Source organism: Anolis sagrei, chromosome 2 (genome assembly GCF_037176765.1).
Source record: "Anolis sagrei isolate rAnoSag1 chromosome 2, rAnoSag1.mat, whole genome shotgun sequence".
NCBI classification, from domain to species: Eukaryota; Metazoa; Chordata; class Lepidosauria; order Squamata; family Dactyloidae; genus Anolis; species Anolis sagrei.
Window position 1 is genome coordinate 294,677,949 of NC_090022.1, and position 72,089 is coordinate 294,750,037.

Genomic DNA, 72,089 nt, shown 5'->3' on the forward strand with positions numbered 1-72,089 from the left:
CCTATGGAACGTTGGCAAGTTTGGTGAAGCACATTGAGTCCTGTGCAAAGTAACTCCTCTGAATTCCAGCTTCAGAGCTCGCTAGCAGAAAGAATTTCACCACCATCTGTATTTTGAGATCCTCTAGGATTAAGGCAATACAAGTATCATATTGCAATAATGGTATAGTGCAATTCAGAAAAGACAATTTCATTCCTTAAATGCCATTCACAATTGGAAATAGAAATAATATTTGAAAACACAGATAAAATGTCCTAGTCATCCGCAAACCAGATCAACAATTGGGTCACACCGTCTACAGAAAACCCACACACAGAGATAGATATCTACATAAAAACTCCAACCATCACCCAAGTCAAAAAAAGAAGCCCGATTAAAGCCTTGGCAGACCGTGCAAAAAGAATCTGCGAACCCCACCTCCTCCAAGATGAACTGAACCACCTCAACTGGGCTCTCCAGGCCAATGGAGACTCCACCTCAGACATCAGAAGAGCTGCAAGACCAAGAACAAGCCACGAGAGTAAAGATGAAGATCCACCCAGAGGAAAAGTGTTCCTGCCATACATCAAGGGAACCACTGACCGCATAGGGAAGCTGATGAGGAAACACAGCATACAAACAATCTACAAACCCACCAAGAAAATCCAACAAATGCTACGTTCAGCAAAGGACAAGAGGGATCCTCTCACCTCTGCAGGAGTCTACCGTATACCATGCAGCTGTGGACAAGTCTACATAGGGACCACCAAATGCAGCGCCCAAACACGAATCAAGGAACATGAAAGGCACTGCAGACTACTTCAACCAGAGAAGTCAGCCATAGCAGAGCACCTGATGAACCAGCCTGGACACAGCATATTATTTGAGAACACAGAAATGCTGGACCACTCTCACAACCACCATGTCAGACTACACAGAAAAGCCATTGAAATCCACAAGCATGTGGGCAATTTCAACAGAAAGGAAGAGACCATGAAAATGAACAAAATCTGGCTACCAGTATTAAAAAAAACTCTAAAATTACAACAGCAAAACAACAGAGAGGAAACAACCAGGCACATATTAACACCTCCCAGCAAGAGATTTTCCCAGGCTCAGGCAGGCCTTCAAATGCTAATGAGGGTGATCAGTTGAAACATTCACACCCAGCTGAAGCAGGGAAGAGCTCCTTGCCCCACCCCAGCCATTCCACAGATATATAAACCCATTGTCCTAATTCCAACAGACCTCACTACCTCTGAGGATGCTTGCCATAGATGCAGGCGAAACGTCAGGAGATATGCCTCTGGAACATGGCTCTATAGCCCGAAAAAACCCACAAGAACCTAGTGATTCCAGCCATGAAAGCCTTTGACAATACACAGATAAAATGGTCAAGAAAAGTGATTCTTGATTGTAAGGAAACCTTTATGAGGAGAATCCTGGACAACATCTTTGTAATTTGGGACTCATTCCTTGAAGACAATGCACTTTTTGGTGTGCTGAAGAATAACAGTCTTTCTGGGGGACTGTGTTGGTAAAGGACCATTTCTCATTCCTGTAGTATCGGTTCCTGACTGTTACATTCTGATTTGATGGGAAAGGCATGAGAATGATGCTTCTAAGTATGAGTAACCTGTCATTGTAAAACCACATCTTATACCAAGGAAGGGCAATGATTTCCTGTGATACACCTACTCTCTATCTCACTTGTCCTCTAAATATAGGTGGCAATTAAGGTCAGGGAATTCCACAGTTTACTCGTGTGCTGGAGGAAAATTCTGAGAATGCCTTGGACCACAAGGTGGTCAAATCAGTCCATACTCCAGGAAATAAAGCCCAACTGCTCACCGGAGGGAAGGATAATAGAGGTAAAGATGAAGTACTTTGGCCACATCATGAGAAGACAGGCAAGCTTGAAGAAGACAATGATGCTGGGGAAAATGGAAGGAAAAAGGAAGAGGGGCCAACCAAGGGCAAGATGGATGGGTGGTATCCTTGAAGTGACTGGCTTGACTTTGAAGGAGCTGGGAGTGGTGATGGCCAACAAGGAGCTCTGGTGTGGGCTGGTCCATGAGGCCATGAAGAGTCGGAAGTGACTGAACAAATAAACAAATAAAAAACTCAAAAATTACAACAGCAAAACAACAGAGAGTAAACAATCAGGCACATCAAATCACTCTCCCCCAGGCACTTCCAAGCCATTAAATGCTAATCAAGGTTGTCAGTTGAAACATTCACACCTAGCTGCAGCAGACAAAAGTCCTTTGTCCCACCCTCGTCATTCCACAGATATATAAACCCATTTTCCTACTTCCAACAGACCTCACTACCTCTGAGGATGCTTGCCATAGATGCAGGCGAAACGTCAGGAGAAAATGCCTCTAGAATATGGCCATATAGCCCGGAAAAACCTACAACAACCCAACAACAAAATGATTTATAGGCTTTCAGTTGAAGTATGGCACGTGTCTATCTAATTCTAGAAGTTTGAACCCCATAGACCTTTTAGTTTCTTTTGACTTTTTGGTGATTTTGTAATTGTACTGACATGTAGGAAAGCGGGCTAGTCACATATCCAGTGGCTGCCAAGTTTTTTTTTCATGAAGAACTTTCACAGCACCATTGTCAGAAATAAGTCATGGGTAAGGGAAGCACCTTTTCTGATGCAAAGCCCCTGTAAAAAGCAGATGTCAAAGGAGGGGAAAATTGATTGAGCAGACTCAGGGGGTGTTGGAAGGCCAACTGCTCAACCATTCCTCATGGCACTCTACTTCTAACCCACCAATGTCAGTGTGCAACAGGGAACATGTCCTGGAAACAGGGAGTGAAGAGTGAGTTTGGCATGGATTGGCTGGGCAGCCGACACTTTCCAATATTCTCCAAGCATGCAGCAACTGGATCCATTTGGACTTCACTTGCCCCTTGATGCCTGCTTTCTACAGGGTCTTTGTTCAAGTCAAGTTAGAGAACCCCGATTCCTTTTCCCACATTTATTTCGTTATTTATTTCGAGTGCTTATACCCCGCCCTTCTCAACCCCCAAGGGGGGACTCAGGGCGGCTTACAAAAGGCACGTCTTGGTGCCTACACAAATACAATAACATATAAAAACCAGCAATTAAATGGTCAACAATTAAAACACTTAAAAACAACAATATATCACACAATCAATAGCCAATCTCAGACACAGCATTCACCAACTCAGAGTTCATATTTCGTTCCATCTTGTCCAACTCCTGTCCATCATCACAGTCGCTTATTCATCTGCCAGAGTGCCCAAACGCCTGGTCCCACATCCACATCTTTAATTTCTTTCTGAATGAAAGGAGAGATGTTGCTAATCCGGGGAGAGAATTCCATTTCCTTTCTCCCATCAAATTTCGGACAGCAGCGGAGCAAAAATTCCTTTAGAAAAGCTCTGCAGGTGCTGGATGGTTATCTAGCTCCCTTTACTCAAAGATGGAAGCGGTGGAAGTAGAAAATGTTTTGGGTTTTGGAGTCTTTTAAATTTTGAATTTCTGGGAAAGAGAGACCCAGACTATACTAAAGGGAGGAAATAAATCTGATATGCAAATTAAGAATTTTCTCACATTTCTTCTTTATCTTCTGGATACTGTGTGTTAAAGTCTTTTCCAAAGTCACAGCAATTTAACAAATTAATTACTTTCTGAAACAAATCCTGAATGTATTTTTTTGGAGGCAGGGAAATGGTACTGTATTGTATTCTGCCAAGTATAGCTATGCACACTTCTTCATCCCATACAGACTGGACTTATTACTCTGCATTCTTTTGTCTTTTTTTTCTTTTTTTCCCCTTATCTCCTTACTGTCCTCTCTGTGTCTGTTACGTCCCCTTCACTGAGCCACATAAAGCACCTATGGTATTTTGTGCACTCAACCTTCAGGCAATCTGCTAGCACTCAAGTGTTCATTGATTGGAAAATGATGCAACAGTTGGCTAGTTGGAGACATTAGGCTATGCAATAAACTGCAAGCTCTGCTGTCTTTTCATCCCTGGTTCCACAACACAAACATTGCTTCTTATATCTAAATGTTTAAGAAGAGACCTTTGCAATGGACCTAATGCAGTGCTAGATATAAAGAAAGAAAGAAAAATAAGAATAACACTTCCATTCAAGATCAGGAGACTGGGCTAAATGTTGTACCAAGATGACAGTTACAATATTGAGTGTAGAGCAAAAGTGGTGTAGCAGTCTGGTTGTTGGACCTGATGACTAGGGTTTGAATCATAGGAGAGGCAGAATAAGAACAACAACAACAATGTACAGAAATTGACACTTTTGGAGTTCTCTTTCTCAAGTCACATTCTTTCCACCTCAGAGGAATGAAGACTAACCTCCTCTGGATAACCTTTGCCAAGGAAGCCCCACAATCCCAAAAGTCAGAGTTGGCTTGAAGGCACATAATAGCAACAAGACAACGTATGTGGCTACAAGTGGTCAAATATGTATTATAGAATATTCTAGAAGCCAGATTATCTTTAGCTATTGAATGAGGAAGTGGAGGTTATTTCTTTCTATCAACAAGAATGAGAAGGCTTAGTATACCTCCTAATCACACCTAACCAATCCAAGAGCGGTAGCCAATGTGGAATGCAATGTTTGGTTAACGGTTGTAGAACTGGATACCATCATGCACAGCTATGCATTCACATCTGGTTGCATGTTAAATTGTGTAATGTCACACTTTACTAACTAGGCAGTGTTGCACAAGTAATAAATATTGTTGTAAACCACGTTGAGTCGCCTGTTAGGCTGAGAAACTGCGGTATACAAGTAAATAAATAAATAAATAAATAAATAAATTCCATGAGCATAAAGTTATACCTCATCTCCTCTTATTGTGAGACTTCGGGAAGGAAAACTGCTACTCACACTAATCATAGAATCATAGAATCATAGAATCAAAGAGTTGGAAGAGACCTCATGGGCCATCCAGTCCAACCCCATTCTGCCAAGAAGCAGGAATATTGCATTCAAATCAGCCCTGACAGATGGCCATCCGGCCTCTGTTTAAAAGCTTCCAAAGAAGGAGCCTCCACCACACTCCGGGGCAGAGAGTTCCACTGCTGAACGGCTCTCACAGTCAGGAAGTTCTTCCTCATGTTCAGATGGAATCTCCTCTCTTGTAGTTTGAAGCCATTGTTCCGCGTCCTAGTCTCCAGGGAAGCAGAAAACAAGCTTGCTCCCTCCTCCCTGTGGCTTCCTCTCACATATTTATACATGGCTATCATATCTCCTCTCAGCCTTCTCTTCTTCAGGCTAAACATGCCCAGCTCCTTAAGCCGCTCCTCATAGGGCTTGTTCTCCAGACCCTTGATCATTTTAGTCGCTCTCCTCTGGACAAATTCCAGCTTGTCAATATCTCTCTTGAATTGTGGTGCCCAGAATTGGACACAATATTCCAGGTGTGGTCTAACCAAAGCAGAATAGAGGGGTAGCATTACTTCCCTAGATCTAGACACTAGGCTCCTATTGATGCAGGCCAAAATCCCATTGGTGTTTTTTGCCGCCACATCACTAAGTGCAACAGTTACTTTTAATGTGTTAAATCCAAGTTCTGATATAGACCACCTATGAGAAAGAACACACAGAAAGAAGCAACAGGCAGAAAAAGACAAATTTGTGCTGGACGAGGGGACAAAGACAAATACAACTTTCCCCTGATGGTCAATAATATACTGGAACCTTCGAAGCTGACACAGAGAAACAATGTCTTCAGCCACTGCTCCGACCTCACAAAGAGATTGGTTCCTTATTGTATATAATTGTATGGTGACTGGGTGCCTATGACACAGTGATGTAGTTCATGCATCAATCTCTTGCAAAGGAAAAATACCAGAGAAGATGAAAAATTATTAGAAATTAAGAGACAACTTGGCTTTTCAGCTAATGGCCTCATTTTTTTAATTCACAAAGAGCCTCTCTTAAACCGTTCATCGTCTTCTATGCCAATGCTCCCTTCTTGTGATTTATATCCGCCTCCCTCCTCTTTGTTTAATGGGTTCAGAATAGAATCAATGGCCTGGAAGAGCATGCTAGGGTAATGTCTCTCACAAGAGGTGAGAACCATTTTGACGAAGCAACTTCTTTTGCTTTGATTCCCATGAAAGACCAAGGCAAGACTCTTCAGAAGCCTGATCGGACCAAAAGACACAAGGAATTGTCAGGGATGCAAAAATGACCACACTGATGAGACTGGAAGAATTTGGCATTCAAGATGCTCATATAGTGTGGTATTGGTGAATCTGTGGATTGACGTCATCTGTGCCTTCTCAACATGATTAGCTTGACCCACACTTGCAAGAATAATGCACAGATTTTGATGGAACTATCCACTGGATTTCATGCAGCTTTTGGCAAATTGAAAGGCTTAAAATAGGTTTCATTCACAGAAAATATGTTTAGAACTGTGCATTTTTAAAAGTGTGTGTGTGTGTTTGAATTGCTGATCCCTGAAGAACTTTTCCAATCTGAATTTTGAAGGAAATGTACCTGATTCATACCTCTTATATGAGTAAGCAGATTGTATTTCTTTGGAATGTACATCTGAATGAGTTTTAAAAGGTGGTCTAAGGGTCGCCTACCTATTCTTATTCCTCCACCTCTTGCTCTACTCCTTCTCCTCCTTCCTTTTCCTCCTCCTCCTCTTTCCCCCTGCTTCTGTCACCATCTCTGTCTTCCAAGATGAACCGTGGTGCGAGTATTGCTCTATCTAATAAAAATGGAGCTGTAATTACCTTTGAAACAACAATCATGATGCCGTGCTTTCCTTTTGGTGGACTTATGCAAGGGAGAAATGTTAAAGGTGTTGTGATATCCCTTCTCTCCCACCCTCTCTTTTTTGCCTTTTGTGTACAAAATGTTATTTTAAATAGAAATTCTTAAAACACTCTTGCAAGTGTTTTAAAAATCTGCAAATGTTTTTGATGAGAACATCCATACATTATTGGGGAAAGAGGATGGGAAGAGTGCAAATTAGACTGATCTGCCCACCCAACCATTAATTTAAGCATGCATTTGCGATGTAGGTTTAGAATAGGGGTTCTTAACATGTGGGCCATGGACTACCAGTGGGCCGCAAGGTTGAAAACTGACCCGTGAGCCTCCTTCCTCTTTATATTATTTCATTTATTTTATTTCCGCTCCTTTCAAGCCGCCTATCACTTTTTCCCTGACACTGACCATGGCAAATGTTCTGTATCTGAAAATAGAGCTTATGTGGTCTTTGTAGCAAATTTAGCATAGTCAAAGCAATGGTATTCCATGTAGTAACCTACGGATGTGAGAGCTGGACCTTAGGGAAGGCTGAGCGAAGGAAGATCGATGCTTTTGAACTGTGGTGCTGGAGGAAAGTTCTGAGAGTGCCTTGGACTGCGAGAAGATCCAACCAGTCCATCCTCCAGGAAATAAAGCCCGACTGCTCATTGGAGGGAAGGATACTAGAGACAAAGTTGAAGTACTTTGGCCACATCATGAGGAGACAGCAAAGCCTAGAGAAGACAATTATGCTGGGGAAAGTGGGAGGTAAAAGGAAGAGGGGCCGACCAAGGGCAAGATGGATGGATGGCATCCTTGAAGTGACTGGACTGACCTTGAAGGAGCTGGGGGTGGTGACGGCCGACAGGGAGCTCTGGCGTGGGCTGCTCCATGAGGTCACAAAGAGTCGGAGATGACTGAACAAATGAACAACAAACAATTTTCTGAATCAGCGCCACAAACCAAATCCAAAATTGACCAAAAATTGATCCATAACCCTTTTGATACTAATGTTAAAGTGTTGTCCCTGGTCAAAGTGGTCCCTGTTCAAAAAGAGGTTGGGAATCATTGGTTTAGAACAATGTAGACAAGTTTAAGTGTAGGTTTAAATCTAAAGTGTTTACCCGTTTTAAGCAATTCACAGATAAATGTGGAAATGGGGCAGAATGGACTTGCATATATTAATACATGCAAACATGATGAGTGGAAATCCATTCCACTTTGTCCCATCTCTTGAGTTGTAGCTTTTTTCCATACGGAGAGATTGAACAGACAAAAAGAAGTTTATTTAGAATGTGTGTTTTTAATAGCAAGTACAAAGAACCACAAAAAGATAGCAAGTCAATAAAATACTTTAAGTGCAGAATGTGCTTTATGGACTTCTCAGAAGTGGCTTCTTTTGGCCAGCACTGGCAACCCACAGGACTGTGTATCACAACATGTTTCAGTCTGTGAAGCTGAAATGTCATAAAGATTGCTGGAATTTGGCATGGATGCAGGCTCTTGTTGAAGATTTCTTGAAATAAGTTAAACTATGGTCAACTTGTCAATCCCTACATTTTTCAGTTTATGTGCTGAATAATCTGGAATGTATGCCAATGGAATTTTGGATATAGCCTATAATTATAGCTTTTGATTATTTTGTTTATTCATTTCCTGGACTTAGATCACTAGAAAATAATCTTTTGGTTGGCCTGAATGGTCATTGTGGCCTCTCCCAACTCTGTGATGCTGTGTCCTAATTTATTGGGTGGTATCTACATATTTTTATTTTATTTTGACAATTTCTCCTCCTATAGATTGAACATCCCTTATCTAGAATTCCAAAATTTGAAGGATTCCAAAATCCTACCCATGGGTGGCTGAGATAGGAATACCTTTGGGTTGTTGTAGATTTTTTTGGGCTATAGACCATGGCCATATAGCCCGAAAAAACCTACAACAATCCAGTGATTCCGGCCATGAAAGTCTTCGACAATACAAGGAACACCTTTGTTTTTTGATGATTCAATGTACACATTTTTTTTCATGCATAAAGCTATTTGAAATATTGTATAAAATAATCTCCAGGCCGTGTATATAAAGTAAATATGAAACATAAGTGAATTCATGCTTAGACTTGAGCTCCATCTCCAAAATATTAATTATGTACATATAGGCAAATACAAGTTTTCCAAAATGTTAAAAAAAAATCCAAAATGCAAAACACTTCTGATCCCAACTATTTTGGAAATAGTATACTCAACCTTCTGTCCTTCTTGATCTTCTCCAGGGGACAGTAGAACCGCCAAAGAAGACGTTGACATATGTGAGAGCGATTCTTTTACCCTTTTCATTGATGGTTTGTTTCATTGGCAAAGGGATACTGGCTGCTAGGCCTGGGTAACAACGGAAAAATTTGTTTCTAAAATCGATTTGTATTTGGGTTTTTTTTTGTTTTGATATTTAAAATAATTACAAAATTTTCCTTTTAAAAAGTTCGATATTTACGAAATTTCGTAAATGGTAAAAAATTAGCGAATCGATTTCCGAAACAATAACAAATTGATTTGTTAATGGCGGACGCGACCGCGAAATACACTAAAAAACCTCCAAAACCTTCTGAAGCTTCCCTCTCCCTCTGTTGTTGACTGTTGGTGTGATATTATAATTTTTTTTCACTAATTAAACCATAAAACTGGCCCAGACATGCGGAAATAATAACGAAACGACCTCAAACCAATAACGAAACAAATACAATATCGAAATACGAAGCATTTACAAAACGTTTTTGAAAATTCGTTTTTTTAAATAATTGCTCCAGAATGGTTCGTTATCGTTTTGTAATTGAAAAAAATAACGAATTATTAACGAATTACGAATTAACGAAACGAAACTGCCCAGCCCTACTGGCTGCCCATGGTCCTTTCACCTTTATGTATGATCTTCTCAGTGGACAGCATTGGTTTGCCACAGAAATCTCCTTGTGCATTAATAATGCATCCCATTTCTTGAAAAAAGATTGGAAGGTAGCCAACCTGATTCATAAAGAAAGGAAAGGAAAGAGTCATTAGCTCCCTGTCCACCTTCAAACTTTTTCTGTTCTGATTGTTCCCTGTAAAGCAGTGGGAATCTCAATGCTTGTAAACCACAGGTACTTAGAGAAGACTGAGAGCCCAGCTGTGGATGAGTTCATTAAAATATCCTGATCTAAACAGAGTTTCCTGGAGTTTAAATGCATGTTCCATCAGAACCCAAGATGCCATGCTCAAGTGTGAATAAGTGTTCCCCCCCACCTCCTCCTCTGTTATAATGAGGAAATCTGTGCAAAGTAGACATCCGTAAATAGGTGAGCAATTCAAAGAGGCTAATGGACAATTAGTTGGCTTTGTTCTATGAGGTGTTTAACTGCCTGATGAATGGAGGTGGAAATAAGCCACAACTAACCCCCCACCCACCCACCCACCCACCCAAATGATCGCTTTAATTACTGCTGGGGGAGAAATGTGATATTTTCACAATTATGTGCAGTAATCCATATGCACAATTCTGAGATTTTTTTAAAAAAAAATATAATATGACTGCATGCAAATAAAAATAAAACTTTCTGCCATTTTTAATTTTGGAGATTAAACTAAAAGCTGGATGATCTTCCACTTTTAACATCATGCTGAAATATACAGTAAATGTATGTGACAAAACTCACTTTCTCAATTTTTCAGCTGCACTGTTGCTTCTCAAAGAAGAGCTGGAGAAGGGAACACAAAGAAGCACCCAACTATATGGACAGAACTGGGTAACAAAAACAGAATTCAGATGGGAGACTCTTTTCTGCCTCCTTCCCACTACTGCTACAAGGAACAGTGATATCCATATAATATACCTTATGTTGTTGTTGTGCTGTCAAGGCATTTCCAAGTTATGGGAATCCTGGGGTGAACGTATCACATGGCTTTCTAGGGTGAAGAGTGTGTCACTTACGCAATGGATTTCAATGGCTGAGCAGGTAAACAAATCCTAGTCTCCAACACTCAAATCACTACAAAGTCAGCATGGCTTGAGAACAGAAATATGACTCTGGAGACCATGGAAGCCCACCAACTGACAAGTTACACTTTCCAAACTACAGAGGATGGTGATGACAAACCCTCTTCGAACAAACTTTGCCAAGAAATCCCACTATAGAATTGTCTTATGGTCACCATAAGTTCTTGTGTGTCCTCAAATAATTTCAACTTATTATTATCTTATGGTGACCATAAGACAATTTTATAATGGGGTTTTCTTGGCAAAGTTTGTTCAAAGGGGATTTGCCATCTTATATTGTATGAGACAGAGTTGGTGGAAAAGGATTGGAAGTGCTCCTTGGACTTATTGCTGCTATCCCTTTTAACCCCATTCTAATTTCTCCTCCTTCCTTAAATTATTAAATTTTCCCTCTTTTGTTATCAACATGAAGTGTGGTTGACATCAAGGAATAGCATACCCTCAAATATTTCACTGATGAAAACTAGGACAAATGGAATCTAGATGACAAAAATTATTAATGATGGAAAATACACAAGATAGGTGTCGTGAACCAGAAGCCTTAACAGAGCCAAACACAAGTAAAAGATGCAAGCAAAGTTTATTAGCAAACAAAAATAGCGTAGAAACACTTGAATTCAGTGAGTCTAGCAATAAAACAAAGTCTGTAGCAACTGCTAGGCAAAAAACACAACTTGGCGAATAACCCGGATTATACAGAGATATAATCCGGTATAACAAAAACCTGCTTGAAAATAACAGAGTTCACGAAGCACAACAACACAAGGTGGGAGCAAGCAAAAACGAAGTCAGGAAACAGTCCAGGGTCAAAACACGTCCAAAAGTTGTAATAGCAGTCCAAAACTCAATGTAGTCATCAAGAAGCAATCCGAAGTCAGCAGGGCTAGAAGTCAGAACTTACGGGATACCAAGCAGTTGAAACACGGAAGCACAGCAATCTGCAGTCCCAGGACCCAAAGCGACAGTAAAGGCAGCAACAAAGTCCCAAGCCCAATACAACTCTTTGCCTACTGCAAAGTCCCAATACTTTGATACCATACTTTTATCCTATACTTCCTCATCAGAGGTGGAGGTGGACTCCACCCTGTCATCATCGCTCTCAGGTGCTTTTGCTTCCACAGCTGCTCGCCACCACGCGTCCCTCCAGCTCTTCCAGCGTCTATCAAGACTTAGATCACCCCATGTATTTCCAGGTTGCCAGTCTCCCGAAAACCTCTCAAACTCCTCACTTGAGGTGGGTTGAGTACATATGTCCCTGATCTCTTGTACACGGGTCCAATCTAGTCCATCCTCCTCCTCGTCATCACTCTCAGTCCCATCACTCCCCGTGAACCCCATGAAGTCTTCTTCCTCAGTTGGAGTATTAATTATTTCACGGATCCGCTTCCTTTCCCAATCTTCATCTGACTCTTGCTCCCGAGTAACCCGCTTCAAACCTCTACCTTCCTCTCCCTCCTCCTCCATTTCAGAATCTGTAAACCCTTCAAATGACTCAATATCTGTAGGTGTCATGAATATTTCCCTAATTTGCTTCCTTTGTTGCTCTTGATCCAACACCTGAGCAGCTCTCTTTGTCCTTCTACTACTCGTAGCTTGCTCAGCACACTCTACTACAACAATAGGAGAGGTTAAAGCAATTTGCTTTTACCTGAGCCTGCTGGGAAAGTTAAACCTTTCCATCTTTCCTTCTCCCTTGTGTTGGTTACATTAAGTGCAAACTACTTGTATGCTTTGAACTCATTTTGCATCAACTGCAGTAAGCTAAGGGCAAAAGGAGGATGGAGGAGGAGGAGAGAAACTGGGGCCTTTTGAAAGCAGTGGAAAAAATGAGATGACAGAGATGACATTTGGTTACTATCTGTGCCAAATTGGGGCAGTTGGTAGAAAAGCAATATTATGCCTTTACTGAGTACTCTGTCTGCTGGTTGGCAAATTCTTCCTTCCTTTGCTATCTCCCCAGTAGCCAAAAAGTAGTTCATTGGAAGATCAACAGAAACTTTTGCAGCGATACTTATTCCCTCCTGACAGGCCTGATACGATAAGTATATCAAGATTTAGTGTCCCTTTATTAGTTTTCCTTTTTTTCAGTACAAGGGAACCCTCCGGCTGCCAAATGTGACTCATTACCTCATTTTTCATGATATAATCTGTGCAAAACGGGTGACTACCTGGATGTTTTCCTGGACACGAGGTGTTTTAACGAAGTCGAGCAAAATTGCCATTATTGCATCATTGACTGATTATCGTCCTGATTAATGTCCCTTCTTTATTTTCTTTCCCTCTACTGATATAGGGCATATGTCTCTGAGTAATTATACCCAACTCTGACTTCTGAATTGTGCCCTTGATGCACAAGTGTGTTTGACATTGTAATTCTGGGCTGTAGGATCCCTTTCCCCCCTTCGCAACCAAATAAATTAACATTCACTTAATCGCTAAAGTGGAGGAGGGTGCAAGAGAAACCTTAATATATTTTCACTTCCAATTGGTCTCTGAAACCCTAAAGTTTGAAACTTCAGATTGGGAACTCTAACCCTTTATATAATAATAATAATAATAATAATAATAATAATAATAATAATGCCATCTTGCTTTTATCTCTTTGATTGAGATACAAAGCCCCCAACTCTCCCAATTGGCAAGGATAACAGTTCTAGGGTCTTCCAGACAGGACCTTTATTGCGGTATCTACTGCAGTAAAGGAGGGGTTATCCAGACAATGTTCTGGACAGTCCAGAATTAATTCGCTACAAACCAGGAAAACCCTGGTTTGTAGCGAATTAATTAGATAGTGGGTTTATTCCATGCATTCTTGGCATGGGATAAACCCACTATTTCCAGTTCTGGACTGCAAAATACTGCATTCCAGACAGTATTCCCACAGTTTACAGGGCTCAATAAGCCTGGTATACTGTGGGAATACCCACCCCCTTACCCCAAGTCCCCAGACTCCTTAGAAAAAACTTACTTGGCCTCAATTACAAGCCTTGATCGGCTCTCCCTGCGCATAGAAATGATGCTACCCCTCTATTCTGCCTTGGTTAGACCACACTTGGAATATTGTGTCCAATTCTGGGCACCACAATTCAAGAGAGATGTTGACAAGAGGGAGTGTGTCCAGAGGAGGGCGACTAAAATGATCAAGGGTCTGGAGAACAAGCCCTATGAGGAGCGGCTTAAGGAGCTGTGCATGCTTAGCCTAAAGAAGAGAAGGCTGAGAGGAGACATGATAGCCATGTATAAATATGTGAGAGGAAGCCACAGGGAGGAGGGAGCAAGCTTGTTTTCTGCTTTCCTGGAGACTAGGACGCGGAAAAATGGCTTCAAACTACAAGAGAGGAGATTCCATCTGAACATGAGGAAGAACTTCCTGACTGTGAGAGCTGTTCAGCAGTGGAACTCTCTGCCCTGGTGTGTGGTGGAGGCTCCTTCTTTGGAAGCTTTTAAACAGAGGCTGGATGGCCCTCTGGCAGGGGTGATTTGAATGCAATATTCCTGCTTCTTGGCAGAATGGGGTTGGACTGGATGGCCCATGAGGTCTCTTCCAACTCTTTGATTCTATGATTCTTTCTAGTAATTTTTGTTGCCTTCCTGAATCTACACCCTTCTTGACGTATGGCTATCATATTTGGGTACACTATAACATACTCTAGAGTATGGTGGGTAGAGTATCTGTCTCCCACCAGGGAGTCATGGGTTGGACTACAAGACCCATTATTCAAAGGCTGAGGGCTAACTGTACAGTTATACATATAGATAAAAAGGAAGAAAGGATCCTGTCTTTAAAAAATGATAACGTCTTATATAAGGATGAATGGGTTGTTTTAATTTCTTTTTAAAACATAAAGGTAAAAATGCTGGATGTCAAAATGACGTCTGCCTTAAATAAATATATAAAAGAAATTGAGACCAGAAACACTTTGGGTAAACTTTACATTTTTCTCACATCCCATCTCTGCGAACACACAAGCCTGTTTACCATCCTTTGCTGCTATATATTTTGAAATGATTACCTTGCTCCAAGTCATTTGTATCATAATGCTCTCCATAGGTGCCCATAAAATGGAAAATGTAAGCTTCTTTTATTGGTGCCACTACATCTTAATTGAAAATATTAAAGGCGATTGCTTCCCTACTGGGTCCCCTCCCTTACGCACTCTGTTTAATGGGCTAATCATCAGCTTTCTTGCTTTCTTTTTTTCTTTTTCTTTCCTTTTTTTCCTTCCCTCCTTCCCCCCTCCTTTTTGTGGTGGTGGGGTAATAGAATAATCACAAAAGAAAATATGAACCTCATTTAAATTCAAACCAGATTTGAGGATCTTTAAGCGATTATCCCAGAGTAGCAGAAGGTTCATGAGGCAATGAACAGCTGCTGTGTGCATGGCCACTGGCCTTCATCTTTATGAGCTTGGAAGACATTTATTTCCAAGAGACATACTTCTCTTAGGGTTAGAATATATTTTCTCTCCATTATGCTGCCTTTCCCCTCCTGTAAAATCAGAAATTTATCAGCAACTGCTGTTGTCCTTCCTCCCTGCCTTCTCCTGCGGCTTTCGTAGACTCATGGAGTTGGAAGAGACCCTAAGGGCCACCCAGTCTTATCCCATGTTTCCATGCAGGAATAAACTATCGAAGCTCTCCTAAAAAAGGTTTAAAATATATTTTCTCTCCATTATTTAAAACAACTACCGTCCGGTCAGCCTCACGTCGATACCGGGCAAGATTCTGGAAAAGATTGTTAAGGAAGCGGTCTGCAAACACTTAGAAACAAATGCAGTCATCGCTAATAGTCAACATGGATTTATCAAAAACAAGTCATGCCAGACTAATCTGATCTCTTTCTTCGATAGAGCTACAAGCTGGGTAGATGCGGGGAATGCCGTGGATGTAGCGTACCTGGATTTCAGTAAGGCCTTCGACAAGGTCCCCCATGACCTTCTGGCAAGGAAACTAGTCCAATGTGGGCTAGGCAAAACTACGGTGAGGTGGATCTGTAATTGGTTAAGTGGACGAACACAGAGAGTGCTCACTAATGCTTCCTCTTCATCTTGGAAAGAAGTGACGAGGGGAGTGCCGCAGGGTTCCGTCCTGGGCCCGGTCCTGTTCAACATCTTTATTAATGACTTAGATGAAGGGCTAGAAGGCATGATCATCAAGTTTGCAGATGACACCAAATTGGGAGGGATAGCCAATAGTCCAGAGGACAGGAGCAGAATTCAAAACGATCTTGACAGATTAGAGAGATGAAGGGCCAAAACTAACAAAATGAAGTTCAACAGTGACAAATGCAAGATACTCCACTTTGGCAGAAAAAATGAAATGCAAAGATACAGAATGGGGGACGCCTGGCTCGAGAGCAGTACGTGTGAAAAAGATCTTGGAGTCCTCGTGGACAACAAGTTAAACATGAGCCAACAATGTGATGTGGCAGCAAAAAAAGCCAATGGGATTTTGGCCTGCATCAATAGGAGCATAGTGTCTAGATCTAAGGAAGTAATGCTACCCCTCTATTCTGCTTTGGTTAGACCACATCTGGAATACTGTGTCCAATTCTGGGCACCACAATTCAAGAGAGATATTGACAAGCTGGAATGTGTCCAGAGGAGGGCGACTAAAATGATCAAGGGTCTGGAGAACAAGCCCTATGAGGAGCGGCTTAGGGAACTGGGCATGTTTAGCCTGAAGAAGAGAAGGCTGAGAGGAGATATGATAGCCATGTATAAATATGTGAGAGGAAACCACAGGGAGGAGGGAGCAAGCTTGTTTTCTGCTTCCTTGGAGACTAGGACGCGGAACAATGGCTTCAAACTACAAGAGAGGAGATTCCATCTGAACATTAGGAAGAACTTCCTGACTGTGAGAGCCGTTCAGCAGTGGAACTCTCTGCCCCGGAGTGTGGTGGAGGCTCCTTCTTTGGAAGCTTTTAAGCAGAGGCTGGATGGCCATTTGTCAGGGGTGATTTGAATGCAATATTCCTGCTTCTTGGCAGGGGGTTGGACTGGATGGCCCATGAGGTCTCTTCCAACTCTTTGATTCTATGATTCTAAGATTCTATAAAAACCTCCAGAGAAGGGGTCTCTTCCAGATTCTGAGGGAGCTTATTCTCCTGTCAAACAAGTCTTACCATCAGGGCGTTCTTCCTAAATTTAAGGGGTATTTCTTTTCCTGTAGTTTGAATCCATGGCTCATTTGTGTCCTAGTCTCTGGAGCAGTAAAAACAAACATGCCCCCTCTATGATATATTTAATTGCAACCCAATCTCCTGCCCTCAAGACAGTATGAGATGAAAACTGGCTGCATTAGGGCCAGGTAGGAATTTGTCACCCCCTCTGTACTGATTTTTCACCTACCCCATATGGTTGCTGAGGGATTAAAGAGATGCCTGACATAAGTTGTTGTTTACAAATTAGGTTTTAATTGCTGGATAAAGGGGATGGGGTGAATGGTGTCTATGTACACTTTGGCTCCTCCTTTGAGGGTGAACAGTGGGCCTGTGCCATCCGCCCAGACGCTATAAAAAATAAGACTGTGATGTGCTTCTCTCTATATCTGAGTGAACTGCAGTTGTCTATCTTGAAAACTTAAGATACTAAGCAACTGAAACTAGTACTGGTTTAAACATCAAAAGAGAATATTTATTTATACAAAGTCCTTGAAGACTTGGCACAGTTCATACAGTTGCAAACAAACAATCAACAGATGAATCTACAAAAATATTCTTTCTTTCCTATAGTTACAGAGGCAACCCTTTCTCCAGATGGCAGATAAGATTCTGGAATCTTAACACCCTAACCTATAGCTGTTGTGGTTTAGAAAAAAGCAGGCTTTTTCCCTATCTATAACTTAAGGTCAGTCCTGGAGACAAAGTAGTCACGCCTCTCTCTCTATAACTATAACTCAATCTTCTCAACTAAGCTCATTGTCTAAAATATCTCAACACAGCTCAATACACAACATACTATCTATATTAACTCAATATATCTTACTCAGTTTATCTATGCTATCTATAGCTTAATATATCTTACTCAGTTTAGCTTAATACTTATCTATAGAGTAGCTTTTGCAATGGTTTTCCCAGAGCTAACTGCACGTCTGAAATCCTTTCTCAAACTGAAAAGGCAGGCGAGAATCTAAAATGGAGATCTTTCCCTGGGAGAAAAGGCGGTCCCTAAACTCAAAAAGCTGCTCTCTAAGCCAATAGTTGCAAAGAGGCCTGCAGACTCTGATACTATTAACTTTTAGGACTCTTGCAAAGATACAGCATCCCTGGGAAAAATGCAAGGGGAAACAACGTTAAGGTAAGGCAAACCAGTATCCTGGGAGATGGAACAGGCTTCTGAAATGTCCTCTCTAGGATCTTGGACTTGGGGACTGTGGAGGGGAAATATTTTAGGGCAAGCCCCAAGAGATTATTCTCTCTATTGTTCTGAGTCTTTGGAGGGAGTGTCCACGGGATGGCCTTCCAGCAAAAACAGACCAAGGTAAGGAATGAAAATATTTGAATTGTCCTCAGGTCTCATGGCTACTCTAGGATGGTCTGAGAAGGTGGTCACAGATTCAAACCTCCCTTTGACCTAAACCCACAACATATTAATTCTTCCTCATCTTAAGTTTCCTATTGTCAAGGAGCTTCAGCCATTCCTTACAAGAATAGTGGGCAGCAATCCAAGGTGGTCACAGAGACAATACATACACAGAGAAATTCCAAGAGTCCTTTCCGAGGGTCAAAAGCACACAAGATTCACCAACTATGCAATAAGCAAAGTCCAGAGTCATCCACAGAATAGCAGGCACAGTGAGTAATCCAAAAATCCAGTCCAAGGTCAAACACGCAAGAAGCTCACCAATCATCTAATAAATAAAGTCCAATAATCAAGATCACTGACTGGAACATCTCTCACAACTATTGCTTTCAGCAAAGTACTGTTGCAAATGCCCTATTTTTATGTTGCCACTGCAAAATCCTACAACTAGTTATTCTTCTGTTGGGCCAACCTCTTTCACCTGTGTAGTTGAGTCACATCCACTGTGAGTTGTAACTGTGAAAGGAGTTCTTCCCCCGAAGAGCCTTATTCTCACTCACACTCAACTTCTTCTGCAGGGCCCTGCTCTTGCTCAGCAGTAACACTCATGTCAGTCTGTTTCACCACGGGCTCAGCCTCTGCTGCTGGGAGGCAAGCCTCCTCCTCTTCCTCCTCCTCCTCCTCCTCTTGCCCCATAGTCCTGGCACCTATGGATTAAATAAATAATAAAATAGGCCAATAAATGACCTTTAGTTTAGCTAGCCTATTGCCTCTGGTTTATTTATTTTATGATTGGGATTCAACAGGCTCCTGGTAGAATCAGAAGAAGCTGATATCATTATCATGGAACTGGCAGAAGAAGAGCCCCAACCATCTATGGAGTTCTTTCAGTTCATGATGATGATGTAGAGGCATGGTGTTATATGGAACATTGTAGATACAACTGTCTTTCGGGTTGCAAAGGTCGACAACAGCCTACACAATTGGTTGGAAGCCTACTCCAACCAGGGATGGCTTCGAACTCATGACCTTTTGGTCAGAGTGATCTTAATGCAGCTGACACTCAGTATGTTTTATTAAAATATATTCATTCTTTGGATTTTTTAAAAAAAATCTTTTAACTTTACTTTCCAGATAACCTTTGTAGCTATATTTGTTCTAGTTGTTTTTATTGTTAGACAGGTGCCTGTTTTTTTTTCTTTTTTTTTCTGGGGGGGGGGGGGGGGTAGGCAAATGAGGAGCCATGTTTCTACATTTGTTCTCTCACACCCCCCCCCCCCCAAAGTAACCAGTTACAAATTATGAGAAAGTAAGGTTGTTATTTTTTAGTATATTAATGCAACCACATTTTGAATTTACTTTAGGAGAGCATTTGGATCTGTAGCTCTCTTTTTTAAAGGGGAGACAAATAACGTTCCAACCTCTAATTTAGAAATAGCTATCAAAATATAACCCAGATAGATGAATTGATCCCAATGTGATTAAGAACTAAGTACGACCCGTGAACCCTGCTGAATTAAAACACAGCAGGAAGTTGTTGTTTCTTTCTATTCTAAGCTTTAAAATCCTGGTGGAAATTTAATGCATGCTGGGAATGCGGCATGTTTAGCATCTCATTCTGACCTCTGGGTGTCACATTGTCTGATTGGCCACCAGTACACATATTTTGGCATGCTAACCATGCAGACTGTGCGAGCAAAATACAGCAAAATATTAAGTCTTCATAATTCTCATTTTTAATTACAAACATATTACAATTTCAGTGCATCAGAGTCTGGGCTCATTATGGGAATATGGGAATAACAGGAATTATGAACAGGCTAGATTTGTATTACCTACTGACTCATTATAAGTTCTGATACCAACATGAAGCAGAACTGATTTCCCATGATTTCAGTGGGTGCAGAATAAGAATATAGACCCACAAAATAGTTGATATACCTATTAGATGCTTTGTCTCACTCTGATTGGTAGAGAATCCAGTTGAACTTGGGTTCTGATCCAAGGTGATGTTCAGAAGTCAGAAAGTTATATCTCCCATTAGCTATGACTGGAATTACAAAAATGATAATTTTGGTTGAAATTATTTTGGGGGGAATAAGACACACACATTAAAAAGGAGTGTGATACCTGTTGGTTACTTCCAACTTAAATAAACATATTGACTGAATTTTGAAATAGTAACTCAACATATAGGCAAATTCAACTGATTCATTGGGTTAATCCTAGCCAGCACGTCAACGACTTAAATCTAGAAATAGTTTTCGAAAATCTACAGAGACACTCGCTGAAACACCTCAGCAAGCAAGAGTCTAAAAGTGGCAGGCTCAAACCCAGAGCCTCAACCAATGGCTGATACCAAATGAGAGACTCCCTCCTGGGCACACAGAAGACTGGGTGACTTGGAAGGCACTGAACAGACTGCGCTCTGGCACCACGAGATGCAGAGCCAACCTTCAGAAATGGGGCTACAAAGTGGAATCCTCGACATGCGAGTGTGGAGAAGAGCAAGCCACAGACCACCTGCTGCAATGCAACCTGAGCCCTGCCACATGCACAATGGAGGACCTTCTTGCAGCAACACCGGAAGCACTCCAAGTGGCCAGACACTGGTCAAAGGACATTTAATCAACTACCAAACTCACAAGTTTTCTTTTTGTCTGTTTGTTTGCTTTGTTCTGTTAGAAATGTAATATAATGAACTGGTTGCTCTGACACGACAAATAAATCCTAGCTGGGACCAACAATCAGATTCCAAACAAATGTTTTCTTCTTCTAAGGGATTGAAACCTTCCAGATTTTAGTTGAATATTAAGTGTGCGAAACTTGTGCAACATCAAACTTTCCATTTAGAAGTTGCTAAAAATATTTCTCTAGGTTTCTGGCAAAATAGTGTCCTGAAAATGACAAATGGGTAACCCTAAAAGAACCCTGCAAAGTTCCAGAATTGCTTTGTATGAAGATGTCATGTTTCATAAATTATGTCTCCATGCAAAAAAAGGAAATAAAAGAATGTTAGATTCTAAAATAATATAGGGCCTAATACTTCAGAACCAGGGTAAAGCTTTATAAACATTGAAACATAGTGTTGCTGACATCTAATAATTCCCTACTACAAAGTGCATTACAGTAATTACAGTAAGCCAAAAACAATATAATGAATTTCTCAAAATCTTCATTCTCAAGATTCCTTGTTTCTTTTTCTGCTACTCACTATCATCTCCTTATATCTATATCCAAAGGAAGATAGATTCATGAGTCTTAGCAAATCTGGATTTCCACCTTTAAGTAAAACAAATGTAGGGTCACTTCTAAAACATTTCCTAGGATGAGACAGTAGATCTTTCAGTCCCTCAGCTCAATGACTGCACCTATTTACCCCCAATATGTTTTCACAGAAATGAAACCAAAGTTGATGATGTTGCATTATATCTACTTTCCTAAAGATCACATAAAAGCATTGCCCATGGAACTGTTTCTATCCTGCCATCATCGTTTGGAAGTCCTCTTTTCCTTGGGGAACACTTGGACAAACTGTTGCATCACATTGTTGGCTCATGTTCAGCTTGTTGTCCACAAAGACTCCAATATCTTTTTCTCATGTATTGTTGTTGAGACTAGTGTCACCGATTCTGTATCTTTGTATTTCATCTTTTATGCCTATGTGAAGTATCATACACTTCTCCTTGTTGAAATTCATTTTGTTAGTTTTGGCCCAGCTCTCTAATCTGTTAAGGTCATTTTGAATTCTGATCCTGTCCCTCCCAATTTGGTATCATCAAGAAACTTGATAAGCCCACCCTCTAAATCTTCATCCAAGTAATTAATAAAGATGTTGAACAGTTCTGGGCCCAGGACTGAACACTGTTGCACTCTACTAATCACTTCTTTCCATGATGAAGTGGAACCATTGGTGAGCACCCTTTGGGTTCAGTTGCTTAACTAATTACAAATCCACCTAACAGCAGTATTATCTAATCCACACTTTACTAGTTTGGTGGAAAGAGGATCTAGGAGACTTTGTCAAAGGCCTAACTGAAATCAAGATATGCTCCATCCACAGCATTCCCTGTATCTACCAAGCTTGTAACTCTATCGAAAAAAGAGATAAGATTAGTCTGGCATTACTTGTTTTTGAGAAACCCATGCTGATTTTTAGTGATCACAGCATTCCTTTCTAAGTGATTGCAGACTGCCTCCTCCATGATCTGCTCCAGAATCTTTCCTGGTATTGATATCAGGCTGACTGGACATTGGTCATTGTTTTGGTCTTCTTTTTTTTCCACTTATGGAAGACAGGAGGCGGATCCAGACAGGCTTTTATCCCAGGAGAATCTGCATTATAAAAATGTGGATTTTCCTGGGAGGCTGTCCACACCCACTCCAGAAAGTGTGCACTTTCTGGGGTGGATGTCCAGATGCTCTTGCAGGACTGGCTTATCATTTCTATGTGCCGGGAGAGCTGCTCTGAGAGTCTACTGGAGATTGTGTACGTTTATTTTACTTTTCAAAAGGATTTGGGAGTTTTGGCGGAGGGAGTGGGTTTCCCCCCAGTTTTCTGGACTAATTTAGTCCAGAAAACTGTGGGAATGGTGTCTGGACAACCCCTTCTTTATTTTGGGAGTTACCACAATAAGCATACTGTCTGGACGGGCCCAGGAACAACATTTGCCCTACTCCAGTCTTCTGGGAATTTTCCTGTTTTCCAAGAATTCTCAAAGATTATTGCCAGTAGTTCTGAAATGACTTCTGCTAGTTCTTCAATATTCTTGGATGTAATTTATCTGGAGTTTATCTGGCCCTGGAGACTTGAATTCATTTAGAGTAGCCAGATATTCTCAGACTACTTCTTTACTTATTTTGAGTTGCATTTCTTCTATTACCTCATCCACTCCCTATTGTCCACTCCAATCTCTTTTTGGGAGAAGACTGAGGCAAAGAAGGTGTTGAGCAGCTCTGCCATTTCCCCATCTATCCTCTGTCAGCATTTCACCACACTGATGCCCTACAATTTCCTTTTTTCTTCCTTTTTCTATTGACATAACTAAACAACCTCTTTTTATTAGTTTCAGTCTCCCTGGCAAGCTTGAGCTCATTTTGTTCTTTTGCCTTTCAGATCTTTTCCCTACATATGTTGGGTTTTTGAAAAATCCTCTTTGGTGGGCGATTTTCCCCCCTTTCGTGCTCAGTTGAATGTTCCTTGGACATCCATTCTGGTTTCTTTACACTTCTTCTATTTTTCTTCTTCTTGTTGGCACTGTTTACAATCATGCCTTTAGTATCTCATTTTTAAGAAATTCCCTCCTATCATTAACTTCCTTCTCTTTTAGTATTTCTGTCCATGGAATTGTGCTCAGTATTTCCTTAAATTTCCTGGAATCGCCTTTCCTAAAGTCTGCAATTCATGTCTGACTTCTCTTAGCTTCACCCTTCCATTGTATCACAAACTAGAGGACATTACCAAACACATTGGCATACACCAGGGGTCCACAAACTTTTTTAAACAAAGGGCCAGGTCAAAGTCCCTCAAACTGTTAGAGGGCAGAATTGTAATTTTTTTTTTAAATGAATGAATTCCTATGCACACTGCACATATCTTATTTGTAGTGCAAAAACACTTAAAATACAATAATTAAAATGAAGAACAATTTTAACAAATATAAACTTATTCGTATTTCAGTGGGAAGTATGGGCCTGCTTTTGGCTGATGAGATAGGATTGTTGTTGTTGTTGTTGTTGTTGTTGTTGTGTGCTTTCAAGTCATTTCAGACTTAGGTTGATCCTGAGCGAGGGCCAGGTAAATGACCTTGGAGGACCGTATCCGGCCCCCGGGGCTTAGTTTGAGGACCCCTGGCATAAACCAATGTTGAGACACAGCCAATATCAATATTTCGGGCATTATGTATGAGGTTTTAGGGCAGATTTTCAGTCCTAGTAGCCCAAATATCCAAATGGTGGTTTCAATCTGAACTCTTAAAGGCCTAAATGCAGGCCTGTAGCGAGGGGGTGGTTTTAGGGGTTCAACCCCCCCGAAATGTTTCAGATTTTTTAAAAAAACCTGGTTTACTCATGAATTTTAACTGGTTAACCAAATCCCCATGCTAAGTCTATGAGATGCAAAAAATTAACAGTCCCTCCAGAACTGTATGCACTATCTCAAGCAAATATTGACAATTTATTCACACTGTCATTACTTGCAGCAGTAGCCGACGTAGTGAAGCAACCAAGTTGGGTGTGTGTGTGTTGAATGCTCTCATTAAGGAGGCCAGACTTGGTGGAGGTGGTTGACGGGCGGAGCTGCAGGCTATGGAAGGTTGCTCTGCCCCCTGCTGTGATCTTTGCTTCAGCGTGAGCTAGGAGGCAGGCTTCAACCCCACCCCACCCCAAATTTTCAACCCTCCCCGAAATTTTCAACCCCCCCCCCAAATTTTCAACCCCCCCCCCAAAAAAAATTGTCAACCCTCCCCGAATTTTTTTTCTGGCTACGGCCCTGCCTAAACGTATTGTCAAATCTCTTTTGGAGGGAAGATTTGCCATATTGGTTAGATCTTTAAAATTCAGAGTTAAACCCAAAGGAGACTTGCCACCTTTTTGGCATTGGAGTTGCTGACTTTTCCCATCACAGCACTGGAAGGAAGAAAATCTTCTGCTTGTAGAAGTTTGTATACAAGGGAGAAAGAAAGAAAAAGGAAACCTAAGGTAATATGTTTTACTTGGCTTCTATGCTGTATATGTAAACCTGAACTGAAGCTCTAGGGCAAAACCTAAGATTTGGCATTAAAGTGTTTCATTTGCAACCAATTATGTTTGGGATTAGAAGCAATACAGTAACGCAGTATCGCTAGATCAAACAGACTCATTGGAGCCCTCCCTCCCTCCCTCTCTCCACCCCACCCCATCCCTCCCTTTGTCCCTCAAAGCCATCTCTGCCTTCATCAAAACAATTTCATTTGTACTTATATGAAAGCGTTCCAGCCGGTAAGCGCAAAGCAGAGAATAAGCTTAACCATGGCAGCCCCCTTTCTTTCCCACCTGAATATCGCGAATGTTGTATCTCGTGGTGCTGTAAGGTCTCTGATTACATCAACCTCTCCAAATTATGCTGGAATGGAGGCCATTCAATTTGCTACAATCAGTAACTTGCGAAAGAGCCGGGCTATAATTGATTTCACAGTAATATACGTATAGGTGAGCAAGTGCCTGGGTTCCGTTTATACAAGGTTTTCTTTCATTCCAAAGTGTGGTGTTCAATAGAAATCAATTTTTCCCCCTCTGACAGTTGGCAGGTGAAGCTTTTCGTACTTATATACATAGTTAAGAGAATGAGAAAGAAAGAAAGACTGAGGAAGAGAGCAAGGGAGAAATGTGGAAAGTAAAATTAATGCTTTGGCTGATATAACAAATGTAGGCAGGCCTAAGGGATGAAATGGCTCCCTTTCTCTCTTGTATTTTGTGTGTTTATAACAATTGCTGGCTTGCATTAAGTTTAGAAGTGAACAAATCCATCTATTCCTGGTCGGTGTCATTTTCACTGGTGTTCAGTCATAAATTTGTTCCGTCCCGTTTCTGCCTTCATCTGCAAATATTTTTTTAATCTGCGTGAAAATTTGCATTTAAACATATTTTCCTTTCAAAATGCAGATTTCTATATCCATTTTCTCCCATGTGACACACTTCTAAATATATTTTCTCAGGAAATGCAAACTGTGGAACACATTGTGGTGGATTGCTTGAGTTAAGGACTGCACTGGAACATTTGGAAAGGGACATGTTTGGAAGGTAAGTAAGTTTCATGTAGTACGTAAGTTTCATGTAGGCTGCTGGGTCTTTTCTGACGGGAGCTTTGAGCCTTAGCAATTGTACCAGAAAGGATCCTATGTCGCTTGATGCATCTGGACCAAACTTGGCACACATGCCCTTCATTATCCAACTTCAAATAATTGAGCAATTTGAATTACTTTTGGGCTCAGGGCAGAGGGAAAGAAAAGGATCAAAGTAGATTTGTTGTGACTACGTGAAGGATTTGCTGAAGAAGTGGTGAGGAGCGGTCCTTTGTGATATTACTGGGAAAGAAAGAGAATGAAGAGGCTTTGCTGCTCCTAGGTGACAAATGTATGAGGGGAAGAGAGGAAAGAAATAAAGAAAGAGAAAAAGAAAAGGAAAGAAGGAAGGAAGGGAGAGAGAGAGAGAAGAAGAAGAAGAAGGTGTAGGGAGAATAAAAGAGGAGGGAAGGAAGAGAAAGAAAAAAATGGAAAAGGAAGGGAGGAAAGAAAGAAAGAAAGAAAGAAAGGAGGAAGGAAGGAAGGAAGGAAGGAAGGAAGGAAGGAAGGAAGGAAGGAAGGAAGGAAGGAAAGAAAGAAGGGAAGAAAGGGAAAGAAGGGAAGAGAAAGGGAGGGAAGAAAGAGGGGACAAAGGAAAGAAGAGAGAAAAGAAAAGAAAAGACAGAAAGGAAGAGAAAGTAATAATGTAAAGGAAGGAAGGAAGGAAGGAAGGAAGGAAGGAAGGAAGGAAGGAAGGAAGGAAAGAAGAGGGAGAAGGTGTTTAAGGGAAAGCAAGGCAAGAAGAAAAGGAAGAAATAAAAGAGAGGAGGAGAAGATGTCTGAGATCAATGGAAGAAGGGTAATTTCCCCCCACAATAGATTGTAATTTACTTGTATTACATTATTTAAAATGTCAGGAATATATACTCCCAAGTATTTTAACTTTTTTCCCCCAATTTTACTGCCAGGTTAGTTAAATAGGGATCAGGATGTTACAACCAGGCTATGCAAGATGATGATCTTACCCAAGTTTTTGTTTCTTTTTCAAACTTTTCTGGTTAACATTCCAAACAAAATAATAAAGAAATGACCCAAACAATTACTGTCCCATCCGCCTTACATTGATATGAGGCAAGATTCTGAAAAAGATAATTAAGGAAGTGGTCTGCAAACACTTAGAAATGAATGTGATCATCGCTAATAGTCAACACAAATTTATGAAAAACAAGTCATGCCATACTAATCTGACCTTTTTTTTGATAGAATTACGAGCTGGTTAGACACAGGAAATATGTCATGTATGTAATGTACCTGGATTTCAGTAAGGCCTTTGACAAGGTTCCCTATGACCACCTGGCAAACAAACTAGTCAAATATGGGCGAGGCAAAACTACGGTTAGGTGGATCTGTAATTGGTTAAGCGAACAAACCCAGAGGGTGCTCACCAATGCTTCCTCTTCATCCTGGAAAGAAGTGACAAGTAAAGTACCACAGGGTTCCATCCTGAGCCCAGTCCTGTTCAACATCTTTATTAATGACTTAGAGGAAGGGTTAGAAGGCAGGATCAATCCCACACAATAGTAAAATGAATTGACATTATTAGGTTTGCTTCCAATTAGTGGCATTTAGGAACCTGCTGGCAGACTATGGAACTTGATGGCTGTAGTCCTCAGATAAATTTAAGAACTCCTTAAGTCAGTAGTTCTCAACCTGTGGGTCCCCAGGTATTTTGGCCTACAACTCCCAAAAATCCCAGCCAGTTTACCAGCTGTTAGGATTTCTAAGTGTTGAAGGCCAAAATATTTGGGGACCACATGTCAAGAACCACTGCCCTGGATGTGGTGGAGGCTCCTTCTTTGCCCTGGAGTGTGGAGGCTCCTTCTTTGGAGGCTCCTTCTTTTAAGCAGAGGCTGGGTGGCCACTTGTCAGGGATGCTTTGAAGATGATTTCCCTGCTTCCCAATTTTTAAAGGGAAGGAAAGAAGGTGGGCAATTATTGCCCAGTCAACCAGATGTCAGTGCAGGGAGCAATTCTAGAATAGATCAATACATTGGCTGGGAACTGTTAGACTGTCATATATGGTGATGGTACTAAATATATAAATACTGTATGCCTTCAGAATGTATGTCTTCAGAATGCTTCCCTTTGAGGCTGGAAAGAGTGGCTTACCCAAGGTAACCAAATAGGGTTTTTTTAGCTAAGAGGGTATTAAAATCCTGGTCCCCAGAGTCATAATTCTTGGTTGGAGGCTCCTTCTTTGGAGATTATTAAGCAGAGGCTGGATGACCATCTGTTGGGGGTGCTTTGAAAGTGATTTTCCCACTTCTTGCCAGAACGGGATTGGACTGGATGACCCAGGAGGTCTCTTCCAACTCTAGGATTCTGTGATTCTATGAAGTTTAATTTGTTTAGGAAATTGTATAGGATAGTTGTAGTCATTTTGGTAGCTAAAAATTATGACCTGTGTCCTTGTCACATAGCTTCTGGGTCAGTGTTATAATGTAAAACAAATAAAACTATAACTGAGGTCAACCATCTGGTAAACTTTGCCCCCCTCCCCTTTCCCAATCACTGTGTTTAAGAAAGCATAAAAGTTTTCCTTGCATCTCAAATCACTTCTGCATCTGGACTATTTTGATTTTTGAATTTTGATTGCTTTTGGAGTGTTCCATTAATCCCCCCCCCCTTCTCAGTATTGTTTAATTTTGCATGAGTAAATATAATTACTCCTTTTGTCACGAAGAGCATGTTCTAATACCAATTTATAATTCATGGAGCTAATTATGTTAACAAGGAAGCAATCATTTCTCAACCACCTCCCTTGTAATTTCAAAAGATTTGGGGCTTCTTCTTTGAAAGTTTGTGTCCATCTGTGTGTGTGTGTGTGTGTGTGTGTGTGTGTACACACTCACACACACAGTATCCCTCTCTCCACACGCTATCCTTCTTTTTTCCCTCTTAGTTTGGTTTACAACATCTTTTTCCTCAGCCAAGAAGAATCATCATACGCAATTCATCTATGATATAATTATTTACCATGGCAACAGTTTGTGAATTGGGGATTGTGGAGTTGCAAATAACTCAAAGCAACTTAAATGGAACTGGCTGAGAAAAGAAATCTTTCTTTCTCTCTTTTTTCTCTCTCCGAGATGAGAGAAGAGAGATTTCAGGTCAGACCAGCTATTGTCTGCTTTATAGTTTAAGACCGGCACAGAGCAGCGGAGTAGAGACGGGACTTATTTTCCCCTCTCCATTGTTGAATCCGATCTGGATCAGCAAATACATTGTTAGCACTTCTCATGAATGGGATGTGTGCTTCTCACCTACAATTTACTGGACCGAAGAACTGTGTTTGTAGAACTGAGCTTTGACTTTTCCCAGAAAAAAAAAAAGAACCTGAGAGTAGCTTCGGAAAACCAAATATTGAAATCCTATACCAAAGCAAGGGCATCGTTGATTTCCCTTCTTATATTCATGAGATAAACAGATGGCTGTTATTCCCACTCATATTTGAGACCTCCCATTGTGCTCAAAGGCTTTGAAGCAGGTAGAGGAAATCTATTGAAATCTACTGGTGTAAGCTGTTAACATTTCACTCAGGGCAACAGCTGGCAGATCACAGTCTTTTTCTCTCTGTCCTCTGGCCCTTGACTCCGTTCCAAATCGGTGTTTTAGCCTCATGGTATAGATCAGCGGTTCCCAAACTTTTTCGGACATGGAACCTTTCAGAAGACTTTGTGAGCCACTAAAGTTCTTCTTTTTTGACTTGGGTGATGGTTGGAGTTTTTATGTAGATATCTATCTATGTGTGTGGGTTTTCTGTAAACGGTGTGACCTAATTGTTGATCTGGTTTGCGGATGACTAGGACATCTAGAAAAGGCAGTCTTCCTTCATTTTCTTTTTCCATGGTGAACTGGATGTTTGGGTGGATGCTGTTAAGATGGTCCAGGAACCTGTTGAGTTCTTCTTCTCCATGGCTCCAAATGGTGAAACTCCAACCATCACCCAAGTCAAAAAAGAAGCACCATCAAAGCCTTGGCAGACCGTGCAAAAAGAATCTGCGAACCCCACCTCCTCCAAGATGAACTGAACCACCTCAACTGGGCTCTCCAGGCCAATGGATACTCCACCTCAGACATCAGAAGAGCTGCAAGACCAAGAACAAGCCACGAGAGTAAAGACGAAGATCCACCCAGAGGAAAAGTGTTCCTGCCATACATCAAGGGAACCACTGACCGCATAGGGAAGCTGATGAGGAAACACAACATACAAACAATCTACAAACCCACCAAGAAAATCCAACAAATGCTACGTTCAGCAAAGGACAAGAGGGATCCTCTCACCTCTGCAGGAGTCTACCGGATACCATGCAGCTGTGGACAAGTCTACATAGGGACCACCAAACGCAGCGCCCAGACACGCATCAAGGAACATGAAAGGCACTGCAGACTCCTTCAACCAGAGAAGTCAGCCATAGCAGAGCACCTGATGAACCAGCCTGGACACAGCATATTATTTGAGAACACAGAAATGCTGGACCACACCAACAACCACCATGTCAGACTACACAGAGAAGCCATTGAAATCCACAAGCATGTGGACAATTTCAACAGAAAGGAAGAGACCATGAAAATGAACAAAATCTGGCTACCAGTATTAAAAAAACCCTCTAAAATTATAACAGCTAAACAACAGAGAGGAAAAAACCAGGCACAGATTAACACCTCCCAGCAACAGATTTTCCCAGGCGCAGGCAGGCCTTCAAATGCTAATGAAGGTGATCAGCTGAACATTCACGCCTAACTGCAGCAGGGAAGAGCTCCTTGCCCCACCCCAGCCATTCCACAGATATATATAAACTCCTTGTCCTAATTCCAACAGACCTCTACCTCTGAGGATGCTTGCCATAGATGCAGGCGAAACGTCAGGAGAAATGCCTCTAGAACATGGCTCTGTAGCCCGAAAAAACCCACAAGAACCTAGTGATTCCAGCCATGAAAGCCTTCGACAATACAGTAATCAAAGTCCTCCTGACAAAGAGCCATCCAGCCATAGAGATGATAGATAGATAGATAGATAGATAGATAGATAGATATAGATATGATTCACACACAAAGAGATATAATATCATAGATTTGAAAGGGACCCCTAAAGAAGGACAATTATATGTCACATGTTCCAGAGTAAGCAAACCAGACAATCTCCACAACAACACTGACAAAGAAACAGCAAGAAATACTGTTTACCCACAAGCAGAAAGACATTACATAGATTAGAAATCAACACTTTCTCATTACTTTATTTTCCAGATCACCAGGCTGGGCCACAGGAACGCGTGGCAGGGGACGGCTAGTGTTCATATATTTGTATACTTTAAACTGTGTTTAGCCTGTAGAAGAGAAGGCTGAGAGGAGGCATGAATGTCTAATTCTGGGCACCAAAATTGAAGGGAGATGTTGACAACCTAGTGGAGGGCAACCAAAATGGTCAAGGGTCTGGAGAACAAGCCCTATGAGGAGCAGCTCAATATCCTTCAGAAGAGAAGGCTGAGAGGAGACATGATGGCCATGTATAAATATACGTGAGGGGGAGTCATAGAGAGGAGGGAGCAAGCTTGTTTTCTGCTGCCCTGGAGACTAGGATACAGAATAATGACTTCCTGACTGGGAGAGCTATTCAGCAGTGGAACTCTCTGCCCCGGAGTGTGGTGGAGACTCCTTCTTTGGAGACTTTTAAGCAGAAGCTGGATGGCCATCTGTTGGGGGTGCTTTGAATGCAATTTTCCTGTTTGTGGCAGAACAGGGTTGGACTGGATGGTTTACGAGGTCTCTTCCAACTCTATGATTCTATGTGTGATCATACTTTTAATGTAAACTGCTTTGAGACTCCTTTGGGAGAGATAAAGCAGGATAATATAATAATAATAATAATAATAATAAGAAGAAGAAGAAGAAGAAGAAGAAGAAGAAGAAGAAGAAGAAGAAAATATTTATAAGACAAAGAAAAGCCAAGCATTTTCTACTGTGTGCATGAGAAAAATTACTAAACCTTCCATGCAAAGGTCATATTGGTTGAAGATATCAGACTGTGATTAAACAAGTTTCACTGGTGAGTCTAAGCTTGGAGAGAATCTGCACTCCCCTTTGTTCACATTAGAGACAACTGAATAGTTAACCTCATCTGGTTTTATTTCAAAATCTATTTTAATTTTGATTTTTAAGGTTTTTGGTAGAACCCCGATAATGCAGTTTGGGAACCACTGGTCTACATGTCAAGTATTCTACTTTGCCATCTGTGAGCTTCTCATTGAAGATGGCAAACTGAAGAAAGAATGCTTGAGCTTTGCTGCAAACCAGCAGAAACAATCCCACACAATAGTTGTAAACTGAATGGAAATTATTAGGCTTGCTTCCAATTAGTGGTGTTTAGGAGCCTGCTGGTAGATTGCGGTAGGGAGCTCTGGAACTTGATGGCTGTAGTCCTCAGATAAATTCAAGAACTCCTTAAGGCAGTCGTTCTCAACCTGTGGGTCTCCATGTGTTTTGGCCTACAACTCCCAGAAATCCCAGTCAGTTTACCAGGTGTTAGGATTTCTGGGAGTTGAAGGCCAAAACATTTGGGCACCCACAGGTTGAGAACCACTGTCTTAAGTCCTTGTGAGGGTCTTGAATTCACACCCCACCATTCATTCCCAAGGAGCAAAATGAAGCATTCCACTTCAAGGATGGTATTGCAATTAGAGGTGGGCAAATATTTCTCTTTCATAGGAATGAGTACATATTCTACCTGGAAACATGTTTATGCTGCCCTAGTTGTAAAGGCTTTTCTTAAATCCTCACATGCATAACATCCATTTTCATATCCATTTTCTTCTTCTTTCTAAGATATTATCCCAATGGTAATATGTCGTTTCCACGGAACTTTGTTTTGGGCATCCTCAGGTCTCAGGTTTTCAGCACGCATGCCTTCATTTAAGGTGTCTATCCATCTTTTCTTTGGCTGTCCATGTAGTCATCATCCTGCAGTCTCCAAATGTAGTGCTGTTTGTGCTATTGTTCATATCCATTTTGAATGCATGAAAACATATCCATATCAATGTATCATCTCTAATGTACACTATTTTTGGCAAGCAATTTTCCTTGACATAGAATCATAGAATCAAAGAGTTGGAAGAGACCTCATGGGCCATCCAGTCCAACCCCCTGCCAAGAAGCAGGAATATTGCATTCAAATCACCCCTGACAGATGGCCATCCAGCCTCTGTTTAAAAGCTTCCAAAGAAGGAGCCTCCACCACACACCAGGGCAGAGAGTTCCACTGCTGAACAGCTCTCACAGTCAGGAAGTTCTTCCTCATGTTCAGATGGAATCTCCTCTCTTGTAGTTTGAAGCCACTGTTTCGTGCCCTAGTCTCCAGGGAAGCAGAAAACAAGCTTGCTCCCTTCTCCCTGTGGCTTTCTCTCACATATTTATACATGGCTATCATATCCCCTCTCAACCTTCTCTTCTTCAGGCTAAACATACCCAGCTCCTTAAGCCACTCCTCATAGGGCTTGTTCTCCAGACCCTTCATCATTTTAGTCGCCCTCCTCTGGACACATTCCAGCTTGTCAATATCTCTCTTGAATTGTGTTGCCCAGAATTGGACACAATATTCCAGGTGTGGTCTAACCAATGGTCTAATATATGGTCTAACATATATATATTGTGCACATATTCATGTATTGTGCTCAAGGTGGGATTGAATGATAGTTGTATTCAAGTCCATGTGTTAACTCCAGAAATGTGCATTAAATTGTTAGAAAAAATGTTAGAAAGTGTTCTACTGATGCTCATGAAAAGCTCATGAGATTGGATGAATATGAAAAGCAAAACAATGGCAACAGTAGCATAAGCCAGTATTTTAGGTATATTTTCTAGATGTTCTGGACATCATGGTTTGCATGGTAGTCTTCAGAAAGCTGAATTAAAAGCTCTCTTGTAATGCTCTCACTCACTAAACACCAAAAATGGAGAAGTATGAATTCAGGAAGATGAAAGCTTGTTCTGCTGTCCCAAGTGGTGAATAGCTGAAATGCAGATGACAGATTGAATTCTTATTTAAGTATGGCAGAATGTATTTTTGGGCAAATGTGTAGGGCAGTGGTTCTCAACCTCTCTAATGCCGCGACCTCATACAGTTCCTTGTATTGTGGTGACTCCCAATCAGCAAATTATTTTCATGGCAACTACACAACTGTAATTTTGCTACTGTTATGAAGCTTAATGTAAATATCTGATATGCAGGATGTATTTTCATTCACTGGACCAAATTTGGCACAAATACTCAATAGGCCCAAATTTGAACACTGATGGCGTTGGGTGGGGGATCGATTTTGTCATTTGGGAGTTGTAGTTGCTGGGATTTATAGTTCACCTACAATCAAAAAGCATTCCGAACTCCACCAATGATGGAATTGAACCAAACTTGGCACACAGAACTCCCATGACCAACAGAAAATACTGGAAGGGTTTGGTGGGCATTAACCTTGAGTTTTGGAGTTGTAGTTCACCTACATCCTGAGGGCACTGTGGACTCAAACAATAATGGATCTGGATCAAATTTGGCATCACAATCAATATGCCCAAATGTGAACTCTGCTGGAGTTTGGGGGAAATAGACCTTGACATTGGGAGTTGTAGTTACTGAGATTTATAGTTCACCTAGAATCAAAGAGCATTCTGAACCCACTAAGGTTAGAATTGGGCCAAACTTCCCACACAGAACCCCCATGACCAACAGAAAATACTGTGTCTTTGGCGACCCCTCTGACACCCCCTTGCAACCCCTCCAGGGGTCCTGACCCCCAGGTTGAGAAACGCTGGTGTAGGGGGAAATATGTTGTTTCCTTCTTCTTCCTCTCCTCCTATATGAAGAAAATAAAATAATCCACAAAATACATAGGAATGCAATGCATGTCCAACGACACACATATTTTTCCTACACACACATACATAGTACTGATGAATGGATATGTATTAAATCCTTCACACAGAGAGTTTGTGGCAAATATACTTGAAGTTCAATTATGTAAGGAGTGTACACTTCTGGTAGCCAATGGTCTTCATTAAAAAGGAATAAATGAAAATGACAGGTGTAGAAACAATGCCTTAATTCACACACTGTTGATTTGTTATAATAGTTTCAGAGAGAAAAGTCTGAGTAGTATCTGAAGCAGCAGGATTCTTCCATACATAGCTGATGGTCTGAATTATGCCCTTTGGGTTTCTCACATCATATCGCTGACTTTGCCTGCCTTTCTCCATAGAGTTCCAATTTCTTTCTGCTTACCTGGAAATCACCTGCTCTCGAGTCTTGTCATGGCTGTTTAGGATACTATGTATTGTATATACACCATTTTAAACCATGACTCTCACATCAAGTGGACGTATTGTTGAGTTTTAAAAAGCAAAGAAAGGCAACGCTTGGTACTTGTTTACTTATGTTTCTAAAATTTAACCCTAAAACATGTTTCCCTTGAGGTTTAGAAAGTAGCAGAATTTTGATTATGGAAACGTTAATTGCTTTCCCGACTATGGCTATACCGATGAGAGTGGTATCTTTTCAGGGATCTTTTCAGAAGATCTCATATGTTCACGGCATTCATAGTCAGTCTACTAAACCTTCTTTCTAATGGACTGTGTAAGGCCTTGGTGCACCAATTTCATGATTTTAACATATACTAGAATACTTAATAGTTCTCTATTTGTCTCTCTCAGGCAGAAATCCTGTTGTGGGTTTATGTTGGTGTGGGTTTATACCCTCTGTAGTGCCGTGGGTTAAAACTCGGAGCTGCTGAACTTGCTACCTGAAGATTGCAGATTCAAATCTGGGGAAATGGGGTGAGCTCCCACTGTTAGCCCCAGCTTCTGCCAACCTAGAAGTTCAAAAACATGCAAATGTGAGTAGATCAATAGGTACTGCTCCAGCGGAAAGGTAACAGCGCTCCTTGCAGTCATACTGGCCATGGGACCTATGGACAACACCGGCTCTTTGGCTTAGAAATGGAGATGAGCACCAAACCCCAGAGTCAGACACGACTGGACTTAATGTCAGGGGAAAACCTTTTCTAAAGCCACAGCTAACTTGCTATTGTGCATGCATTTGTACTTGATGGATAAGCTAGAATAGTAATCTAATCAGGGTGCCCCCCCCCCCCAATTTCTTTAACATCAATGGCAATTGTCATTCAAACCTAGAAGAAGTAGCTAAAAGGTTCCACAAGTGTGGCTCTTAATGGCAGGTGTGGAGTTAAATTTAATCTAGTGCACTAGAAGAATGCATGACCAGACTGCTATGCACAGTTGATTGCAGAACAGCATAATCCATTAATGCAGCATAGTTACACTTACGTAGGTTTATGCTGTCAAACCAGTAAACGGTGTCTTGACCATGTCTGAAGATGGCTGGCTGGCTGAATGAGATAATAGTATCATTCTTGAAGTATACCGTATAATATTACTCATGTAAAAGTCAACCTAATATATAAGACAAGGACAGGTTTGAGGAATCAAAAATATGGATAATTATATCACACATGGATAATTGGGAGGTCATTTCACAGCAAGTAGCTAGCTGACCCTATAATCACTGCTGTCCCCCCCCCCCCCCCCCAAAAAAAAATTTTTTTTCAAAAGGGCTGGAAGTGGAGTCAAGATGGAGAGAGTAGAAGGGGTCCAGTGTTTCTTTGAATTCCTCATGGGATGGACTAAGCTCTTGCCTTTTGCCACTCTACTCAGAGATTGGGATTGCTCTTTTTTTTTTTTTTTTAGAAGAGTTAAGTTATGGGGATCCCAAGCCACCTTGCCTCTCTCCTAAGAAATCTGTAGAACGACCAAGTAGCAACAGACAGAACTGACCATGGAACAACAGACTGGTTCAAGATTGGGAAAGGCGTATGGCAGGGTTGTATACTATCACTCAGCCTATTCAACTTGTATGCAGAACACATCATGTAATGTGCAGGGCTTGAAAAATCCAAGGCTGGAGTTTAAATTGCTGGAAGAAACATTAACAACCTTAGATATGCAGATGATACCACTTTGAAGGCTGAAAGTGAGGAGGAGCTGAGGAGCCTTCTAAACAAGGTGAAACAAGAAAGTGCAAAAGCTGGGTTGCAGTTAAACAGCAGTAAAACCAAGATTAGAGCAACCAGTCTGATCAATAACTGGCAAATAGAGAGAGAAAACATGGAGGCTGCGACAGACTTTGTATTTCTAGGCACAAAGATGACTGCAGGCACAGACTGCAGCCAGGAAATCAGGAGGCGTTTACTTCTTGGGAGGAGAGCAATGACCAATCTTGATAAAATAGTGAATAGTAGAGACATCACACTGGCAATGAAGATCCACATAATTAAAGCAATGGTATTCCCCATAGTAACCTATGGATGTGAGAGCTGGACCATAAGGAAGGCTGAGCGAAAAAAGATAGATGATTTGGAACTGTGATGTTGGAGGAAAGTTCTGAGAGTGCCTTGGACCGCAAGAAGATCCAACCAGTACATACTTAAGGAAGTAAAGCCTGACTGATCACTGGAAGGAAGAATATAAGAGGCAAAGATGAAGTCTTTTGGCCACATAAGGAGAAGACAGGAAAGCTTAGGGAAGACAAATGGAAGGAAAAAGGAAGAGGGGCCGACCAAGGGCAAGAGGGATGGATAGTATCCTTGAAGAGACTAGCTTGACTCTTGGGGGTGGTTGCTGGAAGAAACATTAACAACCTCAGATATGCAGATGACACCACTCTGATGGCCGAAAGCGAGGAGGAGCTGAGGAGCCTTCTAATCAAGGTGAAAGAAGAAAGTGCAAAAGCTGGGTTGCAGCTAAACATTAAAAAAAAAAAAAAACAAGATTATGGCAACAAGAATGATTGACAACTGGGAAATAGAGTGGGAAAATGTGGAGGCCGTGACAGACTTTGTATTTCTAGGTGCAAAGATTACTGCAGATGCAGACTGTGGCCAGGAAATCAGAAGATGCTTACTTCTTGGGAGGAGAGCAATGTCCAATCTCGATAAAATCATAAAGAGTAGAGACATCACAGATCTGCCTAGTCAAAGCCATGGTATTCCCTGTAGTAACCTACGGATGTGAGAGCTGGACCTTAGGGAAGGCCGAGCGAAGGAAGATAGATGCTTTTGAGCTGTGATGCTGGAGGAAACTGCTGAGAGTGCCTTGGACTGCGAGAAGATCCAACCAGTCCATCCTCCAGGAAGTAAAGCCTGACTGCTCATTGGAGGGAAGGATACTAGAGACAAAGTTGAAGTACTTTGGCCACATCATGAGGAGACAGGAAAGCCTGGAGAAGACAATTATGCTGGGGAAAGGGGAAGGCAAAAGGAAGAGGGGCCAACCAAGGGCAAGATGGATGGATGGCATCCTTGAAGTGACTGGACTGTCCTTGAAGGAGCTGGGGGTGGTGACAGCCGACAGGGAGCTCTGGCGTGGGCTGGTCCATGAGGTCACGAAGAGTCGGAGACGACTGAACGAATGAACAACAAGCATTCAGAAGAAAGTCGTTTCCTTGAAGCCGATGCCTATAAAAAGCACATTCATCAGCAGCAATTGCAAGATCTTCAGATAATCATTCTTATCTTCCCAAACCTTCCATAAAAGTCTTTTAGCAACAGTAAAAGCATGCAGGTTCTAACCATGTTAACCACCTGTTAAATTCCTTATCAGGGTGTATAAATGTATATAGAAAGATTTGGCATTAGAACAATAACTTCAGTGCTGCTTCCTTTATTCATGGTTCATAATGACAGTTTCATGGAAGAGTTCAAAAAGGGCATGCTCAATGAAGTCACTGCTTTATATATTTATATACATTGGGAATCAAAAGTCATTTTTTCAAATTTTACAAGCCTTTCAAAGTTGACTGTGGAGACTTTCCTGAGGCCCAATTGCCAGCGTGATGCCAGCTGAGGACAAGAGATATAGAATTTGAAATGTCACTGTCAATACTTTTTAAGCACTAGACATATATCAAGCCAGAAATAAGGTTCTATCTCTGTGTACACAGCATGGACACCCATTCCAATAATGCCACATTTGGGATAGGAGGAAGACAAGAATAATTCTGTATGGTAGGACTGGGTAGAGAGTCGGAGATGAAATCCTTCAAGAAAAGTAGCATAAAACAAAGAAATAGATGAAATGAATCATTTTGATCTTGCATTTAGTGCCATATACTCTTCAAGACTCTAAAAATATAGAAAAAGGCTGGGACACTGCTTTAAATGTAAGCCAAAATGAAGTAATGGTCTGAGGATAGAATTATGACTCTGGAGATCAGGATTTGAATAACCTCTAAGCTATGAAACCTATTTGTTTACCTAGAGTAAGCCACTCTCTCCAGCATAAAAGGAAGGCATTCTGAAGAAACCTTGTCAAGAAAACTCCATTATGGGTTTGCAATAGAGTTTCCATAAATCAGAAATGATTTGAAGACACACAGCGACATTTAGTACCATTACTGTATGTGACAGTCTAGTAGTTTCCAGCCAATATATTGATCTACTCTAGAATTGCTCCCTGTGTTGACATCAAGTTGACTGGGCAATAATTGTTTGGCTCCGCTACCCACCTAACCAACCTTCCTTCCTTCCTTCCTTCCTTCCTTCCTTCCTTCCTTCCTTCCTTCCTTCCTTCCTTTGTGAGAGGAAGCCACAGGGAGGAGGGAGCAAGCTTGTTTTCTGCTTCTTTGGAGACTAGGACGCGGAACAATGGCTTCAAACTACAAGAAAGGAGATTCCATCTGAACATGAGGAAGAACTTCCTGACTGTGAGAGCCGTTTAGCAGTGGAACTCTCTGCCCTGGAGTGTGGTGGAGGCTCCCTCTTTGGAAGCTTTTAAACAGAGGCTGGATGGCCATCTGTCAGGGGTGATTTGAATGCAATATTCCTGCTTCTTGGCAGGGGGTTGGACTGGATGGCCCATGAGGTCTCTTCCAACTCTTTGATTCTATGATTCTATGATTCTATGATTCTATGATTCTTTGATTCTATGATTCTATCCTTCCTTCCTTCCTTCCTTTTAGAAATGAGATTAACATATGACATTCTCCAGACTGCTGGAACTTCACCCGTTCTCCAAGAATTCTCAGTCCCAGTGGTACTAGGATTACATCTGCAAGCTTCTTCAATACCTTTGGATGAAGTTAATGTGGTCCTGGAGACTTAAATCCATCCAGAGTAGCTAGATGTTTCCTTACTATCTCATTATGTATGCAGTCCCCTGCTATATCAATTGCTCTATTTTCACCAGACTGTGCGGTTTTTCTTTTGAGGGAAGACTGAAACAGAGAAGGAGTTGAGCAGTTCTGTCTATTCATAGAAACATTATGTTGGAAGAGACCCGAAGGGCTATCCAATCCAACCCCTTTCTGCCATGCAGAAACACACATTCAAAACATTCCCAAAATATGGAATTTAAAACTTTCCAGAGAAGCAGACTTCACCATCCTCCTAGGCAGTATATTCCACTGTTGAACTGTTACTTACTATCAGGGCGTTCTTCCTAATAGTGAGGTGGAATCTCTTCTCCTCGAGTTTGAATCTATAGACCTAGACTCTAGAGCACAGGAAAGAAGCTTCCCCGCTGGTCAATGTGACATCATTCCAAATATTTAAACATGGCTGTCATGTCCTCTCTCATTTTTTTTTCTCCAACCTAAATATATCAATGTATTGTCGAAGGCTTTCATGGTCGGAATCACTGGGTTGTTGTAGGTTTTCTCGTGCTAAATATATCAAGATCCCTAAGCCTCTCTTCTTAGGACTTGGCTTCCAGACTTTTGATCATTTTTGTCACTATTCTCTGAACACACTCCAGTTTGTTTTGAATTGTGGTTCCCAGAACTTGGTATAATATTCCAGATGAAGTCTGTCCAAGGCAGAATCTAGTCATATTCTTACTTTCATTCTATCCTCCTATTGATGCAGCCTAGAATTGCATTGGTAACGATAATGAAACGAATACATAACGAAATACGAAGCATTTACGAAACGAATTGAAAAATTCGTTTCGTTTTTAAGTTGCTCCAGAACGGTTCGTTATCGCTTCGTTAACAAAAAAATAACGAATTTTTAACGAATTACGAATTAACGAAATGAAACCGCCCAGCCCTAATGGCTTCAAACTACAAGAAAGGAGATTCAATCTGAACATGAGGAATAACTTCCTGACTGTGAGAGCCGTTCAGCAGTGGAACTCTCTGCCCCGGAGTGTGGTGGAGGCTCCCTCTTTGGAAACTTTTAAACAGAGGCTGGATGGCCATCTGTCAGGGGTGACTTGAATGCAATATTCCTGCTTCTTGACAGAATGGGGTTGGACTGGATGGCCCATGAGGTCTCTTCCAACTCTTTGATTCTATGGTTCTTTGATTCTATGATTCTATCCTTCCTTCCTTCCTTCCTTCCTTCCTTCCTTCCTTCCTTCCTTCCTTTTAGAAATGGGATTAACATATGACATTCTCCAGACTGCTGGAACTCTAAGAATTATCTAAGAATTCTCAGTCCCAGTGGTACTAGGATTACATCTCCAAGCTTCTTCAATACCTTTGGATGAAGTTCATGTGGCCCTGGAGACTTAATTCCATCTAGAGTAGCTAGATGTTTCCTTACTATCTCATTATGTATGCAGTCCCCTGCTATATCAATTGCTCTATTTTCACCAGACTGTGCAGTTTTTCTTTTGAGGGAAGACTGAAACAGAGAAGGAGTTGAGCAGTTCTGTCTATTCATAGAAACATTATGTTGGAAGAGACCCGAAGGGCTATCCAATCCAACCCCTTTCTGCCATGCAGAAACACACATTCAAAACATTCCCAAAATATGGAATTTAAAATTGTCCAGAGAAGCAGACTTCACCATCCTCCTAGACAGCATATTCCACTGTTGAACTGTTCTTACTATCAGGAAGTTCTTCCTAATAGTGAGGTGGAATCTCTTCTTCTCGAGTTTGAATCTATAGATCTAGACTCTAGAGCGCAGGAAAAAAGCTTCCCCACTGGTCAATGTGACATCATTCCAAATATTTAAACATGGCTGTCATGCCCACTCTCATCTTTCTTTTCTCCAACCTAAATATATCAATGTATTGTCGAAGGCTTTCATGGCCGGAATCACTGGGTTGCTATAGGTTTTTTTGGGCTAAATATATCAAGATCCCTAAGCCTCTCTTCTTAGGACTTGGCTTCCAGACCTTTGATCATTTTTGTCACTATTCTCTGGACAAACTCCAGTTTGTTTTGAATTGTGGTGCTCAGAACTTGGTATAATATTCCAGATGAAGTCTGTCCAAGGCAGAATCTAGTCATATTCTTACTTTCCTCATTCTATCCTCCTATTGATGCAGCCTAGAATTGCATTGGCTTTTTACTGTCATATCATACTTAGCATGTCTAACTTGTGGTCTTCTCAGATTCCTAGATTCCTTTTCAAAGAGACAGTTGTATGGGATGCAGTTTATCTGGCCCTGTAGATTTACTAGGTCATTTCTAGCTGCTTATCAACTTTTATTTGCAACTTGGATTCTCTATCATGGTCCTTGCTGATGCACAGAAACACATATTCCTCCTTTGGAGGTGGTGGTGGTGCTGTGGGGGTGGGGGGGGAAGTAAAAGCCTTTACATTGTGATCTGTTTGCTTGTTACTTCACTAAGCAGCAAGCTTACCAATTCCTTCATTTTCTTGATTTGAACATATACAGGAAATATATATATCTTTGGTTGGCCTTGTATGAACTAACTTTTCATACAATATTCCTGCAAGCTTTGGTTAATCATTCTTCCATCCATTTTTATGTATGCTCTTTTTTCTTCTTCTTAATTACTTCTCTAATTTACCCTACATTCACATTGGCTTTTTCAGGAGTTTCCCATTTTTCTTCTTTCATGTTTGTGATTAAACTTTGAGTTGTTGCTTCTTTCTGAAAACTCACCTGTGCTAGCTTTAGCCATGGGACTGCACATTTTTTACCTAGCTTGATAAAATAAGCCTGTATATTCTAGGGGCCCATCCCAACAGTACCTTTATTGTGGTGTCTACCGCAATAAAGGAGGGGTTGTCCAGACAACGTTCTGGACAGTCCTGAATTAATTCACTACAAACCAGGAAAACCCTGGTTTGTAGCAAATTAATTAGATTCTTGGAAGGCGCAGGATAAACCCACTATTTGTGGTTCTAAACTGCAGAATACTGCAGTCCATAAGGCATTCCCACAGTGTACTGGGCTAAGTGTACTGGGAATACCCACCCACCCCTCCTCTGAATCCCCAAGACCCCTTAGAAAAGTAATGAAAACTTACCCAGCCTCCATTATAAGCCTTGACCGGCTCTCATGGCTTGTAGAAATGATGTGTCAGGAGACCAGGGTCATTTCTACAAGCCAGGAGAGCTGGCTGAGGCTTGTAATGGAGGCTGGGTATGTTTTTATTACTTTTCTAAGGTGTCTGAGGTCTTCGGGGAAGGGGGATAGGGCCTCCAGACTAGTCCCGAGAGAATGTCTAGACAGCCACCCCAGAAAGTGTGTGCTTTCTGGGGTGGGTGTGGACAGGTCCCCAGGAATATCTGCATTTTTTAAACACAGATTCTCCTGGGATAAAGGCTTGTCTGGATCCTACCTAGGCTTGTGTTTGACTATATTATTTTTGTGTGTTTCCCACAATCATAAATTCTAACATTTGTCAAAGATGCAAGCTTTATTCTCCTGCTTTGATTCCAGGGATGAACTCTTCTACCAACTGCTTTGATTCCAGGGATGAACTCTTCCTTGTTGGTTAAGATCAAGTCCAGAATTGCAGATCCCCACATTACTTCTTCCAAGTTTTAAAAGAGGAAGTTTTCTTAAAGTAACAGAAATTTGTTGGAGATCCTCATTGCTTGCTGTATTATTCTTCTTGCTGTTGACTACTTATACTGTTGTTTCAATTTCTCTCAATTCATTAAACCTTTGTTCTCCAGTACTTAATTTTTCTTTTATTGTTTATTCGTTCAGTTGTTTCTGACTCTTCATGACCTTTCTTTATTCCCTGTCATATTCCCCTCATGGCTCCATTTAAAGACCTTCTGATCAGATCTGAAAGTTGTTTTGACAATATTTATGAGGTGCCACCATCTCTTGCTAGAAGAAGGTCTGAATGATAAGAAAAGAGATTCCACCTAAACATTAGAAATAACCTATAGACAATAACAACTGTTTGACAGTGCAATAGACTACTTTGTAGGGTGGTAAACCTTCCATCTTTGGTGTTTGGAAGAATATTTTTTTGGGAATGCTTAAGCTGTGTATTCCTACAAGGTATAAGGTTGTTCTTGATGGTCTTTGTGGTAACTTCCAATTCTATGATTCTGTTTCTTGTTGCCAAAGTCAGCCTCCTTCTTCCTTCTCCACTCAAGATTTCTGAGATTTTTTGTAAGGGAGGAAGAAGGGTCAACCTTTGCATCCCATGATTCATTTAATCTTTGAGACGGAAAGAGAATTTGAACCCAGCACTTGAACTATAAATCCAGCCACACCATTTCTGTGCTGGAAAAATAGAATCCAAATACACTTTGATCCAAATAATTATTGGGAGATGAACTGTGCTGACAGGGTGCAATGTACGAGATTCAATTTTAACTAGTGATTACAGTCATGGCAACCTTGTAGCCTGAGATGTCAAACAGCCATGTCACTTTCGGCTGTCAGGGAGCACGTCAGGATTCAATGACGCAGAGTGACTTTTCATCAGAGCCAATCTATCTCACATTTGGCAAAGCAAGAAAAGACAGAGAGGAAAGAAAGAGAGGTGGGCTTAAAAATTCGAAAACCTTCCATCTTGTCCTTCTTTTTCATCCTTTGTTCTCTCACCATGCTCCAAATCTGAGTCAACAAACAAATAAAGATCTATACTGTTTTTCCTTCCTGTCTCTACTACTTCTCCCATCACCAACATGCATGTCTCCTTATTCATTTGGTGACAAGTGAATTAAAATGTAGTCAGGGTTGGTTCTCCAACTTGTAACAAGGTGTGATGAACTCACTCTCCCAGTGGATGTTTTACAGCTCCTAGATCTCATGCATCAACTCCGTGTGACCTTGAGTAGTAAAATGGAAAAGCAGTTAAGCTCTGACCTCATTGCCAGAGTAGTTTTGGGCTCCTGTCCAACTCCTGATAACTTCTCTTAAATCTAATGAACTGGCTACTCCCTGTCTTGCACTCCGGTTTAGCCAAGATGCATGAAAGCAGAAGAGGCGCCTTTGGATTATATCAAAGACCTATCAAAGCTAATATTCAGTTTCCATAGTGTTCAATGGATTGACTATGGGAAGCTCACCAATAGGATATGGACGCAATAACACCTGCCCAACTATGTACTCAAGGTACTGATGATTTATACCTATCATAATGGTCAGTGGTCATTGTTAGATTTATACTAGGGATTAAAAATAACCATACTTTTAAATATGGTTAAAATATATGTATTCAAGGATTGTGGTGTTGGCCATACAGTGAAAAAAAAAATCCAAAATCCACAAGGCATAATAATTTCATTGGACAACCACAATGCAAGCTTCCAATGTTCCACTGGCTTCTTCCTCAGTCTTCTTTGCAAAGGAGAGAAAAAGTGTCCCTCTCTGCTTTAGCCATGCACCCCATATGTTTCTACCTTTTTATATCTCACCATATTTCTAAGGTTTTTCATTAAAAAGTAATTCCATGGTATCCCATGTTCAGGTGAGACACTTGACTGAAAGATCTGGTCTTAAGAAATATTGGCATGCCTTCATACTTTGAAAAAGGACAAGAAACAGAAGGAAGTAGTAGATTCATAGAATCATGGAGTTGGAAGAGACCTCGTGGGCCATCCAGTCCAACCCCCTGTCAAGCAGCAAAATCATATTCAAAGCACCTCCAACAAATAGCCACCCAGCTTCTCCTTAATAGCCTCCAAAGAAAGAGTCTCCATCACACTCTGGGGCAGAGAGAGAGTTCTACTGCTGAACAGCTCTCACAGTCAGGAAGTTCTCCGTCATGTTCTGGTGGAATCTCCTTTCTTGTAGTTTGAAGTCATTGCTCTACATCCTAGTCTCCAGGGCAGCAGAAAACAAGTTTGCTCCCTCCTCCCTATGACTTCCCCTCACATCTTTGCACATGGTCCTCATCATGTCTCCTCTCAGCCTTCTCTTCTGAAGGCTAAACATGCCCAGCTCTTTAAGCCTCTCCTCATAGGGCTGTTCTCCAGACCCTTGATCATTTTAGTTGCCCTCCTCTGGACACATTCTAGCTTGTCAACATTTCCCTTCAAATTGTAATGCCCAAAATTGGATACAGTATTTCAGATGTGGTTTACCAAGGTAGAATAGAGTGGTAGCATGACTTCCTTGGATCTAGACACTGCACTTTATCTCATCCTTCAGTGATATTCATCCCATTGCTTGTTCCCATCTGAAATCCCTCACGAGGCACATTACCCTATTCATCCAGCTCACCAGGGTTTTTATTTTACTCTACCCCCTTGTTGGCTCAGCCCACTGTTCACATTCTTAACTCCTTAATTCATTTCCTGTATTGGATTTTGTATTGATTTGTTTTGTTTTCATTTCATTTGATATTATTATTTGCTGTATGTATTTTATTTTGATTTGTTGTAATTGTTTGGGCCTGGCCTCATGTTAGCCACCCCGAGTCCCCATTGGGGAGATGGTGGAGGGATATAAATACATTATTATTATTATTATTATTATTACTACTACTACTACTACTACTACTACTATACTATTTGTGCAGGCCAAAATCCCACTGGCTTTTTTAGCCACCGCATGATATTGTTGACTCATGTTTAACTTGTTGTCCATGAGGACTCTGAAATCTTTTTCACACATACTGCTCTCGAGCCAGGTGTCCCCCATTCTTTATATTTACATTTCATTTTTTTCTGCCTAGTAGGAACACTCATGTGGCAAGAAGAAGTGGATGCAGACTAAGACAGAGGTCTTTAATGTCAGTTCAGGTGAGACACTTGACTGAAATGGGGCATGGGGACAATTGGCCCTGGGGCCCTTGGAGCTCACCTGCTGGTTAAACTGGTACTGCAGTCAAAGGGAGACAAGTCAGGTAAGATGAAAGTGTTCAGAGACCTTACCCTGGGTACCCCATACATTTTATGTATATAAATAAAAATGTAATGTTAGCTTGTGGGATTAACATTACTCAAAAACCAATGGATGAATTGACATCAAATTTGAACACAACACACCTATCAGGCCAATGAGTGACCATCACTCATAAAAACACTGAAAAACATAGGATAAAGAACTCAAAAGGCCAAAAAAAAGCAAAAAAGATGCTACAGCGCATGTGCAAAAACAACTTCCCTGGCCAACAAAACACTCAATAGATATTCCACAATCTTTTCTGGACAACAGCTCTCAGCATCCCCTAGACCAGGCCCTTTGGGAGAGGAGGATGATCCAAATGCACTGCTTCCAAGATGCAAGCTTTATTCTCCTTGGATTTCTTTGAGAGCATCCCAATCCCTGCATATTTCCAATTTCCAGTCCTGGACAGCAACTCCCAGAAATCCTCCAAATAGATAAGCTAGATACATAGATTAGATAGAGACAGATAGGTAGGTAGGTAGGTAGGTAGGTAGGTAGGTAGATCGTTCAGGAGGACTACTGGGAGTTGCAGTCCAGGATTGGAAATTGGAAATATGCAGGGATTGGGATGCTCTCAAAGAAATCCAAGGAGAATAAAGCTTGCATCTTGGAAGCAGTGCATTTGGATCATCCTCCTCTCCCAAAGGGGATGCTGGGAGCTGTCATCCAGAAAAAGTGTGGACTGCAACTCGCAGCAATCCTCCAGATAAATAAGCTAGATATATAGATTAGATAGAGACAGATAGGTAGGTAGATAGATCGTTCAGGAGGACTACTGGGAGTTGCAGTCCAAGAATAGGTAGAGAAGGAAGAACGGGGAGAAAGAGGAAGGGAACCAAAAGGGGGGAAGGAAGGGAAGAGGAAGACAAGGAAGGAAGGAGAGAAGGAAAGAAAAAAGGGAAGGAAAGAGAGAAAGAAAGGATGAGAGAAAGAGGGAGGGAAGGCTGGCCACAGCAACGTGTGGTAGTTACAGCTAGTTTAAGGTAAGAACTCAGCTGCGTCTATTGACATTTGCTTTTGCTTGTATGGAAGAAAGTCAGCAAGGGAAAGAACCAAGTGATGGTCCAAGCTTAAATTACCTTGAACTTAATTATTCTCTTTGCCATGATGCACAACATCTCAACAAAAATATGGCTTTCACCATGGATGGTTTTCAAAAGCTTTCAGTGATACCATGTTGCCTGAGAGAGGACTCAAATTATTTGTTCATTCAGCAGACCTTTCTGGTAGAGTCGGCTGTTCCATTGCACACATGACATTTCTGTAATGGCTGGAGGATCCTCATTTCATTTCCACTGCAGGGGGATTTATTTTTGTAACAAATAGATGGACAAATAGAGGCAATTTCTCCGTTGAAGCAAGAAGAAAGGAAAAAGATGTCAAACGGGGTCTTTGCCAACTACACAATTGTAGCCCTATGATCCCACTTTAAGTATAATGGTCCCATCATACAAAATCTGAGGGGTTGTAGTTTGCTGAGATACTAGACCTCTCCAGCTGGGTATTCTAAATGCCAACAAGCTGCGAATCCCAAGATCCTATAGGACAAAGTGTAATGATACTCCTATAATTGTTTAGAATAAAAGGGAAATCAGAAAACACTGTGAAATGTGCATATTTTTACCACTAATTCAGTTGGATACCTGATGTCAAGCCCTCAAAGCAAGTTACAAAAAGAAAATGCCATCTCCGGATATGTTGAATGCAGTTCTAAACTATACTAAAGCATGCTATTATGAAGAACAAGAAGAAAATTAAATCAAGTAACGAAATTGATGGTCAGGGAAAGCATTTATACATAAAGGTCTCCACTTGTCCAAAATTATATATTAAAAAGTCATGCTTACTTCTTTATTTCTATCCATTTCCGATTTTCCATCTGGCCTTTTCATTCCAGAATGGAATGCTCAAGGCATTTCACATCACATAATAAAACAATACATCAAAACGAAAACCATTTAAAAACTACAACACAGAAGAACACACAAAATGTAGCCACATTGATTTGAAACATCACTATTTTAAGACAGACAAGGCTATGAGTATTGGAGAAGACACAAACACATCATCATAACCTGCTATCAGTACATACACAAAAACTACACATTTTGATTAGATGAGGTTGTGGCTTTCTGAATATCCATATGTTCTCTTCTGTAGCTCAAGTTATCTTTCCAAAAGATTTTTTAAAGCCTTTTCCTTGGATATACACAATTTTCTATGCCATTTTTACTAATATGCATGTTTTTTTGCAAGCAATTTGCCTGCATTTTTTGAAAATCCAAGAAGAGCAAGATTTCTATCATCTCAAGATAACCCATAGTTTCTTGGAAGAATGTAAGAGAGTTCAGAGGAGGGATGGTAAATCATACTCTCTCTCTTTAATCAAATTCCAACAGATGTCAGGAACAATGAAGTACTTTTTAGTCCAAACTTTTCAGGACAGTCTATAACAATGGTTCTCAACCTGTGGGCCCCCAGATGTTTTGGCCTTCAACTCTCAGAAATCCTAACAGCTGGTAATCTGGATGTGATTTCTGGGAGCTGTAGGCCAAAACAGCTAGGGGCCCACAGGTTGAGAACCTCTGCTCTAGAATGTCCAATTCTGGGCACCAAAATTGAAGGGAGATGTTGACAACCTGGAGGGCAACCAAAATGGTCAATGGTCTGGAGAACAAGCCCTATGAGGAGCAGCTTAATATCCTTCAGAAGAGAAGGCTGAGAGGAGACATGATGGCCATGTATAAATACGTGAGGGGAAGTCATAGGGAGGAGGGAGCAAGCTTGTTTTCTGCTGCCCAGGGGACTAGGGCACAGAATAATGACTTCAAATTACAGGAAAGGAGATTCCGCCTGAACATTAGGAAGAACTTCATGACTGGGAGAGCTGTTCAGCGGTGGAACTCTCTGCCCCAGAGTGTGGTGGAGACTCCTTCTTTGGAGACTTTTAAGCAGAAGCTGGATGACCATCTGTTGGGGGTGCATTGAATGCAATTTTCCTGCTCCTTGTTGGGGGGTTGGACTGGATGGCCCACAAGGTCTCTTCAAACTCAATGATTCTATGATTCTATACATGGTGGGGTGCTGTGTCACATTTGGCACAGTAGCTGAACACCGTGTGTCTTTCATCATGGAGTAAAATATTGGACAACATTTGAAAAAGCAAAGGGTGTGTATTTTATTGTTAACTGTTGTCAAGTCAACTTTGACATATAGTGATACTACTAATGAGAGATGTCCAAGTCACCTTATTCTCAGCAGCCCTGCTTAGATCTTACAGATACAAGGCTGTGTCCTCCTTGATTGAATCTATCCATCTGCAATGTACTCTTCCACATTTCTTATAGCCTCCTATCTTACCCAATCTTTTTTAGCAAGTCACGTCTTATTTATTATTTATTTATTTACTTTGCTTATATACCGCTGTTCTCAGCCCGGGGGCGACTCACAGCGGTGTACAACATAGAAAGAACAAGGTTCAAAATTCAAGACACAATCTAAAATATCAATCTAGCAATAAACAAAGACATCATCATAAAAAACATCAACAATATCAATAATACAAAAAGCCATTCCACGTCGTCTCATAGTTTAAACCACAATCCAATATCATTTTCCGTTGTTCCATTTCTGTCGTCATTACCAATTATTGCACTTCTTGTTCGAACGCCTTCTTGAACAGCCAAGTCTTTAATTTCCTGCGGAATATCATCAGGGAAGGAGCCAGTCTGATGTCCACGGGAAGGGTGTTACACAGCCGAGGAGCCACCACCGAGAAGGCCCTGTCTCTCATCCCCGCCAGGCGTGCCTGTGAGGCAGGCGGGATCGAGAGCTGGGCCTCCCCGGACGATCTCAAAGTCCTGGTGGGCTCCTAGGTCGAGATGCGGTCAGATAGGTATCTTGGGCCGGAACCGTTTAGGGCTTTATAGGCCAACGCCAGCACCTTGAATTGAGCCCGGTAGCAAATCGGCAGCCAGTGGAGCTGGTACAACAAGGGCGTTGTATGCTCCCTGCGTCCCGCTCCTGTTAGTAACATGGCTGCCGCACGTTGGACCAATTGAAGCTTCCGGGCCGTCTTCAAGGGCAACCCCACGTAGAGAGCGTTGCAGTATTCTAAACGGGATGTAACCAGAGAGTGGACTACCATGGCCAAGTCAGACTTCCCGAGGTACGGGCTCAGCTGGCGCACGAGCCTAAGCTGTGCAAATGCTCCCCTGGTCACCGCCGAGACCTGGGGCTCCAGGCTCAGCGATGAATCCAGGATCACACCCAAGCTGCGAACCTGCGCCTTCAAGGGGAGTGCGACCCCGTCCAGCACAGGCTGTAACCCTATGCCCTGTTCGGCCTTGCGACTGACCAGGAGTACCTCTGTCTTGTCTGGATTCAATTTCAATTTGTTCGCCCTCATCCAGACCGTTACAGCGGCCAGGCACCGCTCGACAGCCTCCTCTGTAGCAGGTGATATGTCCTAAGTATGACAATCTCGGTTTCTCATCTTGACTTCTAGGTTGAGATCCTACTTGATTTGCTCCAGGAGCCATTTATTTATCTTCAGCAATTGACAGTATCCATAGAAATCCTCCCCTGAACCACATTTCAAATGAATTGATTTTCTTCATATCTGCTTTCTTTACAGTTTGATGTGGAAGACCAGATCAGAAGCACTGTTGCAATACCACCATTACACAATAGATTGGTGAGAAATCTATTATATATTTACATTCAATGGGGATGTTCTTGAGATTGTATTTTGATGTGATAGTTGGGTAAATGTTCTTTAGTTTTACTCTAAGTTTAGATATCAATAGTTTGTGAGTTGTGCCACAATCTGCTTCTAGTCTTGTTTTTGAGATGGAGAACCTTCCACTTTTTCATTGTATTTCATTTCTATATTGGACTTCAATTTGCATGATATTTGGGTTGTGCTCGCAACAATGCCAACAAAACAAAAAAGCTCTTTTTTGTGATGTCATAAATGTATAAGTCACAAAACTGGTAAATTCCTATTCCACTTTTTTTCAGAGACTTGTGAATATTGGAAAACAACTGTGTTCTTGTTTAGATTAGGGAACCAAGCAATTTATTTCACCATTTTTAGAAATAAGCCAACATCCAAACATCCAAAAAGTGGCTTTCTTGTCAAACCAAAAAAAGATGACTGCCACAGGCCCAACTAGCTGTACATAAGAAGCCATAAAATGTGCAGAAGGGTTATCTTATGAAACAAAGAAAGTTATGTGGGTGAAAATTTAGTCGTCCTGAGTTGTTCATATGTTGAAGCACTTCCCAGAGCTTGTGCACAGCAGTGTTTACTTTAATGTGTCAATGTTAGATTATTAAAGAAAATGAATGCTCTAAGTGATGAAGAAAAAATGATCAAAATAATTTAGTACCTTAATTGCATGTGATGGTGCTCTTAGTGTGTTAATTTTGAATTTTAAACTAATTAATTTAAATTACTAATAATAACCAAAAGTTGTCATTTCACCAACAAAACTATTCTCCCCAAAGTAACATGGCAAATTAATGAAAAATTGTTAATTATTACTATTAAAAACTTCATTGATGTTTAAGAGTGAAAATAATGGATTTCAAAATATGATGGAAGTTTTAATGAATTAGAATTAACAAATTATTTTTAATGGATTCTTTCCAATCTTGAGCAAGCAGTCCAATAGTGAAGTCAACTAACATGATAATAGGCTCTTCAGATTTAGCAGTAGTTCTGCAGAGCTCTATATTTGGATTCCTCTTCTGGACTTCAGCAGGTATTGTTGTTGTTGTGTGCTTTTGTGCCACTTGCAACTTGCGACAACCCTTAGGCAAACCTTTCATGGAATTTCCTCAGCAACATTTGTTCATATTGGGTTAGCCATTTCTTTCCCCAGAGACTGAGAGAGTGTGGCATGCCCAAGCTCATTCTGTGAGTTTCCATGGTTGATTCAATTTGAACCTTACTGGCCTCCCACATCCCAGTTCAAAATTCAAACCATTGCACCATGTTGGTTTGCAACTGCACAGTGGTCTGGATCCACTTATCTGCATTGTTTATTTGTGTGTTTTCATGCATTTTTGAGAGACTTCTGTGTAGTTCCGCAAAGAAAATGACCCAAATAATTGGCTGATAAAATGGAAAGGGGATGAAATTACAAATATTCTCCATATTTTTAGGGAAAAATCACTGAGAAATGTTGATATGGGAGGAGAAAATTAGACAAAATGCAGACCCCTACCCCCCAAAAATGTCTAATATGGGGAGGGGAGCAAATACTCTTGTGGACTAATGGACTTTTTGGAAGATGAATAATTGATATGTGTGGGCTTTGTCTGCTTCTGTTTTTAATAAGGGTATATTCAGATAGAAAGAAAACATTGTGTAGCCATTAGTGTGTTGGCCTATGAACTGGAGGAAGGGATTCATTACTCAGTCATGAAAACCCACTTGGTGACCTTCAAAAGTCACCTACTCTCAGACCTACATAATCCCATGATAGATTCACCTTAGGGTCATCATAAGTAAGAAACAATCTGAAGGCTTACAACAACAAAAGATGCTCAGATAAACACAACAAATGGCTATTGGTTTCAAAAATCCAAAATGTTTGTACAAGTACAGGCAGTCCCCAAGTAACAAACAAGATAGGTTCTGTAGGTTTGTTCTCAAGTTGAATTTGTATGTAAGTTGAATAGGAACATTTTAAAGTGTAACTTCACTTCACTTCTTCACTTCATTTTATTTCTTAATTAGTCGCTCTCCACCAAGGTGCTCCGAGCGACTTACAGTCTAAAATAGCATTTACACAATATAAAAACATTCAAACATAAAAACATTCAACAGTGACTATTTGGCAAATTAGATCTGATTACTTAAATGCACAACCAAACAGCCAAGTCTTGAGTGCCTTTACAAAAGGTCGCAACTCCGACATTGCTCTAATGTATGGAGGCAATGAGTTCCACAGAATTGGAGCATAGGTCGAAAAAGCTCTACGCCTTGTAGCTTCCAAATGTGCCTCCCTAGGGCCCGGTATGTATAGGAGATTTTCCTGGGTGGATCAAGGTGACCACTGATGGAGAAAAGGAATGAGGCGGTTCCTAAGATATAAATGTCCTTGGCCATTTTGAGCTCTAAATGTCAGGATCAGTATCTTGTAAGAGATCTGATGTTCTATTGGTAGCCAATGCAATTGTTGCAGAATCGGTGTAATATGGGATCTTAGAGATGATCCCGCTAGCAGCCTGGCCGCTGCATTTTGCACCATCCGAATCTTCTGGGTTGTTGACTTCGGAAGGCTGGCATATAAGGCGTTGCAATAGTCCAACCTCGTGGTGACTGTTGCGTGGATTACCATTGCCAATGCTTCTACCGAAAGGTAGGATGCCAATTTCTTTGCCTGGTGAAGATGAAAAAAGGCCTGCTTCCTTATGGCAGTGATCTGGGCCTCCATCGTTAGCGATGAGTCCAACACAACCCCAAGGCTTTTAACAGTGGCAGACGGAACCAGGCAGAGGCTGGGTTAATTCTAGCGGCTGGCCGGGCCAGAGTATCTCAGTTTTTGCAGGATTCACTTTTAGTCTGCTCACTCGCAGCCAACTCATCACTGCTTCCAAACACAGCCTAAAGTTCTCAGGAATCGCGGTTGTCCCGGGTTCGAGACGCAAGAGTAGCTGGGTATCATCTGCATATTGGTAGCACTCTATGCCAAAGCTCCGCACCAGTCCAGCAAGTGGCCGGACGTAGATGTTAAATAACAGGGGCGAGAGGATAGCACCCTGGGGAACTCCACAGCAAAGGCAGGAGCTTTCAGAGCTTTGGCCTGACCACTCCACCCTCTGTCTCTGGTCCCGGAGGAATGAATTGAACCATTTCAGGGCTAAACCTCGTACTCCAGACAGAACCAATCGGTGAATCAGCAAGTCATGCTCCACGGTGTCGAATGCAGCTGTGAGGTCCAAGAGTACCAATAGCGCTGATCCGCCTCGGTCTAACTGATGACGAATTTCGTCAGTAATAGCTACCAAGATATTGATCTGTCTGTCTGTCTGTCTGTCTATGAAAGCTTTGGGAAGGTTTAACACACCTGTGGTGTTTGTTTTGCTGTTTGGGCTGCTGTTCAGAAGATTTCACCTCACTTTCTGTCACTGAGATAACTGAATTTTTTTTAAAAAATGGCTTGGTGTGGAAACAAAGATTGGTGAGAAAGCTTCAGTAGAGACACCTTTTCCCCATGATAACTTTTTCAAGAATGAATTTCCCTTCCAAGGGGGAGATTTCTTTCCCTGTTATCTTACCCACATTCTAAAATATAAGTCAGATCTTTGTAAGTCAGGGATTGCCTGTACTCCCATAGTATAGAAGCAGACTCACTACAATGGTGGAATATAAAATTCCAATACTATACTACTTGAATTCAATATTTCTGGGGAGCAAGGTTAGATGAAACTAATTCGTCTAAGGCAGCATTTATCAACCTGGGGGTCAGGACCCCTGCAGGATCACGAGGGGGGTTTCAGAGGGGTCACCACAGACCATACAAAAACATCTCATTTTCTGTTGGTCATGGGGGTTCTGTGTGGGAAGTTTGGCTGAATTCTATCAATGGTGGGGTTCAAAATGCTCTTTCATTGTAGATTAACTATAAATCCCAGCAACTACAACTCCCAAATGTCAAGGTCTATTTTCCCCTAACTCAACCAGTGTTCACATTTGGACATATTGAGGAATTGTGCCAAGTTTAGTCCAGATCCATCATTATTTGAGTCCGCAGTGCTCTCTGGATGTAGGTGAACTGCAACTCCAAAACTCAAGATCAATGCCCACTAAATCCTTCTAGTATTTTCTGTTGATCATAGGAGTTCTGTATGCCAAGTTTGGTGCAATTTCATCATTGGTGGAATTCAGAATGCTCTTTGATTGTAGGTTAACTATAAATCCAAGCAACTACAACTCCCAAATAAAAAAAAAAAACAAATTTGGTCCAGTGAATGAAAATACATCCTGCATATCAGATATTTACATTACGATTCATAATAGTAGCAAAATTAAAGTTATGGAGTAGCAAGAAAAATAATTTTATGGTTGGAGGGGGGGGGGGGGGGTAACCATAACATGAGAAACTGTATTAAGGGGTTGTAGCATTTGGAAGGTTGAGAACCACTGGTCTATGGAACTTTTCCTAAGACCAATGTGTAGCCATTTATTTCTGGGCCAAGGCCTGCATAAACCAACACTTGCAATCCCAAGCAAACATCTCAAGTAAGGAGGTACTGAATACCTTCCTATCCAACACTGTAAAGAGTAGATCTGTGGGCACAACTAGTGTAAGGATGCAGTAGGCCAGTACTATCTGAATCTAGAAGGTTGTATTTGTTATTTTATATTTGTGGCTTCAGGAGGTCTAGATTAATATCAAAAATAGTTCTTCAAAATCTGTGTTTAAGAAGCAATTGAGAAATGTGGCTAGTATAGTTCATAGTTTAGAAATGGAAAACCCCAAAGTCTAACTGATGGGGGGGGGGGGCAGCGGAGGGTGGTGGTAATTTTAATATATAAGCGTTTAAATGAAAGTGAATGACAAGTTTGTTCAATGAACTTACATATAAACAAAGTCTTTAGAAATCTGAATAGGCACCAAATGGAACCAAAAATGGAATTCTTCTATCAGGCTTTGAGCCCACTTAGGTATAACTAAAGAATGGGCTCCATTGTGTCTATGGTTGTTCTTGTTGCCTGAAAAATGGAGAGGCTCGTTGCTTTGAATATTTAGTCTATATCTGGAAGGGAGCCTGTGGTTTCTATGCACTCATTACCCTGTAGGATTTGTACCAACCTGGCAAGATTTGAACAAATTCTCAGCAGTTGGAGCTTTGGAAGCAGGTGTATCTGATGTTCCTACCTGTGTGCTCTGCAAAATAAAATGTGGGGAGGAAATGATGGAGTGAGTTGGAAGCCCATAAGCACTGCTATAAGCATAATGGGATACAGGTGCTAGATGCTAGCAATTAGGGGGTTTGTCATGGAGTTCTAATTGGTTTTTTGTTTGCTTCTTTGCAAGAGCTTGACAATAAAATGCTGGGGGAAGCACGGAGACATGTGCTCAAATTCAGATGTGTCTGCGTCTGTTTCTTCAATAGTTGTGCTCACTTGCTCATGAATGTAGCTAAACACTATTAGGCTTCAACAAGAATGGAAGCTGATTGCACCTTTCAAATACCTGAAATACTGTCATACAAAAGAAGGGAAAATCGTGATCTTTCTCAAAGATCTAATGAACTTATGTCAAAGGAGGGGGAGGGAGGGATTTTAGTTGAAGATTTGGAGAAACTTCTTGATGCTGAGAATGGTTTGATAAACAAAGCAATATAGTGTGTGAGTGAAGCTGCACCTAAATTGTGGAATGGATGCAGCTTGGTGCCACTTTAATTGCCATGAGTCAATGCAATGGAATGCTGGTCCTTGTAGTTTGGCCACAATAAAACAACCATATAACAATTACATATAAACCAAAGCAAATCAAAAACATTAAAGCAATAACAATAAACAATAAAACAACACACCGTGGTACAATAAAAACTAGGCCGGGTAAATGTAATGGGTACAAATATATTTTAGTGTTTGTATAAATATATACAAACACTAAAATTATTGAAACCAACCATCAATTCTAAGGTAGATACCTAGCTCCTGAAACCTAGCATCAACTCTAAGGAAGGTATCTAAGATACTGAAAGGGACCATTGACTCTAAGGGAACTGCCTGAGGTCCTGAAACCTACCACCAATTTAAAGCAGCTGTCCAAGGTTCTGAAATCAGCCGGCTACTCTAAGGGAGCTGTCCTAAGTCCTGAAAGCTGCCTTCAGTGCTAAGGGAGCTGTCTTGGGTGCTGAAACCTGCTCAACTAGGCCCAGTCCCTTTAAATGAAGACACATACACAGAAGTTCCCGGCCCATTAAAAGTTGCTTAAAAAGCATCTCAGGACACCATTTTGCCTCATTGCACTGCCTCAAAAGCTTGGTCCCACAGCCAGGTCTTCACCATCATTCTGAAGGACAGGAGTGAGGGGGCTGATCTAATATTGCCAGGAAGGGAGTTCCATAACCGGGGGCAATCACTGAGAAGACCCTGTGCCTCATCCCCGCCAAACACGCCTGTGATGGTGGTGGGACCGAGTCCAGGGCCTCCCCAGAAGATCTTAGTTTCCACAGTAGTTCATAAAAGGAGATGCGTTCAGACAGGTAAACTGGGCCAGGGCTGTTTAGGGCTTTATAGACCAAAGCCAGCACTTTCAATTGTGCCCAGTAGCAAACAGGTAGCCAGTGGAGCTGACATAACATGGGAGTTGTGTGCTCCCTGTATGCCACCCCAGTTGTTAACCTTGGTGCCTCTCATTGGACTATTTAGGGCTTCAAAGGTCATAACCATCACTTTAAATTGTATCTGGAAATGAACTTGTTGCAGTTGTTGTCTGTCTTGTATTGGGAGGCAGATAGCAATTTACTCCAATAGCGAACATCTCCCATTATCATGACAAACAGAAGATTTCTAGATGTGATTGTTATTTACTATTTAGGAAGCCAAGATTGTGCTTAGCTTTTCAGCGACAACGGAAATTATGGCCAATGTTGTTCATTTGGACCTGACTAAACTAGGAGTTAGAGTTGAGATTTACAAGCCAGTGGGCCAATATGCCATTTGGTTTCGATAGCCAGCCCAACTAGCAGAGTCGCATTGGTAATGGCATGTGCAAATGAAAGGGCCTCATTCCACCCCCCTCCTGCTTGTATTCAGATGCCACGAAAATGGAAATTTCCCCCAACTGCACCTAGATGGGACAGAATTATCGACTTTGTCTCTGAAGTGCAAATTAGCTGAATGAAAGCATACTTACACAGCAACACAGGAGCTATCCTTACCATCTGATTTATTGTGCATTAAGTGTCTAGTAAGGAAAAGCCTTCCCTTGCCATGGATTTGTAATCCCCAGGCCCAATTATCCCGCAGATGAAGGCAAAGCACCATCCATAGTACAAAGCAATCAATAGCGGTCATTGCTTTAGAAATCCTTTCCTTCCGCTCCTCTCCTGGCAGCCCAAGTCCCCGGATCTTCCATAAATTGTTCGTTCATGGCTTATCAGCCCCACTGCTTCTCAAAGCCAGACTTATGGACTCTGCTTAGGAAAAATAAAAGGCAATAAACAAACCACTCAGTAGGCTAAATCGTTGGTATTTTACAGCAAATGCAAACTCTTCTGGAAACTTCTAATCTCAATAATCGGCCTATATAAAAGTAATCATCTCTGGGAAAAAATAAATATGCCTGGCAATAGGAAATATAAATGGGACTTTTATATGATGGTCAAAAAAGAGAGGGAGAAAGGTGTGTGTGTTTCTGTGTACCACATTATTGAAGGTCCATAGATTTTTATGACATCTATTTAAATAAGAGTGGAGAAATCATGACTTTTTAAATATATATATATATAGAAAGAACCTCACTAACCTGAAGTGGTAAAGCACAAGACAAAGAAAGGCAGCTAGGATCTGAGAAATGCCAATCCAATGTGAAACTGTCCATAAAAATGCACAGTGTGTTATCATTACAGAGTCTTATTTTGGTCTGAGGGCATCTCAGCATCCCTTATTATGCCGTGCGTTCGCAGGCTGTTGCATCTGTCTGAAGAAACCATCACTCTCCTCTTCACCTCATGCCTCCAGCTGTGTCACCTCTGCAGAAAAGTTTTCGGAAAGGCCACTGACAAAGGGAATTTCAACACTGCCAGCCCAGCCAAAGTTCAAGCACAAATCCTCCTCCACATCTGAGGAATCCACCTTTTGCCAACAAACATGGACACACGTACACACTGTGGAAGAAGCATCGCTCAAGTCTAAGACTTCCATTTGGTTCCATGGCTGAATGAGGCACGCTTATTCCTTCTCAATTGCATGGATCTCAGTTTCATTCAAGTCTTCCCTATGGAATGTTCTGTGGGACTAATGTTCCAGATCTGGAGATCATTTGATTAATCACAACCTGAAGACCCAGATCTAAATTGGATATGAACAGATGCCACTAGGAAGCACTGTGATGTCAATGGAATATTGTAATGGGAATGCCTAACCCAACATTTACAAAATCTGATGCTGATGTGATAATATCATGCAAATGCCTATCTATCTGCCTGCCTGCCTGCCTGTCTGTCTATCAGGTTGCTGTGAATTTTCCAGGCTGTATGGCCATGTTAAAGAAACATTGTCTCCTGATGCTTTGTCCATATATATGGGAGGCATCCTCAGAGGTTGAGAGGTCTTTTAGAAACTAGGCAAGTTAGGTTTATATATCAGTGGAATGTCCAGGGTGGAAGGCAAGTGTAAATGTTACAATTAACCACCTTGATTAGCACTGAATGTCCTTGCAACTTTGAGTTCTGGTTGATTCCTGCCTCGGGGAATCCTTTGTTGGGAGGTGTTAGCTGGCCGTAATTGTTTCCTGTCTGGAATTCCCCTGTTTTCAGAGTGTTGTTCTTTATTTACTCTACTGATTCTATAGATTTTTAAATATTGGTAGCCAGATCTTGATCATTTTCATGGTTTCCTCCTTTCTGTTGAAATTGTCCACATGCTTGTAGATTTCAATGGCTTCCCTGTGTAGTCTGACATGGTGGTTGTTAGAGTGGTCCAGTATTTCTGTGTTCTCAGATAATATGCTGTGTTTGGGTTGGTTCATCAAGTGCTCAATGTTTCAACTGACCACCTTGATTAGCATATAATGGTCTGACAGTGCCTAGAGCAAGAAACCAGCAATAGCAGAGCACCTGATGAACCAACCTGGACACAGCATTTTATTTGAGAACACAGAAATGCTGGACCACTCTCACAACCACCATGTCAGACTACACAGAGAAGCCACTGAAATCCACAAGCATGTGGACAATTTCAACAGAAAGGAGGAAACCATGAAATTGAACAAAATCTGGCTACCAGTATTAAAAAAAACCCTCTAAAATCACAATAGCACAACAACAGAGAGGAAACAAACAAGGACATCTAATCACCTCTCAACAAAGGTTTGCTCTAGGCACTGTCAGGCCATTATATGCTAATCAAGGTGGTCAGTTGAAACATTCACACCTAGCTCCAGCAGACAAGAGTCCTTTGTCTCACCCTGGTCATTCCACAGATATATAAACTCCTTTTCCTAGTTCCAACAGACCTCACTACCTCTGAGGATGCTTGCCATGGATGCAGGTGAAACGTCAGGAGAGAATGCCTCTAGACCATGGCCATATAGCCCGAAAAAAACCTACAACAACCCAGTGATTCCAGCCATGAAAGCCTTCGACAATACATTAAATAGTATGCAAAATGTTCTGTTCCTGCAATGTTATTTGCACAACCCTTAAATGAATATGATTGCTCCACACTGAATAACATTTTTTACAATTTCTCCCATAGGGATTAGGATGCGGATTTGTGACACTGGTATGATGTAGATTTTTGAGACAAAAACATTGTGCAAAATAAGGGGGTTTTTTTGTGCGCGAAAGCATTTGGCAGCCCCATAAAAAGAAGTGGATTATCTGCAGATGAATTCTTCATTCTGAAAATTCCAATAGATAAATCTCAAAGAGGTTGCTCATTTTTCTACAGGGAGCATCTTGAACAAGAGATCTTTCCTTCTTGAAGATGAGAAGGTCTTCTTGAGTTAGATCTCTTTAAGAGAACAGATGAAAAAGTGATTCCATGAAATCACAAAATATTAAAAATCTTGCGCAAGACCAACATATGTCAAACCCCTGGTGACCACTGCTGTGTATTTTGAAGGGATGCCAAAAGTCCCTGCTGTTCCTGCCTATGAAAAGCAAGATGTGTGCGTGTGTGCTTTAAGATGCAAGAAATAATCTGGGTGAAATTTTGACTGAGCCTCAGCAGGTGCATAAAGGGCTGTTACATCTGTCACAAGGATCAATCCGCAGCTTATAGTTTTTAAAAAATGTGCAAAGAAGTTTGTCAGATCATTACAAGCAGCTAATAAATCTGAAGGAATCGTGATCTGCCAGTGAACTTCTATAGCCTAATTTGTCAGATAAATGGTTTATTGTGAAGTATTAATTCCCCATTGCTCACTCTGTAAGGGTTGCACCTCGATCCAAAGAGGCTCTGATGTACTCCAGGAGGCTGTTGAACAACCTCAGCTGCCACCAGTTCTGTTGTTGTAGTGTAACAAGCATTCACATTGATATTATGTAGGGCAGCTATATATCTATAGACAGATACACACACACAAGAAGAGACTAAGGAAATCTTCACAGCCTCCAGTTATACTAGAATGCTTCTCCAATTAGAACCATAGCCTATAGTCAATGAACAAACTCCTCCACATTGCCTTTGGAATAAATGCTTCTGTGTGGTTCAAACAAGTCGTGCCAGATCCTGGCCTTTTAAGTGTATCGCTATGAACCCACTTTTGGACTATTTTGAAACAGTTACATGAAAACTGTAGTGAGTTAAAGTGCTGAGCTGCTGAACTTGCTGACCAAAAGTTCACAGGTTTGCATCTCTGTATATGAACCCACATGATCCCTTTGATCTTCTGGAGAGGCCCTGCTCTCGATCCCACCAGCATCACAGGCGCGTTTGGTGGGGACGAGGGAGAGGACCTTTTCGGTGGTGGCCCCTCGATTCTAGAACTCACTCCCTAAAGACATTAGACAGGCCCCAACTCTGGCAGACTTCAGGAGGAGCTTGAAGACGTGGCTGTTCCAGTGTGCCTTCCCGGAATAATGAATCCCATAGCACTTTGCCCTCCAAAGCACTTTACATTTCCCTGAGTCTGCTTGTATGCCCTCCACAAACACCAGTATCACCTTTCGTTCATGGCCCGGCATTATTTCTAATTTTAACTCTACATTTGGCCTCCCCACTGTTTTTAATTATGTGTTGCTTTTTTGATAATGTTGTGTATTTTATTATCTATGTTTTTTAAATTGCTTGTATTGATGCTTTATTGCTTTTGTTGTTGTGTTTGGGCTCGGCCTCATGTAAGCCGCACTGAGTCTCTTGGGGAGATGGTAGCGGGATACAAATAAAGTTAATAAATAAATAAATAAATAATGCCTGACTTTTAGAGATCCCAAGATGAATGTGTCACAAGGGTTTCTTGTCTGAATTTGTTCAGAGGGGGTTTCCCATAACTTTCCTCTGAGGCTGAAAGGGTGTGACTTGCTCAGTGGTCACTCAGCAAGTTCCCATGGTCAATGTAGGCCCCATCTACACTGACTATTTAATGCAGCTCAAAGCTAGTTTCAAAATGCAGCAGCTAGACAACAAACCCCCACAGAATTGCATGAGAGAGAGAAAAACCTACTATACATTAGTGCTCTGCAGGTTGTGTAATCACCATTGAGGCCTCAAACTAGATTCAGTGTTTCTTATGTAATCATCTGCACAGCAAATTAACTTTTTTTTTCAATTCTGATTTGAAACTGGATTAAATGTTTAGTGTAGATGGGGTCAGAGATTCAAACAAGCGTCTCCCGGTGTCCTTGTGCAACATTCAACCAGCTACGCCACGCTGGCTTTCTTGCCAATCATATGAAATGACTGAAGAGAAACCGAAAGAACTCATAAAATTATTTTTTTCTCTTGAGTCATTCATACTTCCCAAATTCCACTTGAAGAGTTTTCTTTAAGGTCTTTTGAGATTCCTGATAGGCTAAGGATATGAAGAATTTAATTTTCAGTATAAGGAAAAAAAATAGTTTGGATGGAATTAGTGAAATATCCCATGGGGGTTGTGCACTTTCCAATTTTCTTTTGCAGAAAATAAGTTTATATTTCTAAAAATGTTATTACAAAAAAAAAAATTGAGAGAGGAAGTAAGCCACATCCATGCTTTCCTTTGCTCACTGTCCCTCATTTTGCATGCTGTAATGATTTGAATACTGGATTAGGACTCTGAAAGATCAGGGTTCAAATGTTCACTAATGAAAAACCCATTTAATTAATCAATTAATTTATTTATTTATTTATATTCTGCTTTTCTCCCCCGGGGGACTCAAAGTGGTGTCCAACAAATTCATGGCAAAAATGCAGTTCCTGACAACATATTTAAAAATGCAGTATAAAACAACTGTAACATACTAATTAAATTAAACCATATTAAATAGAGAAACAACAACATCTAGACATCTAAACATGAATTAAAAAAATATTTATATAAAACATTACATTCACATAATCCAGAAGCCAAAGTCTGATGTCAGGCATCATGTTCTGGTGGAGTTGATGGTGGTTGGTGATGGCTAGGCTAGCAGTTGGTGATGGAAAGGTTAATATAAGTCTTAGTTCTAAAGGATTGAGTAATCTGTAAGAGTTCACGGTTAAAGCAATTAAGGGTGAAGGCATGCAACAGACAGGTTGCAGCTGGGTGCTTCTGGATATAAGGAGCTAGCCTTGGGACTGAGCTTTGGGAGAAAAGTATTTGTTTTATCTTGGTGGTAGATGCTGCTGGTTTTTCCCCAGGTTTCTGGATTTTTGGTGTCCTGACCTATCTCCTGAACTTTTTGAACTCTGGTACCTTGAATCTTTGCGCTGGCTTTTGACTATTGTATAGACGCTTGATCCCTGGACTTTGCTCATTGAATTCTCGGCATTTGATGACTGGACTGGAGCTTTTGACTACGGTGTAGTGTTTGCTATCACTTTTTGTTTCATATTCTGTGGCTGAGTGCTATCTTTCTGTTTTATATTTTGGACAATTAAAACAGCCAAGAAGTAAGTGCTGCTTTAATTAAACTGTTTGATACAAACTGTGTTTTTTTTTATTCACCTCTGCCTGAATTCCTGCAGAGCCATGGAATTGTGACATCTAAGACCTTTCCAAAAGTCAATTGCCCATAATCCTGTACATTTTTTCAGTGCTACTGCCCAAAGGCTTGGTCCCACATACATGTCTTTACTTTCTTTGTAAAGACCAAAAGGGAGGGTGCTGATCTAATTTCAATAGGGAGGGAGTTTCATATGTGATGGGCTACCACTGAGAAGGCCCTGACTCTCATCCCCACCAGTCGCACTTGCGAAGGAGGTGAGACCGAGAGGAGGGCTTTCCCAGATGATATTAACCTCCATGATGGTTCATAGATGGAAATACTTTCAGACAGGTAAACTGGGCCAGAACTATTTAGGACTTTATAGACTAAAGCCAGCACTTTGAATTGTGCTCGGTAGCAGACTGGCAGCCAATGGAGCTGGCATTACGGAGGAGTTATATGCTCCTTGTATCCTGCTCCAGTGAGCAAGCTGGCTGCTGCCCATTGGACCAATTTGAGCTTCTATACAGTCTTTAAAGGAAACCCCATGTAGAACGGATTGCAGTAGTCTATTGCAGTGGTTCTCAACCTGTGGGTCCCCAGATGTTTTGGCCTCCAACTCCCAGAAATCCCAGCCAGTTTACAGCTGTTAGGATTTCTGGGAGTTGAAGGCCAAAACATCTGGGGACTCACAGGTTGAGAACCACTGGTCTATTGGGAAGCAACCAGAGCATGGACTACCGTGGCCAATGAATGACTTGGGTTTCCATTCTTTCATCCTTATAGGAATGCAATGCCAAATCTCCTCTGAACCAATATTCCCAAAAATGCGTACAAGACTTGCCTTTGGGTAACCATATCTCAAGGACAATTTGAAGGCACACAACAACAGTCATGCCTCCCCTTACGTACCAGGAGATCTACATTGGTAGCGTAAAGTGATGTTGACAAGGTTAAGATGACTTCCCACTTCTTTCCGATTTATTTGAGTCTACTACTGCACTGGGATTGTGGCCAGCTGGCTGAGTGTCAGCTGCATTAAGCTCACTCTGACCAAAAGGTCATGAGTTTGAAGCCTGCCCGGATTGGAGTGGGTTTCCAACCAATTGTGTAGCCTGTTGTTGACCTTTGCAACATGAAAGACAGTTGCATCTGTCAAGTAGGAAAATTAGGTACCACCTTAAAGTGTGGGGAGGCTATATTAACCAATTTATGAGGCCATAAAAAAGACTCCAGCAAAAGCATCCAGGGAATGCGGCAGTACTTCATCAGTGTCGCAGATGGACGATGGAAGCAACAGCTCCCCTGGTGGCCAGAAAAAGTTAAATAGCCTCTGTCTATGTCTGTATATGTTGTATGTCAAAATTGGCATTGAATGTTTGCCATATATGTGTACACTGTAATCCGCCCTGAGTCCCCTGTGGGGTGGTGGAGGCTCCTTCTTTGGAAGCTTTTAAACAGAGGCTGGATGACCATCTGTCAGGGGTGATTTGAATGCAATATTCCTGCTTCTTGGCAGAATGGGGTTGGACTGGATGGCCCACGAGGTCTCTTCCAATTCTTTAATTCTATGATTCTATGATTCTATGAATATAAAAGCTGTAAATAATAAATAATAATAAATAAACAGGAACTTGTATTTTCACACTTTGACCATCTCAATGCCATTCTTCTCAAACTTGGGCATAGGTTTTATTTATCGTGTTCATCAGCAACCATTGTATTACAATTCTAACAGAGCAAAACAAACACACAGATTAAAAAGAAAAAAGAAAAAAAACACAGATTTTGCAAATTTGGTATTTGGTTAAATGCTTTTGACCAGTATCTGGCCACTTGGAGTGCCTCTGGGGTTGCCGCAAGAAGGTCCTCCATTGTGCATGTGGCAGGGCTCAGGGTGCATTGCAGCAGATGGTCTGTGGTTTGCTCTTCTCCGCACTCGCATGCCGAGGACTCCACTTTGTGGCCCCATTTATGAAGGTTGGCTCTGCATCTCGTGGTGCCAGAGCGCAGTCTGTTCAGCGCCTTCCAAGTCGCCCAGTCTTCTGTGTGCCCAGGGGGGAGTCTCTCATCTGGTATCACCCATGGATTGAGGTGCTGGATTTGGGCCTGCCACTTTTGGACTCTCGCTTGCTGGGGTGTTCCAGCGAGTGTCTCTGTAAATCTAAGAAAACTATGTCTTGATTTAAGTCGTTGACGTGCTGGCTGATACCCAAACACGGGATGAGCTGGAGATGTCACTACCTTGGTCCTTTCACTATTGGCGGGCATAGGTAACACCAATGTTAATGCTATCCACCCTTTCACAAAAGTTCCCTTCCCTAAAAATGCGTGCCTTTACCACCTTTTGCCCAAGTTTCCATAAACATTTGAAATGTATGCAAACACTAGGTGCTTTTTATTTAATTTCAGTCCCGACATTTGGGGCTGAGTTGATATTTCACTATGACAGCTCTCGCAGTATGTATATTTTTATGATGACAACTGCAGTATTAAAGCAATTTTTTTACAGAGTCTCTCACGCACATTCAGATAGTGCTGTCATGACAGTATAGGATGTTTTAAAACTATGCTCATAATTATTAATTACCATACCCTTTTCTTAAAAAAAAGGGAAAGGAAAGATACTCTGTGCTATTGTTCCCACACATCATCATTTTTTTCCAACGCTAGTAATCTATATTACTAAAAGCTATATCACTCTGTCACAAAACTTATAGCTCCTTTGTCTGACATCCATCAACTTATCCGATTCCTAACAAAAGCACTCTTACACTAAAGCAGCTTCAGGTAACAATGTGTTGGAACGCATGTAATATGAAAGAGTTTTAATAGCTAACTATTCACCATGACAATATCAATGAAATCTTTCACAGCATATATTAGACAGTTAAACACCGTAATACCCACTTTCCAGCAAGATCCAATAAGTAAAAGAAAAAGTGAGATCAGTCACGAACAAAATAAGGTTGTTCTTTGTTTCCTTGCCAAAAAAGAAAGAAAAGAAAAGAAAAAGATCCCACTTATTAAGTAGTCGAAGGATAAATTTACATCTTTCTTTTCCGCTAGCAATGCAGTTTGCAATAGGATTATATCCAGCTGGTTGCTTCCTATCATGGGCTTGTGTTACAAATTAAAAATCACTCCCATTTTTTGTTTTGTTTTGCTTTTCTTTTCTTTTTTTTAAAAAGAAAATAATAATTAAATGAGAGCTTTGCCTATCTATAGCCTTAAAAATGTCATTCTGTTGTTATTTTTAATTCATTAAAAACACAATGAGCTTAATTAAAAGTGAGCATTTATATAGAATAAGGTACTGAAGAACAATCTGAATTGCATGAGTCTGTGAGCTGGAGATGCATTTATTCATGTTGTTTTAAAGCAATTGTAGTGTCACTTTTTTGGGGCCACAATCTCAAAAAGAGACATGTCTTCAAGATTTTTTTTTTGTCGTGTCAGGAGCGACCTGAGAAACTGCAAGTTGCTCCTGTTGTGAGAGAATTGGCTGTCTGCAAGGACGTTGCCCAGTGGATGCCTGGATGATTTGATGTTTTATCATCCTTGTGGGAGGCTTCTCTCATGTCCCCGCCTGAGGAGCTGGAGCTGATAGAGGGAGCTCATCCGCCTCTCCCCGGATTCGAACCTGCGACCTGTCGGTCTTCAGTTCTGCCGCCACAGGAGTTTAACCCACTGCGCCACCGGGGGCTCCATCCTCAAGATGAGAAGGAAGAAGTAAAAGCTTAAAAATGAAAAAAAAAACCTGCCACATTAGTCAATATGGGGGATACATTTAAGAAACTCTTATGAAACACACAAGATCTAGGGGTTTAGGATAGAGTTTTATTTATTTATTTATTTATTTATTTATTTATTTATCACTAGCCATCCCTTGCCATGCGTTGCTGTGGCCCACATAGGGGTTCTGTGTAGAGTTTGGTCCAGATCCATCATTGTTTGAGTCCACAATGATCTCTGGATGTAGGAGAACTACAACTCCAAAACCAAGGAAACTGCCCACCAAGCCCTTCCAGTATTTTCTGTTGGTCATGGGAGAACTGTGTGCCAAGTTTGGTTCAATTCCTTCGATGGTGGGGGTCAGAATGCTCTTTGATTGTAGGTAAACTATAAATCCCAGCAACTACAACTCCCAAATGACAGAAGCAATTTTTTTTGAGTGAAGGACATAAATTGGTTGTATTGTGTCCAAATTTGGTGTCAATTCGTCCAGTGGTTTTTGAGTTCTGTTAATACCACAAACGGACATTGCATTTTATTTATATAGATATCAGGAGCTAACCAAACAGTTGTATTGTATTATTTAAACTTGGCATTCTATTAAATGTCCTTTGACCAGTATCTGGCCACTTGGAGCGCCTCTGACGTTGCTATAAGAAGGTCCTCCATTGCGCATGTGGCAGGGCTCAGGTTGCATTGCAGCAGGTGGTCAGTGGTTTGCTCTTCTCCACACTCACATGTCGTAGACTCCACTTTGTGGCCCCATTTCTGAAGGTTGGCTCTGCATCTCGTGGTGACAGAGCGCAGCCTGTTCAGCACCTTCCAAGTTGCCCAGTTTTCTGTGTGCCCAGGGGGGAGTCTCTCATTTGGTATCAGGCATTGATTGAGGTTCTGGATGCAGATGCAGGCAAAACGTCAGGAGAGAATGCCTCTAGACCAGTGGTTCTCAACCTGGGGTCCCCAGATGTTTTTGGCCTTCAACTCCCAGAAATCCTAACAGCTGGTAAACTGGCTGGGATTTCTGGGATTTGTAGGCCAAAAACATCTGGGGACCCCAGGTTGAGAACCACTGCTCTAGACCATGGCCATATAGCCCGAAAAAAACCTACAACAACCCAGACAGCCAAACCCTTTTCTCTCCTTTTCCATCTGTGTTGCTTTCTGACTGGCAACTCTCAAGACCAAAACCCTCTGCTGAACCATTTAACTGGTCAGCAAAGAACTGCTCTGTTGTGTTCATTGTCTTTGTCAGTTATAAAGCAAATGGGCGACTTGTTGTTATTAGGGTGGCAGCTGAGTCCATTAACCTCTTGGCCTGTGTTTTGAGGCTAATAGGAAGGGGAGAATAAACAATTTGTCTCTGACTTGCAGCATCTTTTAGAGAAAAAAATATGTCATCAGATCAAGGAAGGGAAACAGAATGAAATCTTCAACACATTTGGTTGATTCATATAGGAGCAAATGAAAAATGTCCTGGATTCAGATTACATAATTATTGCTCAAGCCAGAGGGCAATTGGTTCCATTCTGGGTGTTAGTCCAAGCTTTGAAGGAGCAATCCAAGGTACTGAAACTAAGGTACCTTGGATAGATCCTTTGAAGTCCAGACTGAAAAACCAAGACCAGATTTACTACTCCATTGACATCAGAGTCAAAAGCTACCACTTGTTCTTGCAAGAGTGAAACTTGAAGAGGGATCCTTACTTTTAATAAGATTTTAGCAAGTGTTGCATGTCACATGATCAGATAATGAGTAATGCTTACTGAAATTCCCTCTTTTATACAGCCATTAAAGGTGCAGAAGTTGAACAGTTTTTACTCTATCAATCCTGTGTCCATGCCAATTTTTAAATAGGGAGATTTGTAGTTTGTTGAGACAAGGAACTTGCGGAGGCTAAAAAAACCAATGGGATTTTGGTATGTATAAATAGGAGTATAATGTCTAGATCCAAGGAAGTCATGCTACTCCTCTATTCTGCCTTGGTCAGACCACTTTATTTGGAATGACACGGTGTCCATTTCTGGGCACTGCAATTGGAGGGAGATGTTGAGAAGCTGGAATGTGTCCAGAGGAGGGCAACTAAAATGATCAAGGGTCCAGAAGAACAAGACTTATGAGGAGCGGTTGAAAGAGCTGGGGATGCTTTCCTGCAGAAGAGAAGGCTGAGAGGTGATATGATGAGGACCATGTATAAATATGTGAGGGGAAGGCATAAGGAGGAGGAGAAGGCTTGTTTTCTCCTGCCCTGGAAACTAGGATGCAGAACAATGGCTTCAAACTACAGGAAAGGAGATTCCACCTGAACATGAGGAAGAACTTCCTAACAGTGAGAAGAGCTGTTCAGCAGTGGAACTCTCTGCCCTGTAGTGTGGTGAAGGCTCCTTCTTTGGAGGCTTTTAAGCAGAGTCTGGATGGCCATCTGTTGGGGGTGCTTCGAATACAATTTTCCTGCTTCTTGGCGGAGGGTTAAACTGGATGGCCCACGAGGTCTCTTCCAACTCTATGATTCTATTAAAGTTTACTTATTTACTTTACTCGTAGCTCGAGGATGATGGTCTACCAGATGTAGTGTCTTGGTGGTGGGTCCGTAGGTGGCTGTGGAGCCCTATTCTTGATCCACATGTTCTCCCACAGTGAGGACATCAGTTTCCAGACAGAAGGTGGTCCTGGTCAGGGTTGGCTTGGCATACATTTCTCTTGGCACATTGCTCCCTCCATTAGTGCCTGTTCAAATTTTGCATCACTGCTGGTCACAGCTGACCTCCAGTGAGAGCGCTCAAGAGACAGGGCTTTCCAGTTCTCAATGTCTATGCCACAGTTTTTGAGGTTGGCTTTGAGCCCATCTTTAAACCTCTTTTCCTGTCCACTAACATTCCATTTTCCATTCTTGAGTTCAGAGTAGAGTAACTGCTTTGGGAGACGGTGATTGAGCATTTGGACAATGTGGCCAGTTAAAGTTAAAGACCTTGTGAAACTGCAATGTCCATGATCCCATAGTATAAAGTAGTCAATTCTCACCTTCTTCTTAATATTTAAATTTCAGTTCATGGGTTCAGATCTTCAGACCAAACAATATTCCATCTAAACATTTGGAAGAACCTCTTGAAGGTGAGAGCAGTCTGACGTGAAATTGAGTGCCTCAGAAAGTAGTAGAATCTTCTTTGTTGGAGATATTTATATGGGAGTTGGATGAATGTTTTAATTGTGGATTCCTGTATTGGCAGGGGGTTGGAGTAAATGGCCCTTTGGATGTCTTCTCACTATATGAATTCAGGGATAACCCAATAACTA